This window comes from Rhipicephalus microplus, chromosome 4 (assembly GCF_043290135.1).
Source record: "Rhipicephalus microplus isolate Deutch F79 chromosome 4, USDA_Rmic, whole genome shotgun sequence".
NCBI lineage: Eukaryota > Metazoa > Arthropoda > Arachnida > Ixodida > Ixodidae > Rhipicephalus > Rhipicephalus microplus.
In genome coordinates, this window is record NC_134703.1 from 109,987,880 (window position 1) to 110,059,968 (window position 72,089).

Below are 72,089 nucleotides of genomic sequence, written 5' to 3' on the forward strand. Positions count from 1 at the left end.
AAATTTGAAGTAGTGGTCCCAGATGAGGAACCCAAGATGATCTTGCGCTGTCAGGACGAATCCGCGATCAAGCAGGTCAAAAAAATTGAAGTTCTTGGCTTCCACATAGAAGTGGGAGATAGCAACCTCACTGCCATTCAGCATATTTTCAAAAAAAACTTACCAAGTACTCAGGCTTCTGAAGAGAATCACAAACCGGCACAGTGGCCTTGGTGAGGTAAGCGCTTTAAGGCTACTGCACGCCTTCGCTCTCTGTTACCTCACCTAAGTGGCAGGTCTCCTCCAATGGTCGCAGGCTGAGCTGAACAAGCTGAACATCATTATCAGAAAGTTAGTCAAGGCTGCCCAAGGTATACCCAATCGTGCGTCGAACGAGAAACTCATGAGTTTAGGCGTGCACAATTACTATGCAATAAATGGCTAAAGCGCAACAGACGGCGCTGCAGGAAAGACTAACGAGGACACGTGTGGGTAGGCTGATACACAGGGCAATCGGGTCAGTCCCTAATAGATCGAAGAAGCCGAAGGAGGTCGAGGTCGAACTGAACGCGAAGCTTTGAGACCTGATCAGAACCACTCCCCTGTCGAGAAACATGCATTCGGAAGACAATGTCAGCAGACGAAAAGCGAGAGTGAAAGCTCTATTGAAAGAAATCGAACACGTAGGACAACAGGCGGCCGCCGTGGACGCAGCCTGGGTGAAAGGCCAAGAGGCCTACACGGCTGCGGTGGTCGACAGCCAGGGAGAGGTACGGGACAGCCTGACTATACTCACCTAGGATTCCCGGGTTGTAGAACAAGCCGCGATTCCTTTTGCTATCAAGAACAGAAAATGGTGATACGTCTATAGCGACTCAAAACCAGCAATTACGAGCTTCGACAAGGACTATGTCGCTGGGACTGTGGTTAAACTTATGAACAAAGTCAATCCTGTCGATACTGAAATTCGATGGTTTCCGGCTCAAATGGGACAAGTGGATGAAACTCGGGTCAACCTCAATGAGCTGACAAATGACCTGGCACGAGGACTCGCTTGCCGTGCCGATCAGACCCGATCCGACGCTTACTACCATTTCGGGGGCTAAAAAGATAATTTAATCACTTACAACGACATCGCAAAAGATTATTACTTGGAGCGTAGGCTATTCCCACTGCCACACGCAAAATTGAACAGGGCTCAGGTGGTCACGCTACGTTTACTGCAAACCGGAGCTTACACAACTCCGTATTTTCTACATAAAGTTCTCCCTGCTGACAGTGAAATGCAAGACAAGTGTGACGCGTGTGATGGCATCATTGGGATCAGACACATGCTAGCGGGCTGTCCCGCGACTCTCGCCGACCCCGAAGAACAATCGGTTTACTGGCAGACGATGGTGCGAAGCGCGTTTTATCAAGACCAACTACGGGCAGTTCAGAAGGTCGATGATGATGCTCGGCCTGACGGCACCGACGTGGACGCGGCCCGCCGCGGTCTGAAAAGACCGGACTTCAGAACACGAATAAAGCTTTGTGAATGAATGAATGATTTTGAAGGGGAGCAAATGTGTCATATTCTACATTGATGACATCATCATGTATGGGCGCTCCCAACAGAACCATTTGGGAAACTTGCATGCTGTTTTGCAAGGTATTTCGGATGTTGGCCTCAGGCTCAACAGCAAATGTACATTTTACGTGGGAGAGTTCACTTTTCAATGTCCCGTTGTGAGCGCCAAACTATAATTTACGTTGATATAATCCATTGAGGTGGTTACTAAGGCACCTTCACCTACAAACATAAACAAACATCGCTCGCTACTGGGACTAGCAGTCTTCTATTCCAAGTTCATTCCTCATTTTTCGAATGTTGTAGAGCCACCCTACGAGTAAATACATCTTTAATTTGAAGTGCGGCAGAACGAGCAGTTTGGAGCGCCTGAAATCTCTGCTCCCATCTTGCGAAGTTCTTTATCTTTTTGAACCACACTTTCCTGTTTACGCTACAATTGATGCCTAAGGATATATATTAGGTGCTGTACTTCAGCAGGACAATGGAACCTTACTAAAGACAGTCGCATTCGCCTCCAGTGCACTCCAACCGCAAAAACAAAAATACTAAGTCACTGAGCAGGTCGCGGGTTCGAATCCCGGCTTCGGTGGCTGCATTTCCGATCGAGGCGGAAATGTTGTAGGCCCATGTACTCAGATTTGGGTGCACGTCAAAGAACCCCAGGTGGTCAAAATTTCCGGAGCCCTCCACTACGGCGTCTCTCATAATCATATGGTGGTTTCGGGACGTTAAACCCCACATATCAATCAATCATGAATCACTAACTCACTGAAAGTGAGGCCCTTGTCTGCATTTAGGCTTGCGAACACTGACACGTTTATTTATGGGAATGACCTTCAATCTTAAATGGATTCCGCAGCTTTATTTACGCTCCTTTCGACGAATAACCGGTTACCGATCAATAAAGATTGCGCGTTGGTCTTTGTGGTTACTCTGCTAGGACTATACTGTCGAATACAGGAAAGGTAGCGAAAATATCATGTCTGATGCTCTCTCTAGGCTGCCCGTAAATTGTTTCATCAGCGACGCACCAGAAGAAGAATTTCTGTCAGTTGTCTCCCGTAGGTATGCAAGAACTTCAAGAAGCAAGTGCGAATGATCATATTACTTGTGAAAATAAGCACTTCACGGCTACTTCAAGGCCCGACAAGGAAGTCACTGTTAAAAGAGTTGCTATACCTTACCATTACTGGAAGACTGAACTCTCTGTCGTAAGTGATATCCTACGTCTGGGTGACCAAATTGTCGTGCCTGAAACTTTGACACCCCGCTTTGTCTGGTCCACTAGTCACACCTAGGAATTAGTCGTACCAAAGCTCACTGAAGAGCGTCCTATTGGTGGCCATGTGTGGAAGAAAACAACAACATCTCAATTTATGCTGTCATATTCGTACGCACGTTACGGCCGCGGTGTGCTGGCCTTTGTCGGGTAATCCCACACCGAATTATTTTTGCCATATATAGAAAAAAACGCACACATATTCACTTGAATTCAGAAATGCGTCACGTTTTTTTAAAGACGATAGTCTTCCTTAGGGACCTTCGACGCGAAAATTTCGGTCAGTCCGTCTGTCCGTCTGTCCATCTGTCCATCTGTCCGCCTGACCGTCTGTCTGTCTGTCTGTCTGTTTACTCATAACGGCATCTGGTACTTGAAACGGCCTACGCCATTCGCAGCGCCTACCAATTTCGCTCAAGATTGAGATCTCTTGATTGTGCAATTGTCAAATAAAAATCAATTTTCGCGCATGTCTGGGGCACAATAAAACACTTATATATTTTGCCTGTGCATCTTTTACTAGAAAAGACATACATAAGCAATTTTAAGGACTGTAGCGCTTATCACGCTGCGCTGACCATGCAACGCTTGCACGAAAAGGTGAGTGTTTCCAACGCTTTCCTAAAACGACACGGTGGTGGCCCCTACCCGTCGACTTACGTTCTACACCTTATTACCTCTGATACGGGCGCGCACACCCATCTCAGAGCCACGCGCTTTGTTTTCTAAGAAAACTGCCAGATGGCACTCATGTCTCACGTGGGACGTGACTTGCTGCGCTCATTCGTCTCCGCTGCACGCTCGAGGCACTCTAACGCAGCGCCTGCAGAGTACAATTCACGGATTTTCTTGAGCAGAACATCAAATAAACGTTTTGTTCAATCTCTCCACATGCAAGACTATCGTCTTTCGACAACATTTTCAGAAACATGCTGATACGGGGTTAATTTTTTTTTGTCTGGTGTGGCAGAAAAGCCGTGGCATATAGAACGCAGACACCTTCCCACACATTATTAAAAAAAAACAGCGGGCGAGTTCAAATTTACATGGAGTAGCAAAACGGAAGAAAATGCATGAACAGAAAAAAAGAGGGGAGGGGAAGAGCCCAAGGAAGCTTTGCAGACATAATTTTGAGGCTGGCTTTGTTGCCTTTTGTATCTGTAGTCTTTCAGACATTGACTCAGGGCTGTTGACATTCAAAAAGGGCTGAAGTACTAAGGTGTATTTCTGCATTGATAGCAGACTCGTTCGCCGGTTCGAAATAATAAAATTTGCGAAATATCAACTTCCCCGTTCAAAAATCAAACTTAGACACCGATGAAGCATGTACTACTTTACGAGGCGATGGTGCACTAATAAAATGGCCGGTGCTTCCGGCGTTTCTTGAGAACAGGGACAATTTTTTTCCATGTGGCTGATACACGTTTATTCAGCTTGCGAAATTAAACAGGAGAGCAAGGGTAACGCGGCAGGGCAGCTGTTGATTGGATTTGCGTTGCAGCTGTTACCATAAAGCGTATTAAACACGACGAGGTCAGATACTGAGATAGAAGGCGTGTTTTTCTTAGGGACGAAACGAACCGCTTGCAGCGAAAGCGCGCAGGTATTGATCCAGGTCATCAAACAAACGGGGTGAAAAGGTGGATAACAATTTTTTTTTTCTCTGCGCCATAACGTCAGTCCTGCCTTCGAACCAACGAGTGGGCGTAATCTGGCGCTCGTGTACACAGTCTCGGTCAGGACTAACAACCAAGGAACCATAAAGAGAGGCATGCGAATAACAATAACGCGAGGTGAAGGCAAGGTATGGAAGCGTAATAAAGAAAGAGAGAAGCAACTACGCTTATTATATACGTGAATCGCTTTGTCCGTTCTTTTCAGGCGGTCCTGTCAAACGAACAAAGGGTGCCTGCCTACATATGGGAATCGGATTGACGAGCACACTGCGCCCAGCGCGATATGAACACAGTCTGGGAAGAGGAAGTATACCAGGACGGGATTCCCCCTAATGAGACGTGGTGGGAAATGTTTTATTTTTCGTTGAATGACTGCAGTCTATTGGCGCAATGCGTGTAACGAGGGCATACAGTCCGATACTTATTAGGCCGGCAATGACTAAAACGTCCAGCTGCCACTATTTCACCGACCAAGGGGTCAGGAAGCGAAGGGGCACTATCATTACACTTGGCCACTCCAGCAGATAAGATTCGAGAACCGTGTTACGGGAAAGTGCATTGCATGACCATTCCTTTAAGGAACTTCATGGTAACTCTTAGTGTGTCTTTGTACACAATGATATTATGAGTGTGGATAACAGATGCATACTTAGTTATCGCGACGTACTCAGTGAGCGACTATAGAAGTGAACGCTAACCATCCTTACAATATCTTAACTTGTCGACTCACCGCTTCGGGGACCCTGTTGGTAGCATGTACTCGTCGCATTAGTCTGGCAATTCGAAACTGTCCTAGGAAATGTGTTGAAAATATGTTCGGTATCCAACCAGTATTTAGGATGGTAACTTGTCGGCCTTCTTGGGAGTCATGCAGGTAAGAACCCGTCGTCTCTATATATTTTTCTTGTGTGTGTTCGTGTGTGTGTTCGTGTGTGTGTGCGTGTGTGTGCGCGTGTGTGTGCGCGTGTGTGTGCGCGTGTGTGTGCGCGTGTGTGTGCGCGTGTGTGTGCGCTCGCACAAGCACGCAAAAATAAGCTGAAAAATCCATGTCATAGCTCCAACTTGAAATTGATAAAAAATTCGCTATTAAGGCAAAAGTTAGAATTCATTATCAGACGTGACAATTGACTGGCGATCCGCGTTGGCGGCGTCAGCGAGAGTACTTCAAGAAACCTTCATTACTTCACGACTTCATTGTACAAAGTGATCATGGCGTCAAAGATCGTAAGTTTGAGACGCCAATATGACGTCACTTTGATGTCCCTTGATGATGTCGCCCCATGACGTCGTAGCCTGGGAAACAGTGGGCCAATAAACGATGCAGAGCCCTAGCAGAAGATTCAAACAAAACTGCGCTTGGCATCGTATATCAGAGAAGACCCGGTGCATTCTAAGGTGTACCATCCTTAACGCAATTTAAGTTTGAATATTATGTCGTACCGTCTAGTGCCACAACACATGCGTCTCGAAAACCAAGTGAGCTGTCTGTCTCCAATCCTGAAGGCAGTGGAAAACGTCGTAAGGTGGAAAGTATGTGAGAGAGTGGGGGGGGGGGGGCAAGGCGCGGTAGGAAAGATAGATCGTCTCAGAAGAAAAAGAGGCCCTGCAACCCTTTTTCAGCGTGGGTATAGAACACTGTCATTTGGTAGTTGAGACTCTCTAGAACGCGCTAGCCAAATAATATAGCGCAACACGCGGCCTGGGATTTAAATTATATTCTCAGCATCCATTTAACATCGCTTTTTCTTCTGTCGATGAATGATGCTACATACTGAAGAATCAGTGTGTCGGCGGCCCAAGTATCACACCATTGGCTGATTTAAGCATGACACGCTCGGTAGTTGCTGGGGGTGCCGTGCAAGGCCATGACCTGTCCACGCGAGCTCACACGATCGCACGGAAAGGCCGAGCACTCGAAGAAACAGGAGGAGAAAAAATTGGCCCCGTATCTGTATGTTCCACTTCGAATTTCATCGAAACCCGATAGTTTTCCGTCTGAAGAGAGTGAAAAAACGTTTATTTGATGTTCTGCGCAAGATAATCGATGAATGGTATTCTGGAGGCGCTGCGTTAGAGTGCCTCGATGCGTGCAGCGGAGCCGGAGGTGAACGAGCACATCGAGGTACGCGAGACATGAGCGCTATGTGGCAGTTATTATGAAAAACAAAAGGATGGCCTTTGATATAGCAAGCACCCGCTGTGCGCACCCGTCCCAGAGGCGATAAGGTGTAGAACGCAAAGCGACGGGTAGGTGCCACCACTACGTCGTCTTATCAAAGCGTTGGAAGCACTTGCCTTTTTGTGCATGTTTTATTGTCCGCGCAGTGTTATAAACGCTAAGGTCATTAGAATTACTTATGTATGCCTTTTCTAGTATAAAGAGACACAAATCAGAATTTTGACGTGTTGTTATTGTGCCTCCGATATGCGCCATAATTTCTTTTTAATTTACTATCGCACAAATATGAAACTTGAGCAATATTGTTCAGTGCTGTGAATGAGATCGGATTTCGGCCGTTCCGGGTATCGTTTCGGTGGACAGACAGACAGACAGACAGACAGACAGACAGACAGACAGACAAATCAAACCTTTTTTGTGGAAGTACCCCAAGAAAGACTGCCGTCTTTAAAAGTGCTCAAGGTCAAGAGTGACAAATTCAATTCTGCAACAGGCTGTGGCCCGTCGTGGAGGGTCAGTGGATGCAACTGATATGGATACCAAGGCACACAGGAGGTAGAGGCAATGAACACGCTCATGCCTCCACCCGCGATCTCTTACACCAAGCTTTCGCTGCTTCATCCATCGCGCACCTTCTTGCTGACCAGGACGATCCCCAGTGCCTCCCTTCCTATACTGACATCCTGCAACACATCAGGCTGAATAGACGCACTCTACCTCTACCTGACCCTAAATTAGATTTTTCGTTTACTCATACTGTTGGCCTGTCGGCCATCAGCAGGTGGGTCAAAAGTAACATTTGCAAGACATGCATTACACGATAACTAACGAAACCACTTCAAAAAATAGGGAAAAAGTGCATCTGTAAACAATAAAACAGGAACATCACTGATAAGGCATCGCAGGTTGTGCGGAGACGATTACAATCATCAGCATTTCCAAATCCTTATGTGTTGTCCAAGATATACCCTTCGATGTGCCATCCGTAGTGTAAATTCAGTCTCCAGACGGCCACTTTATTTCATATGGTCTGGGAGTGCCAAAACAACCCCATTATATCGGCCAATCAAAATCCTACAATAGATGAGTGGCAGGCGACCCTGTCGCCTGCCACTCAGCCGGAAGCAAGAGCAGCAAGAGGCCCTGGTCGACCGAGCTCGGGCGGCGGCAAGAGCCAATGATATTCCGGACTAGGATGTCCAACCACCTAATAATTACCAATGAATGTTTTATTCTATATCTCTCCCAGGTTTCATTTCTCCCTGTTTAGCTTCCAGTGTTTTCGACTGCCCCAGACATGGAGGAAGGAAACAACTGAGGAGAGGCCCTGACGTCACTCGTTGTGAAGCCTGAAGTTGGCAGTATTGACCGGAAAATTTCTCTCTCTTGTTTCCATAAATGTGAAGCAGAAGGGGTGACTCTCTCGCCAGCTCAGAAAGCACGTGGCCCGCGCGGCACACGTCTCGTGACAATACGAAATTAACGGACCGGTGCTCAAAACTCAAAGCCAGCGCGATACCTTCGGCGCCGTTAGCGAAATCAATTCGCCCGAATAATCAACAGCGAGTAACAGATGACCGAGAAAGAAGCAATAACGAGAGAACGTGTGCTAGATGCACGGACTACGGCGAGTGTGGCACCAATGCTTTCACGACATTTATATTCACGCGATGTGCAGGCAACACAATCGGCCATGCGCCACTTTTTATGGTTACATTCTGTCGCTCACGTGGCCGACACGGCGCCCAGTCACCGTGCCAGTGTTCCACGTAAAAGCGCACCGCTGTAAGCATTGTGCGACCACAGCGACCTTGTGCACGGTAAATTGACACTCGTACGTAGTTGCTCTAATGCCGAAAAAGCGAGCATGGCAAGCGAAGCAGAAAAAGTGTTTTAATACGCCCATGAAAGCTGTTACTGTACATTTATCGAACACGAAACTACATATGTGCCCAGTACCTCCTCAGCACAAACTTTTTGATCGTTGTCACAAGCATGCAGGAACAGTTCACAACAGTCACTGACCTGCAAGGCATTCGTCGCGGTTCCATTTTGTGATGATGCTCGAACGCAATTTCGCAGAGCCCTTCAATTACTTCATCCGCCGCACGGCACATGCATACATGCGTTCACTCTATGTACTGGTGATGTTTCGAGGCTAACAACACATTTTGTAAACGTTACTAGGAGTACCGTAACTGTCGGGAAAGCATTGCGTAGCTGATTACTCGACAAAAAGCATGGATATTTTCCACCGCGTGTCAATGTAAGATCTATGAAGGCGTACATGCCGCCACCACTCACTGCTAGACCAGCTGCTCTGCACAACACGTAACCATGGAACGCCGCTTTTGTGCCTAGTAGATATGGCCACCGTGAAGTAATTTTCTTCACAATTTTTTTCACAGCGTGCCGCCTGAACATGCCCTATCCTCTCATTCCTTGCTCCAAGATCCGAGAGAAGATTTAATGAATATGTGGGGTTTAACACCCCAAAACGACCATATCATTATGAGAGGCACCGTAGTGGAGGGCTCCGGAAATTTGGACCAACTGAGGATCTGTATCATGCTCCCAAATCTGAGCACACAGGCCTACAAAATTTTCGCCTCCATCGAAAATGCATCCGCCCCAACCACTCGAGAGAAAGCAATTGTGGCGCGCGACAAATCTTTGTATACTTCCGGCCGTACAGCACAAATTCTAAATTCATTTTCAAGGTGGTCAATTCGTGAGGTAAATAGCTCCTTTACCGAATCGAATTCATTTTATGGCTACTTGAAAAAGTGTTGCAGGGCCTCTTTAGGCGAGCGCCTAAGGAACCATATGAGTTTTGATCTTCGACGTCGACGTCGTTTGGACATTTCTTGTCATTCCTCAGTATACAAATGGTCATGCGGGCCCTTGTGTTTCTATACTGCCTTTTCGCTACCAGCAGCTTATGCAGCGTAAACACTCAACGAGACCTTTTCGGTGGAAACTGGAAAACAGTACCCCAACGAAAGAGCGCATGCAGCTCGTTCCCGTTTCGAGTGCTTGTTGAATATCTTTTTAGTAATTGCAGTTCTTTGTTTTGTCCAGGCATAGGCAATTAGTTCGATACGTATTCTATAATTTATAACGTATATTCAGTCATCCAACATACCCCACTTTGAGATTGGTTCAGACAATTTCCATACCAAGTTAGCTTATCGATGACGCTAAACGCAAATCAGGCGACAACAACTACGTGTTCACCATTATTAACGAATGAAGAGCTGAAAGGATACAAAAACAACCACTCACTGCTTTTGAAATCACTCAGCTTCTACCGAAAGATTTGCTCGTATGAAGCTACTCACAAAAACCGACATTTCCACGGCATAAGACACGCGTTGACGATAAACACGCAAACGTACATATAAGCGTTCTAGTCGCACAAAATGAGGAAAAGTGCAACATTGCTTCCTTCTATTACGTTATGCTTCCAGTAATCCTCATTGAACGCGTTATTTAATGCAGTTTCAAATGCTTCAAGCTAGAGGCTAGAATTCAGCAAGTTGCTCCGTTCAGCGCAACTACGAAGCAAACGATCCCTCTTTCGACGATTTTAATAACCGAGTGAAACACTGTGGAGAAGAGGGGTTAAGCTTTCATTAAACAACGAAGTAGGTGGACTACCGTTGGTTCCTAATAACGACTATCGCATGGTTAGGCTTCCACTTACCGTTGCTTTTGTCGATGTAGGTGGACAGAAAGCATGCGAGAACCACCGTAGTAAAATGAACAGCCTCGGCTGGATGCGCACAGCACAAGTGTTTCGCCGCACTTTATGGCAATCGTACCAATTCGTCGTTACCGCATAACATCCACGACAAGGCATGCAAGCTATCAAGAGCGAAGAAGCGCACGCAGATAATTCGAGCCAACGAGGGAGAACCAACTTATCCCACGGCGGAAGCAAGGGACGCTAGAAAGCGCCCGAATGCAAGGAAACGAGTGAGGCGAACTTGGTGCGCAGGCGCACTGTAGGGCGAGCCAGCACTCGGCGAGATATTGGCTAGTGATTCAGCGCGAGAGATCGCGGCGGATAAGCAGTAGCGCCTTTTTTTATCGGGGTGACCACGATGATTCCTACCAAAGACAAGATACTCTTGACTATGTGACGACGGCATTCTCTATGAAAAAAATTTCACACGATATCCACGATGGGGCGAACCATCCGTCCATCCGTCTGTCTGTCTGTCCATCAGCTATACGAAAACCGCTCACGCCATCTACTGATTCTATTTATAAGGACATATACACACAATGCCGTCTATTGAGCAATGCACATACTAGAGATGATTGAATACTACTACTACTACTATTACAGAAAAGGGAACGGCTCACACACTGAGGAGCTTCGCCCTCTAAGAGAAAAGAGTTGTGTTTTAAGGTGCTTGCCACAGAAAAGCTTTAATTAAGCGGTTCAACATGTCAATCGCTGGCGTCAAATACGGCGTTACTCGCGATAGTATAGTCTCAATCGCAATTGGAAAGGGCGGTCAGCCATGCAGTTCAGCAACAATAGCCTTTGAAGTCGTCGAACACAACATATATTTTTAAGGCGAAGCATTTCTTAGCGAACTTCGGCAACTTTGGCATATTTATGAGATGTATCTATCTATCTATCTATCTATCTATCTATCTATCTATCTATCTATCTATCTATCTATCTATCTATCTATCTATCTATCCAACTATCTATCCATCTATCTATCTATTCATCTATCCATCTATCCATCTATCCATCTATCTATCTATCTATCTATCTATCTATCTATCGATCTATCTATCTACGTACCTGCCAACGTCTGGGTACTCTCTTAACATGATGCAAACCAAAACTAGTATGAGAGGTACGAGATTGTTTGACGAATATGACTCGACGATCATGAGAACTAATGTGATAATCCCGTCGCATAGAACGTGAGATCTTTTTCCTTCGGATACTTGTGGCACATACACGTATACCACTGGTCACGATATGCGGGTGCACGCCACAGGTATTTGATAGTTTATCTCTGCCAAGCAATGGCCACATTACAATTAGTTCTAATAACAACTTCTATACACCCCTTTCATTATTGTCTGTGCTCATTATTATTGTGTATAACAAAAAAAACTAGCCCTAACTTTAAACTTCCTTCCTTCAAGACGGACACTGGTAATTCAAATGCCAGGGCGTGAAGAAAAACGGACATCAGCAGCGTTGACCCGATGAATAGCAAGCAATACAAGATATGGTCCCAGCAGGAATCCAACTCAGGCATTCTGAGTGACAATCATGTATCCTAGCACGGAGACCCACCAAATATCCGAAATTATTTCCAAAATGCTTCAATGTTCGTGAAACGTCAACAGTGGTTGCAGTGCTAATTTTATGAACATCATATGTGTACTGCTATTATACAACCGTCACGTCGGATTGACGCCATTTGTAGTTAAGCGCCATCCATGATTGATGTAGAGGGGTCCAGGGCTACCATTCTCGCGAGCTCAAGTGCTATATATCAGCTTACCGCTTCTGGTGGTGCGAATATCCATGTTGCTGTTATCGTTTCACAGTTGTAAACATCTGGTCATATAAAACATATGCCACTGTTCTATATATGTCTTCGCATACAACATTCGTATGCACAGACATATCCACCTTTTCATAAAAGCCTCCCTGGGCACCGGCATAGCCCTCCTTGGGCTGTGCAAATTCGCGCGTCCCCTCGAAAATGCACTGGCAACGCTGCGCCCTTAGCCTTTGTACGCCCGCGCACAGCCCATCATGGTGGTGTTTTTTTTTCCTTCCTGTGAAAAGGTGTATATATATATAACATTTGTACATAACTTAGACATCATTTCACAACGTATAACTTAATAAAAAAGTACAGCATAGTCAGTTTTTGTTTTCGTTGGGATTCGCATAACAGCGATTCCCAAGGTACGTGGCATGTGCCAAATCTTTTTTATCCGAACTTTCTACATATGCCTTGCAGCTACGTGAATGATGAGTGATTGTCTTATTTTTTTTCAATTTAAAAGAATATTGGTTGTGTTCGTGTTTTAGACACCCAAACAATCGTTTAGTCGGTTTAAGTTGTGCGGGATAATCAAAAAAAGGCAGCGCACACTTTTTTTAAGTGCGACACATGTTGTTAACGCCGAGCTGTCTCTTAAGTGACGCGAATCTGCGGTTTTTGTCCGTAATTGCTCTCGTCCAACAACTATAGCCTGAAACAATGCGTTAACTCACCTTTTTTTTTCTAGTGGTAACAGTAGAAAATATAGCCCTTCCAAAACCAGCCTCACAAATGTTAGCTCGCTGATATGGAGAGAAAAGAAACAGAGACGGGCACAAAGACCAGGAAACAATGGCGATGGGTGTTTAATGTACTGTAAAAAAATGTACTGTAAAATTGTACTGCAAAACAAAAGCAAGACTAGAGTTAGACCGGGGCACCGCATTGCCAGGTAATTTTACGTCCGAAGACTTTTCCGGGGTTTCATGTTGCAAAAATAAATAAATAAATAAAACAAAATAAACTGTTAAACAGGCACTGGCACCCGTGCAGTCCCTTTTGCGAGGATAGCGCCTCCTTCACCGTTGAATGTGACGTCCCGTCATATACCGCCGAGACCATTGCTGAAGACCTTCTTCAGCACTTCCATGAAGACGCTGCGATCCTGTAGTTCAGAACGGAGCCGTTGCTCACGTTCTTGGCGTTCTATCTCAAAGCGGGCCTTTTCCAGAGCCAGGTTGTCTTCTTGAAGCTTGAGCCTTGCCTTTTCCAGCTGCACTTCTTCTTGTCGAATCTTGAGCTCACGTTCCCGGACCTAAAATAAAAAGGAAGACATGTCACCTGGGTAAATAAATACAAAGCACGTAAAATTTCCGTAGAATCACTGTTTCTTCGAATATGGAAATGGTAGCAAGCACATATTTTTGCTCAGCCTTGGATTGCTGCGCCGTGCTCCCAACCGGGTTGCAAAAATAAGGTACTTTTTTCTCCCTTTAACCACTACTACCACGATATTGGCCTCGAGGACATACCGTTGCGCCACCTACGTGATGACGTCACTTATAGGGTGTCGGGTTGTGTTGCCTGTTATAATACCACATTCCCTGCGCTTTTGCTGTGGACACCGTGCGTGCTTCCCTTCGTTTTGAAGCTCAGTTCAGTTAAAGCTCAGTTAAAGTTAAGCTCAGTTAAAGAAGCGTTAAGCCCTGATAATACGGGCAAGAAAACTATGAATCGATGCCCCCGGTGGCTCTCTCGTGTCTAATTTGCATCGTGAAATCGTGACTAAAAACCGGTGCAGCCATGGGGGACAAATGAAACTGGTGTCGCGAAAACAAAGCTTTCGTATTCTACAACTACTATCTGTGACGTCAAAACGATTGCAGCGCTGGTCTCTCAGGAGGCCCTCGCGGCCAATAAAGCTGAACCAGATCATAACAAAGTGCAGTAGTGGTAACAAGTTGGTTAAAAATTAACTCACGAATTGGCGATCTGGCTCACACGAATTACTAGATACAAAACAGAATTACTAGGCTTCGAACCAACTCGCAACTAAAGAATAATTACGGCTAATCTTGTGCCTTCAACTTCAATTCATCGGGGGGCTTAACCAGTATAATGAGCTTTCCTCGTGCGAGATGACCAAATATCTGCAACTGTTTCAAATGACTGAGAAAAGTGCACGAATGAACTTTCAATATTTGTTTAGATTTTCATGCTATCATTCTATCTTTGAGCCTCACGGCAACAGAATATTTGTTCGTTGCAGCAGACACCACGACGGCCCTCGCATTTGTGGCTTCGTTATGAAGAAATAAATGTCTCAGAAGTGAAGCGCAACGATGCACTTACTTATTTCGCTATAAACAATAATTCGCTATCTATGGGTTATTAGAAATAATTGTAATGTAAATAGGAAGAAAGAAAAGTGGACAAAACAATAACTTGCCACTGCCAGGATAAGAACCTGCGACCTTCGAATAAAGCGCCCAACGCTTATTGGAATATCGACGGTCAAGATCCTGCCGGTCGCATGTCATCTTTTAGCCCACTTTTCTTTCATAGATTTAAAGTGAAATTACTTCTTATTACATTCCACGTACTTTTCTTGGCATCACTGTCTGTTAGTTGTCATTATTATAGTGTTTAACAAAAAAAGTAGCTCTTAAATGTACACCAATTTCTTTATTATATGTATACGACATTCAACATTTCCGTTTTTATGATACTTTTAGTACTCATGATGTTCTACTACACAGAAATAACACCATTGCCTATCGCTTGCTCTGATGTTTCTGTGCCGTCCTTGCTTTAATTCGCACTGCCGAAGCTATAAAATGTAATGGCCCCGGAAGGGCCTCAATGAGAACAGGCTTTTAGAATTATTGTTTCAAGCAGCCATGTTTACCCCAGCCTCCCGCCTGCAGCATTCTTTTATTCAGTTCTCGAAGTGAAAGTTCTAAAAAAAACGCCAACAAAGAACAGCGACATTTCGCTTTCATTCAATAAATATGTTGAAGGCCGTTGTCCTAATGACAACTATTTTTCTACGTAATTATAGGCCCTAGTTGTAGGAATCGCAGTGTCTTGTTATTGTTAATGCGCCAAAACATTTTATTACTTTTTTTAGCAAGCTCACTTGTTTCGAAAATTACTTTGGGGCATTCATTCTCGTTGTTCATGTTGAAGTGGCTTACGCTCGTTATACACACACTCACGCACACACATGCACACACGCGAAATGGCGTAAGAATGCACCCAAGTGTTCCGTCCTTTGTACCAGAACTATGCGAACAGTCAGTCGATAATCGGTGTTTGTTGCCCTTTCACCTCCTTCCACAGACTGCGTTTTTCACACCTACTTGTCAGTATACCACCAGTTTCTGCAGATTACGTCCACAATGAGAAGCCTCTTTTTCTTTAGGACGACCATCATGATCAATATGATCACCATCATCTTTAGCCCATTTAGGTCCCCACTGCCGGACGACGAAGGCCCCTCTCTATGATCCTCAGCTTTCTTACTTCTGTTGAGCTGACTACTTTTTATCCGAATTTCAGCAGTCCATTTAACACACTGCCTTCCTCGCGTAGGTTTCCCATCCCTTGGTAATTATTCCGACGCTCTTATCATGCACCTGTTGTCTGTCTTACGCAATACGTGGGTAGCCCAGGTCCGTTTATTTTGCCTGATCTGATGAATAAATTATAAAATCCGCTACCTTTGTTTGTTGCCTTGTTTGTTGTAGCTTTTTCTCTCATCCCACTCTTTCCATTCCCTCTTTCGATCTCCCCGACCCCACGGCTTTCCTAAACTGCACACTGTAGCAGACCGGCTTTCCTAAACTGGTTACTTTCCCTGCCTCTCATTCTGTAGGATTTCTTTTAGGGGCGAAGCTCCTTATAGCGGCACCTGTTCGTCCCTCGTAGCCATTGTAGTAGTGTGCAACAAGTATAACATTTTGACCTCTAAGGTGGTGCTGGTGAGAGATTTCTTCTGTGCGTTCTTGAACAATAAAAGATAGTGCTCAATGTACATGGCAATGGCTGCTAAGTGGGAATAAGAGACAGGAGAATTCGGCTTTTGCTTAACGCGCACACTGCGAATTTTTTATTGTTCAACAGCGCACAGAAGACAAGAAAGGGTTGCTACGTTATACTCACTGGGCGCAACCTCCTAGGTTTTAGAAAGGTTTAGCGAGCGTTGGGCCGCAGTGCCACGAATACAGTGAACTAGTATATACTATGAACTCGGGGTGGTTAAAGGTGGGAAGTAGACACGAAGCGCAAGCCGTAAGAAAGTGTGTGTGTGCCCCCTCTCGTTCAGTCCTTGGAATGTCCGCTGGGTGGCGGTGCTTCTATATGAGGAATATATGATGAAAGTATGCGAGATAGTGGTACTTGGAGTGTTGAATGGGTGGACGAACAGACACACAGACTGATGCATGGAAGGAAGCACGGATGGCTGCACGGGCAGATGGACGCATGGACGGACGCAGGAGCGGATGCATAGACGAAAGCAGAGACGGACGCACAGATGAACGTATGAACGTGCGGTCGCACGAACAGACGCACGCACGGACGGGCGGATGGATGCACGGGCGGCCACACAGACGCATGCATGGATGGACGGAAGCAAGAACGAATGGACGGACGGATGCTTCGCCCCACTATCCATCATTCACTCCGTGGATATGTTGCTATTTATTTTTCTTCTATGCTTGAGGATAATTGATGTTAACCACGTCAAGGCTTGAGCTCACCTGAGCTTCCTTGGCCTGACGTGTGAGCAAGTAAGTGATGACTTGCATGGGGAAGTCTCCGGCGCCTGCGTACCGAGCCACGTGGTGCGATTCGGCGGCCGCTGAGATTCCGTCGGCGGCTTTCACGGCCGCTTCGGCAGCGCCGTCCTCGGCAGCTGCGGCTGCTGCAGTAGCGGCCGCGGCAACCCTCATCTCCTCGATGAGCACCTCGTCGTCCATGAGCCGCGGACGCTTCAGAAATAGCTCCTGCTTGTCGTCCCTGTCTTGCTCGCTGCTCACTGCAAGATGCCACAATGATTGTCTATCAGCATGACATGTCTCGTAAGTACGCCTGCTTCATTACTTTTCCTTATTAACCCGCCACGGTGATGTAGCTGATAATGCATTCGGCTGCTGACCCGCAGGTCATGGGATAGAATCTCGGCCGTAGCAGACGAATTTCGATAAATGCGGAAATATTTGAGGCCCGTGCCCTTGTTGCATGTTCGAGAGCCCCATTCGGTCGAAATCTTAGGAGTCCTTCACCATGGCATATCTCATTATCCTATGGTGGTTTTGGGACGTTAAATTTCAACCAATATTATATTTTATTATTCAGATTTTATTAGTTTCGCGCCAGTGTATTGGTATAGCTGCCATGACATTTCATACCAAACAAATGAGGAGAATATTCAGAATAAAAATAAAGTTAAGTCTACCTGAAATCAATGATAATTATACACTTCATAGTTTTGTTTTCTGATGCAGGATATCCATACTTGCACAACATCTGCCACTTGTGTCTCGGGTTTAATTTTACTGCCATCCTTCATTGCATTGTTAAACGATGACGATGTCTTCACGTGGTATTGTTTTTTTTACGCAATCAGTGAAACAAAACGGCTTTGTTCAATTTAAAATAAAAAGATCGCACCATTTCATTCAGAACAAGCACTTTACAAATTCGATGACAAAAAAGGTGGTTAATGTGGCAGTGTTTTTTTTTTTTGCAGAAGTGAAAAAGTTAAGATGAAAGCCCACCGAGATTACCAATCCTCGATGACCTGAAACCATTCTCAACTCGAATAATACCTTCCATAGAATAAGTCTTTATTCCTCCCATATCCATTGACAGTGCCGTATTTAAGGAGAAAAATTGCAAACAAAGAAGTATTTCTGCGAAATTTTGAGAGGCTTACATGGCCGAAAAATTGCAGTGGCATTCTTTTTCAATATAGGAGTTAAAATATAGGAGTTTTAATACAGGAGTTAAAATTTTGGAAGTTGCGTTGCTTTGCGCATTACCTGAATGTATATTACCTGAATATATGTACTGATGAAATTCGATTGAAGTTTCTAACGTATCCCATAGTAATAAATAACCTTGCTCTGTCAAAAATGTCACCCCCAAACACACTCAAATCTTACGACTTTAGTACTAAGCACGAAGTTATCTAAGCAGTTTTTTTTTTCTTGCTAACTTGGAAATTTGTATATATCTGCACATTATACTACCATTTTTCGCATCAACAAAAGTGATGTCTGCCGCATCGTTAACTAACTAATTAACTTGTAGTTAAGAATTGACGTCGGTGGCAAGTGAGCGTGTGTATCCACAAAAATGAATGCCTGGTATGACATAGAGACCTTCGCTCGAAATAACGATGTCGTATAGAATGCAACCCCGCCAGCATGGCGTTCCGGAATCTGCGCGCAAGCAATACGCTAGAGAAAGCGGCCGGAACGCAGTGGGCCATAAACGAGTTAACGTCTAATACAAAATAATTCGAAATCATCGTAAAGCGCGCGCACTACTAACCACCGCAAGTTGACCAAGTATCGTAGCGATTAGGACGACAGCAGCATCGTGGCTCTGGCCAGGCCAGCGACAAAGGCGAAAAGAAAAAGAAAATGGCCCCGTATCTGCATATAATTCTGCAAATGTCGTCGAAAGACGATAGTCTTGCGTGTGGAGAGATTGAACAAAACGTTTATTTGATGTTCTGCGCAAGAAAATCGGCGAATGGTATTCTGGAGGCGCCGCGTTAGAGCGTCTCGAGCGTGCAGCGGAGGCAAACGAGCGCACCAAGTCACGTCACACGTGATACATGAGCGCTATCAGGCAGTTATCTTGGAAAACAAAACTCGCGGCTCTGAGACGGGCGGGCGTGCCCGTCTCGGAGGTGATAAGGTGTAGAACGCAACGCAACGGGTAGGTGCCACCACCGTGTCGTTTTAGCAAAGCGTTGGAAGTGAGCGTGCAAGCGTTGCAAGGTCAGCGCCGCGTGATAAACGCTACGGTCCTTAAAATAACTTATGTATGCCTTTTTTAGTAAAATACGCACATACAGAATATATACGTGTTGTTATGGTGTCGCAGATGTGCGCGATAATTGCTCTATAATTGACAATCGCACAAGTATGAATGCTGAATCCTTTTGCAACATTGGTGGGCGCTGCAGAGGGGGTCGGCCGTTCGGGATATCCACTGGTGCCGTTTAAAGTGCCCGGTACTGTTAAGAGTGGTAAAACAGGCAAATGGACAGACAGAAAGGAAGACAGACGGACGAAACTTTTTGCGTCGAAGGTGCCGAAAAAAGACTTTAGTAGTAAAAAATAAAAGCTGGCTGCGAAGCGCTCGCCGCTCCCGTCACTGTCAGGCACGAGGAATAAAAAGATCGTGTACTTCATAGAAGCGATAATTCGGACGTTCGTCTCGTCGTATCTACACGTTGGAATAAATGTTTCACGATGTACCCTCCGCTACCTTTATCTCGTCGATGCGGCTTGTTTGCGTCATCGTCTGACAAGCCTCACGCAATTTTCAGACGGCTTACGCTCGCCTGTGCCACTCGCCTTTCTGTCTTAAGCGGCGCGAAGACCGACGCAACCATGAACAACTACGCATCACTCATTGTTTGAGCGTGTACTGAGCGCTTTGGTGTCGTGGATAAAGAGAGCATTGAGAGCTCGGAAATTTCCTTTCTTCGCATAGCATGGAGGCGAGAAAGCTAACTTCTTGCTCGTTTGGGTACCTTACCTTCCTGGTGTCACTTTATACGTGTTCACCCCGTTTATTATCAAATATCGATTCAGAAGTGAGCCATGGTAAATACTGCATAAAGTTTTAGGCTAATTATTTACTGGTTACTTGTGTGTGCTGCTTCTGCCCCTATTGTCTTGTGTTGTTTTTTTTTTGTTAATATAATAACTGGCATTGTCAATGTCACAATAGCTATGCCTTAAATGCTATACGCGAACCCAAATGCGACTTAGCCATAGGTTTCCACCTTCATTAGTGCTGTCAACATGTAGAATAAATAGGAGCAGTCTAACTCACATTCTTTAAATTGAGAACAATTCACTGTTGTTGTTGTTTTTTCTCGCTGCCAAATGAGATGCAAAAAGCCGTTCCTTACCGACGTTAGCATTAGTGCCATACATAAATTTACTAACTAAAGGAAGTTGTCAGATTTTTATTAATGAATGAACTTGAATATAGCCTGACGATAGTTATAGGACGAGAACAGAACAATGAGAAAGAGACAAGACGAACACGAGCGCTTTGCCGTCGTTATGTTCTCGCGCTATAACGATCGTCATGTCATACTAACTAGCCCAAACTGCCACTTTTCTAAATTTGAAAATAGCCTTTGAATATGCTGTGTATTGCTATATAGCATATTGTAGAGACAAAACAATGAAATTATTTGGTGGCACAATGCTATTTTTCAACCACGGCGGATGATGATGATAATAATGACGACAATGACGATGACGATGACGACGATAACGATGATGATGTGCGATTCAAAGTTCCACTCCTGAAATTTCGACCACCTGGGGTTCTTCAACGTGCACCTAAATCTGAGCACATGGGCCTACAGCATTTTCGCCTGTATCGAAACTGCAGCCCGAACCACGGCTAATAAAGACCTGAAATGCTGTACATGTGTCCTGTTGTCAGGTTCCGTCTACTATCGCTAATGAAGCGTGCAGCAATTGCAGCAAAATTGACATGTAACTTATTGCAACCCTCGTTTCATTCATCGTAAATATTATTTAAAAGAAACATATTGCCCTTGTTGCAAATTGGATTATTTCTTAATGTGCTGGCGTGGCATGGCGCAGTTGTTTGGCCCCAACGTACTGCTGATTACCGCTAATAACACGGACAGAATACTCATATGAAGCTTCAGCTTCTCAGTACGGTGATATGCCACGTGGCGAATCGAATTAGGGTGGCTGCATGTTCACGTAAGCGTTGCAAAAACGTACGTGGCGATGCTTATCTATGGCGAACTATAAATGTACCAACCAACGAGGCAGGTGCCTTGGTCTCGCAGGAAACAACTTCTCTGCCAAAGCCCCTGGTGTAAAGCAAACAGGTGAGCCTGCCTATATTAGTGCTAAATGACTTGGACAAGATGAAAGCGAAGGGCACTCACAGTAAATTACCATCGCACGTCAAAAACAACCACCATGCTCAGTGAAAAGCTATTTCCTTATAAACCACCGATTTAGACTTCTTGATTGTCATTATTTTAACCTTTAAATGTAACCAGATCAACATGCAAGGCAAAGCCTTTTTTTGTGGAAGTTCTCATTTCACAGCACAGATATTCAAATGAAAAAAAAAACATACAGTTGCACTTTTGTGAATAGACCATTAACATAAATTATGAACTAAGGATTTTACGGAATTAATAATATGAGTGCAACCTTTGTCCCAAATGTTCGAACTAGGATATTTTTCTTCAAATAAACACATCCGTGAATGACTATCTGCTTTAAAAGATATAAACAATTGCACTTTAAACCACAGATTCAGTTACTATTACTTCCTATGTGCGTACATAAAACCATACCAGCTTTATTACGATGCTATGCACTGCAAATACCATTGTTGTACTATTGCTTTCCTACCAAGATAACTTTTATTGGTGAAGTTTGAGGTAAACATATTCTCTTCATTGACAAGGTTTAGGAATCATGAATGCTAGTAGCAAGCGTGGTTGGCAGTCATCCCCACATCTGTAACTGACAGTGTCATTTTGCCAATAAGCAATATCTTGAATGAAGGAATATAATGAGACAAAACTCTGCTGACAAAGTTCGTTTAGGCATAGTCTAAGCTGGCAACATTAAGGAACTTGAGAGAAGCTACATCGCTTCTGTATGTGAGCTTGCATTTTTCCGAGACACCGGCTGTCAAGCTGCCACGCCAAATGAGGAGGGGTGAAGAAGAGGAGTGCAGCTGCCTTTCCAGGCCACCAAGAACGAATAAATACATAAACAAATAAATACGTAACTTGCACAATCATTCCGAAGCGAGTAATTGTGAAATACTGGTAAAGCGTTATCAGCTCAAATAGCACCCATAGTAACGGCACTCTCTTTCCACTTGAGGAATTCATTTTAAGTCCTTTCAGCCGACAACAATGTGTAATATCCAAGCGAGTCAAGCAAGTAAAATGTCGTAGTGCCACTCAGTTAATTTTTTGTCAATTACTGCTTAGATTTCACTGTTATATAGCTTTAAGTGGCTTACGTTCGTGGCTGTCGGAGTGTTCGGGCGTTGAGTCTTCATGGAGAATGATGCGAGGCCGGTACAAGTCAAAGTCTTCGTTGTCGTCCTCTTGGACGGCAGCTGCTTGGGGCACCGTAGAGACTCCAGAGCCGATGCGGGAGCTGTAACCCCCTGCGCCGCTCTCGTATTGCTGCATCACCTATGCCAAGGCCGTACCAAAATGTAAAGGTGATTATCCGTCAATAAACAGGACGCCCCAATTATCATGCAGCCCAATTAAAAAAAAAAGAGGAACGGTGTGGTGTGACGTGAAGCAGACGTAGTGCATATCATTCTAAGTATACTGACTAGCCGCAACAAAATTTTTGTGTGATGACCATTACCTAATTTGTTTGATTATATTTGTAACTCACACGGTACTGACCTAATTATCAAAATGTCACTGAAGCAGATTAGCACATGTTGAAATGACATGTGCGAGTGCTACTTACAGCAATGTATTATTTGCCTGCTCAGTTTATTCTTCCAATAAAAGCCCACGAAACATAAAAAAATAGCCCGTGACTTCGCTCACACTTGAAAAATAACGTAGCGCCCTCAAATGATCTTACAAGAAGCAAACGCTTTGCATCTTTTTCATTGCCGGAGGCACTGTTTTGCACATTAGCAAGGGTACAGGTCGGGTGCCCAACATGCGTCACAGTTTTGCAGGGATTTCTTCCGCTAAGATTGTACGTCGCTATCATCATTCATATCTCACGGTCGACTGCTTCCATTGACAACGCGGCCGGATCGCTGTTCTGATTTGAGGGATTACAGCCTGACTGTGTAAAAACGAAGCGGTGCGTTTCTTCGGACAGCAAGTGGCACGTAACGTGATCCGTATTTTTTTCTTCGTACGTTTCCTTCGTCGCTACCGGCTATCGCAATATGAGCTTGCTTGAGATCGATTCTTTCCGAGGCGCGCACTTGTCTAGTCGCATGTTCATTTTGTATTTCACGCGCTTTCTTTACTAACAGGAAAAATGATAACGCAATTAGTCCGTTGCTGAAAGTAGCACAGGTAGATGTTTCCACATGAGCACACATGCCTCAAAGACATTTTTGCAATTAGGTTAGTACTCCTTAGTTACAAATATGTTAGTGAAAACAATTATTGTCATTATTGAAAAATTAGTAGCGGCTACTAAAGTACACAGAGAACTATATGGTTGCTAGCGTTGCTTCGCATAACGCTGCTCCTCTTTTTTTTAGCGGGGGGGGGGGAGGGCGCTTTGTATAATTGGGACGCCCTGTATAATTTTTATTTTCACATTGTTACGAGTAGAGGGGTCATATATGATTATTCTTCCGTAGCAAATAGGTCCGTGTTGTTATGTATTGCTTTTGTGTAAGGCATCCTCACAAGTGACACTTCCACGCATTTTATTTCAACTGTCGAGGTACCTAGTAAATATAAGTCATGCAAACAGATACAGGAGCCTACGTAATTAGGGACGCACAGGTGACACTACTTACATTTCAGCTCAAGGCGTTTCACTATCAAACCAGTAAAACATGCCTTTAGTTTAGCACATTCGTGATTACGATTCTATACTACCATGAGCTAACGTGCCTTAGATTAGTGAGCGGACGAAGGTTAGCAACAACGTCCTGAAACATATTTGAAGAGTGTTTTTCTACTAAAATTAAAAATGTTTACAATATTTTACACCAAGAATTAAAACTGTATTTTTGCCTACAATTACTATATTGTCAGCTAAAACAGCGTCTCAATTTTATTGAATAAATGAAACGAATTTGTCTGAAAGAAAAATAGGTGCAAACATACAATCTTCTTTGTTTTAAGTGTTCATACTTCCAAATTTTCTCGTCTTTTTTTCTTTATTAAAAATCTTACACCATTGGTCACCCTGTCTTTAAGATTCAATCCAATGACTGCATTTTTTAGGTTTGTGTTGTTTCTTGTACTCAGACGTGAAGGCATAAACTTGGGCTCTTCAGAAGGCCAACCGAGAACTATGTACTCCTGGTACTATGCTAAGAACAAAAACGATATAGTTTGTAACTTTTTTGCTGTGTCATTAAAAAGGGTCGTTAATTCATTGACCGTTGCTTTCTCATGGTATAGTACCAAGTATTTTAAATGATTACATGCTTTTTTAAACACCGTAGTTAAAATTGTTACTTGCTCTCTTACACCTTGCGAGTTTCGCACAATCTATTTTGCATATTCGGTGTTCCAGTGCTCCGAATGATACACTAATTCCCTCTCACGCTCCGACTTACTAATATCTTGGTCAATTCAGATGGTAGAGCAACTTCACCAATAAAGAATTGTTTCCTAGTGGTAAACTTTGATCAAGACAATTTTTTCGTCAACCAAGAAGCTTTACTTATTGAGTCCGCTTGAATTTTCCTTCTTCGACCAAAGAGCATATAGGACTGCTTATTCATTCGCATGTCGTATACTCACGAACTGCCATGTTTCCGACTCATTTATGTTGACAGCCACTGCAGTAGTCTAATAGCTGCGGCTGTAAACTGGTGAGCCTAAAGTCACGGGATCCGGCCATATTTTGATGGAGGTGACATGCTAGAGGCCCGTGAAGTTATATTTACGCACTCGTTAAGAGCCTCATGTGATCGGAATTTCCGGAGCCCTCCGTTACGGCATCCCTTGTAATCATATCGTGGTTTCGGAGCGTATAAAACCGCAACAATTGCTACTGTCGGCGACACCCTCATAATCACATTTTACGTCATACAACTCATACTACGTACCTAGGCAACTGATGTTTTGACTCCACATGCCGCTCCCATTACATCACAATGGCAACACCAAAGCCCAGTTATTTTATTAATTTTTTTGCAATGATGAAGGAAAGAGATGCGTTCCAGTTCTCATTCGGCCCCATTCTGATTCTGAGACAATCCATACTTCAGTAAAAAAAAAATTGCCCGCAGCTTCCCTCGGGGGAACACTGAGGAGGATGCGGACCATATAATTGGTTAACGGGGTGTTAAAGTGCGACTTACTTGGGTCGATGGCTAAATTGGTTAACGTGGTTGTAAAATGGGGTGTTAAATTGCGACTTACTTGGGTCGATGGCTAAATTGGTTAACGTGGTTGTAGGAGGGGGTGTTAAATGAGTGAACACGTACACACGTATGCGAAAGGGCGGCGCTGGTCGAAGGGACGTCGATCATTGTGTTTGTGGATTTGTTGGAATTCATTTCACCGCGACCTTGGACGTCGACGCGCCGTACAAACCAACCGACGAGCGGCAACTGAGCGAGCGAGCGCCGACCTTGAGTATATATACAGCACGACGGCGCATGCACTGTCAGCTGTTGAATGTTCTCGAAGCGCGACGTCACATGCGCGTCCACTGGAGAATCAGGAGAATTGCAGATGTCGAGTTTTTTTTTCGACCGCTGAGGAGACGCTGTGCGGACGTGTTTCGCATGAGCTCCGGCCCGGTGACCGACTATCGGCGGACGCGCTTTTTTCTGGACTTGCTGTCAGTGGGCTCGTCTGCAGGAGGTTGCCCTGTACCTACGGACACCACTCGTATAGGCAAGTTTGTCCCCGTTTTTGGAGTTTCCGAGATTTTCCTATCAACCCCGCGGTGGCAAGGCTAGGCCTATCTCCTAGGCCAAGCCTGGCCTGGGCCGCGTCGCCCGGCGTCTGACTTGCGCCCGGTGACCGTGGGTCTTGTTGGGCTGAAGATGGAGTACTACGTCGAAGGGGAGACTATAACACCCGAAGATTTTGAAGCGGGAGAGTGGGCTCCAGTGCTAAAGGCACAGGACCGATTTAAGAAGACTCGGCATGGCGACAAAGCCAAGAGTAAGCCTTGCGAGACGCAGGCCGGCAGCGACGGGCGCAAGACGCACGGAGCGCAGCAAGTCAAGCGGGGGAAAGCGCCGGTATGGAAGAAACGCGGACCGTTTCTCAAGTTGCCAGCTACGGATTTCAAGATTGTGTACAGGCCCCAGAACTGGGACTTGGGTGTTGTGACAGCGAGAGAACTCGGATGTGCACTGAGAGCAGCAGCGCGTCTAACGAGTGCGATTGCCGCGGAAGAAGACATTGTGCGGGTTAATGGCACAAACAACACGTTGACGGTGAGCACACCGTGCATAAATCGCAGTGGGGCATATGCGACTGTGAAGACGCTCAAGCTGGGTGATCGTGACCTGCCGGTTTCGGCGTTCGTGGCGCCGTTGGAGAACTCCGTGCGGGGAGTGATTTATAATGCTTATGATGGATGCCCAGTGGAAGAAGTTCGGGCGGGATTCCTGAAGAAGAATGAAGGCATAGACATTCTGGACGCGAGACCTCTGGGAAAGTCAAAGGCGATTCAGATTACGTTCGGGGGAAAACGCATACCCCGGCAGATTACTTACTGGAACTGTCTGTACGCTGTGATCCCGTACAGAAATTTAGTCGACACCTGCTACAACTGCAGACGAGTTGGACATCGAGCGGACGTTTGCTATCGTCCGAAGAGCAACCTATGTCACCGTTGCGGGAAGGACCATCCTGCCCCGCCAGAAGGAGAGCCACCTACGTGCACGCCGGTCTGCATCGTGTGCCATGGTGCGCATCACACAGGGAGCCGGAACTGCAAGTTTCGCCTGGCTCGCAAGCCACCGACAGGCCGGCAGCAGAGCATCGAAAGAGAGAGCGAAGCTGGCAACGATAAGCGTTCCTCGAGGGCCACGGAGCGGTCACCGAGGGGTAAAGAAGGCAGAAGCAAAAGCAGGGACCGGTCGAGTTCCTTCCCGCCATTGCCAGGGCGCGGGGGCAGCCAAGATGGTAAACGAGCATCCAGTACCAACAGCTGCGCACGCGACACCAACAAAAAGGTGAGCTTGTCAGGCACGGCCTCCCAGAACGAAACCGCTCGAGAGAGGGAGTTAGCAGCGCTGGTTCAGCGACAGGGAGACTTGATTAAAAGAATGGAAAACAGAATTGCAGAGATGGAACGCGCACTTAGAAACGACCAACGGCAGGGGACACAGGCACCAGCAGTGCAAGGCCTACAGAAAGCGACGCAAGAGGCGTCTGCTCGCGTACAGGAGAGTGCAGCTATGGAAGTGGAGAATCGGGGGACAGTGAAGAGACCACTGCCGGGGGATGAGGTAGCTAACGCAAAACGATTAGCCGAAACGTCACCAGTAGACATGCCACAGCCTGTTTTTAAGGTCATTAGTCTTAAATCGGATGTAACAACACTTGCGGATAAAGTAGGCAAACTAGGGAAAAGACAGGATAGGTTGGAGGCTCGAGTCGAAAAGATCGAAGCCAGATTAGACACAATAGAGGAGCGTCTCGGCATGCTCTCCACTGAATTTAAGGATTCCCAAACCCAGGTCATGGGCATGTTTCAGCAGCTTCATACTCTATTGGAGGCAAGACTGCCTCCCGTGGGTGGCCAAGTGCCATTAGTCAACCTGGTGCCTCATCATGGCGCCTCGCCAGCAAATTGAGGTTTGGCAGTGGAACTGCAGGGGCTTTCGTCAAAAGCGGGGTAACCTGCAGTTGCACGTACAAAATCTGGACAGTAAACCAGACATAATAGCCTTACAGGAGGCTAGTGGTTCCGTAAAATTACCTGGATTTAAGGCATTTACAGCGCCAGGAACTGATTCAAGGGGCGTATCACGCATCTTCACAGCCGTGCTAGTCCATCGCAACATCACTGCCATTCAGCATTCCGTAGATAGCAGCAGGGAAGACTATGTCTTGCTTGAGATTTTGCCTAAACTAAAGTATGAGAAGAGTCTGTTTTTACTTAATGTGTATAGTTCTCCAAAAGATAAAGGATTGGGCTTGCCACAACTCCTGATTCAAACTCAACGGTTAGCAGCTCGCGCTCCGCTTATAGTGGTAGGAGATTTCAATGCGCCTCACCCGGAGTGGGGTTATATTCGAGCCAGCCCAAAGGGCAATCGGCTTTGGCAAGTTGCCCGGGATCTGCGCTGGACGCTGTTAAACAATCCGCAAGATCATACGAGGATAGGCAACAGCGTAAGCATGGATACCTCCCCAGACCTTACGTTTTTTAGAGGCATCAGTAAGGCAAAGTGGATTAACACGGGACAAGCGCTAGGAAGTGATCACTATATCCTTTCCACGACGTTTAGCGCTGCGAAGCATAAAGACAAAGTGAGGGGGCATAGAATTACAGATTGGGACAGATTTAGGAAAAACAGAGCAGACACGGTAAACGGGAAAATTAATGACCTAGATGCATGGGTACAGGCGCTCAAGGAGGATGTAAGTAATACCACGGTAGAAGTGCCAGTCGAGCAGGAGGAGTTTACCGCTGACTCGAGACTATTACACATGTGGGAAGCGCACGCGAGTCTCTTGAGAAGGTGGAAGAAGCAAAAACATAATGGCGTCCTTCGCAGAAGGACTGCCAAGTTAGAACGCAAAATCGAAAATTATACAATTGAGTTGCAAGCCAAGCAGTGGGGCCAGATTTGTGATCGCATGAATGGACAGTTTGGATGCAAAAAGACATGGCAGCTGTTAAGGCATCTTTTGGATCCGGCAGCAACAAAATCGGCGCAACGGGGGCAAATGACTCGGTTAATGCATCAATATGAAGGCACAATTGGAGAGTTTATACAGGAACTCCGGAATCGGTACATAACTGATGGAGTAGACGGTTTCTTACCACACTACTCGGGGGTGGAAAACTCAGACCTAGATGAAGAGTTCACAATTGCGGAGGTGGAGTTTGCCATGGGGCAGCTGCGTACTACGTCTGCCGCAGGTCCGGATGGAGTTACTAATAAAATGCTGAGAAACCTAGATTTCAAATCGGTCGGGGCGATCACTGACTTGATAAATGAGTATTGGGTGGCTGGGGAGATCCCAGCACAATGGAAGCATGCTAGGATTATATTTATTCCGAAGCCAGGCAAGAAACTCTGCTTGGAAAACCTGCGCCCCATATCGCTGACATCATGCGTGGGCAAATTGATGGAGCACGTGGTTCTCAACAGGCTTCAGAATTATGCAGAGGACAAGGCCATCTTTCCCCCAACTATGATAGGTTTCAGGGCCAATTTGTCCACACAGGATGTCATGATACAGTTAAAACATGATGTAGTCAATCCCGGGCACGGCACGGGCACCAAAGCTGTATTGGCGCTTGACCTGAATAAAGCTTTCGACAATGTTTCGCATGAGGCAATATTGAATAACCTATCGGAAATTGGCCCAGGGGTCAGGACATTTCGCTACATCAGATCATTCTTGGAGGGCCGAACCGCAGAAATTTCAATAGGAGATATCAAATCGGACTCATTCGCGTTGGGAGGCAAAGGGACGCCGCAGGGTTCAGTTTTGTCACCGTTCCTGTTTAACATCGCCTTAATTAAAATACCGCCGAGGTTGGAGGAGATACCGGGACTCAAACACACATTTTATGCAGATGATATTACTCTATGGGTAACCAGGGGTAGTGACGCGCATCTGGAAGAAACACTGCAACAGGCAGTTAATATTGTCGAAGAGTTGGCAGGGGAGGCGGGACTTTCATGCTCTCAGCCAAAGTCCGAGCTCTTTGTGGTTCGGGACAAACCCAGAGGGCTACATGCAAAACACTATATTCCGCCACCGCCGTTAGAGGTAAAGGTAGGGGGTAGGCCGGTAGCTGAAGCTCAAACGATTAGAATTCTTGGCCTATATCTGCAAACTAACAGGAAGAATAGGGTGGCCCTTGAAAAACTTAAGACCACGGTTAATGCTACTGTCAGGTTAATCAGAAGAATCGCTAACCGTAAGAGAGGGGTTAAAGAAAAAGAACTCTGTAAGCTGGTACAGGCGTTTGTGCTCAGCAGGATTACTTACGCGACACCTTATATGAAGTTGGATGCCGCAGAAAAAGGTAAGGTCGAGGCTATGATCCGGCAAGCTTACAAGGCAGCGCTTGGGTTGCCTAACAACGCGCCTACAGAAAGGCTGTTAAAACTAGGGGTACACAACACCCTGGATGAATTATGGGAGGCGCATCTGGTGATGCAGCACGCTAGGCTTTCGACAACCAAAGCGGGCAGGATTATATTGGAAAGGATTGGCATTGGAGCAGAGGCTCCCACTGGGAACACTAAAATTCAGGTGCGGCGAGAGTTACATAAGGCCCTGTACATAAAACCTTTGCCCAAAAATATGCATCCGATTCACCATACGCAGCGCAGGCAGGCAAGAGCCAGAGCTTTACACGTTGAATATGGCGAGTACAAAGCGGCAGTCTATACAGATGTTGCGGAATATAAGGACAAAGACGCTTTTGTGATTGTGGTGGTGGACAGGCGGGGGCGCTTGATCGCTTCTGGATCGGTCAAAACCCGCTCCTCGGAAACTGCAGAGGAAGCGGCAATAGCGCTAGCTATAACTAATTCGCAGTCAGATTTGATTTTCAGTGATTCAAAGACAGCCATCCGAAATCTGGCGAGGGGCAGAATATCGGCGACCGCCGCACGATTTCTGCATGGGGCCACGGGACGAGAAATGAGAGAAATAGAAATTGTCTGGGTACCAGCACACTCTGGGAACCCTGGGAACGAGGCGGCTCACCTGAATGCTCGAGGTTTCGTCAGCCGGGTAGGTGAGCCGCCAGTTCCGGGGAGGTCCGCGAGAGATGGGCTGGTGTCCTTTCATGACATAACGAATCATTATAAACTAGAGCGGAGGTTTTATCCGCCCCCGCACAAGCGGTTGACTAAGGCGCAGGAATGCGTCTGGAGAAAACTGCAGACGCGATCTTTTCCCAACCCTTACGTGTTGAACAAAATGTACCCGGAGGAGATTAAGCCGCAATGCAAATGGTGTCAGGCTGTGGCAACATATGATCACATACTTTGGGAATGTAGCATAGTGCCGCCGCCGGTGGATATTATGCGTGATCCCTCTCTTGAGCACTGGGAGGCCGTGTTGACCAGCTCAGACCCAGTCGTCCAGTTAAGGGTCGTGGAGTGGGCCACACAGGTCGCCGCCAACCTTGGGTTGATGGCCATCTAACACGGAATCATCCTCAGTTGCTTTCTGACGAAATAAAGTTTTTCCATCCATCCATCCATGCAGATGTCGAACGCGGTGTGTAGAGGAGGAAGGGTGCACAGATGGTGGAGGAGTGAAGCGCGCGCGGTGTGTAGAGGAGGAAGGGATGCACAGATGGTGGAAGAGTGGGCGACGGCGCGACGGCGCATGCGCGCGCGTCAGCTGTCGAATGTTCGAGAAGCGGTGTGGACGGCGCGGACGACGCGGACGGCGCACTACAAGGCGCGAGTATAAGATGCTCCGCATCTAAATGTTTCAGGCGTCCGTGAGTGAGCGACATGTGCTAGCCATTCGCAGTTTCGAAACCAAGTTATAATCCTTATGAGATGCAGGCAAATTTCTCAGAAAAAATACTCTAAAGAAGCAAGAAAACCAGTTTTGCTCGACCTGACACGAATCACTTTTAATTAGACCGGTACGTTTTAAGCGAGATCCTGCAAAGAGCATTGGCAATAAGAAACCTTCGATAACATTAGTACTTCGTAATTGACAACCCTGAAAATGAAAAAAAAGTGTGTTACTATATTCGGTGACTTCTGACTTGCCACGTATATGACTTCATTCAAAGAGACACGTTAACAATATATTGTATCCCATGACTCCCGGGAAAGAGTACGATGATCTCCAAAAAGAGTTTCCGTGTCTCCTTAGCGAGAGTTTTACTCGTGGCAAGTTGAAACTAACAAAAAAGGGTCGAAGGACTCTTCCTTTATTTAGTGGCATACCGTCTCCGTAAGCATGATCTACAAGTTGTAATCTCAAGTGTGGCGCCTCTAAAGTTCACCTCTCAATAAGCGCAGCATGCTGAAATAGTAAAATGTTGAAGTGTTCTCTTCTTCATTCGTTTCTCTCCTGCCGTGATGGTATAGCGGTTGTGGTACTCCGCTGCTGACCTGTAGGCCACGAAATCAAATCCCGGCCATGAAAGCCACATTTGCGATGCATGCGTGAATGGTTGAGGCCCATGTGCCCTAATTTGGGCGCACGTTTAACCCCAGGTAATTGAAGTTTCCGATTCCTCCACTACGGCGTCTCTTATAATGACGTCCGCATCTTGAGACGCTGAGCCCAAGATATTATGGTAATTATTAGGTCATTCAGCCGTTGTACATCAAACACATTCACGGACAATGCCGGAATAAATTATGTCTACCCACGGGTGCATTCAGCACCTCACTAAGGGACGATCAGTCACTTGAAGAAACACCGGAGGGAAAGAGATCCTACTTTTTTGTTTCTAGTCACAATAAATCCCCGTCATAGCATAAATACTTATGATCTGGGCTCACGGTGGTTGCACTCAACTGTTCTGATTGGTGATAGGAGGTGGATAACAAGCATGAAGAGAGAGAGGGGGGCGTTGATGACACAAGCTTTGAGGGAGGAGGCGATCGTCCCCACCGCCCCCCTCTGGTTCGGCCACTGCGAGTATACCTTCGTTGTTCCTTGAGAGAGCGAATCGAGGACCCACCTGATGCAGCAGTTGCTCTTTGACGGCAAGCTCGTCCTTGGTGCAAAAGCGCTGCAGGCTTGCGAGGTCTCCCTTTATGTACTGGTCCAACATGAGGATGGTGCGCTCTCGGCACCGGCGAGAGCTGATTTTGAGCACGCTATCCAGGTTGCGCGATATCGCCGCCCAAGCTGTAGTTGGTGGAGTGTCCTTGAACGGGTTGAGGCTCACGACCTGCTCGGCAACGAATCGATCATCTCGTTCACCGCTTCGACATCACAGTGCAGCGCTGCGTGGTGGATTCTTCGCTTTCCAATTACGTTGGTATGATTTCAGATTTACAGGTGCAGTTTAATAGGAGGCGGAGTGCAAACGACACTCGGCGCTCCACGATTGCGGTGCATGCTAAAGAACCCGAGCTGGACAAAATACATTATGGATTCTAACAGCATCTTTGATGGATCCCTGTGTTGCCTCGGGATTTTGAAAACCATAGTCGGAGCTACTTCAACAGAATGATCTAGCACTGGTCCATTCACTGTTGTCATAATCAAAGAACACAAAATTACGCCATTTGATACCATTCGACACAACACGAAACATGTATGAATTTGGGTGTGTGTTGCATCGCATTCAGGAGGCAAGCGTACCGACGGAACAGTTTTATGAAATAAAGCGAATAAAGAAAAAAATTCTGCCACCCCCTCTCCACACACACGTCTGCAGACTGTCCTGTCACGGTTGCTTCTGAATAACGTTTTCTACCGCATGCTACAGAAACACCAGGTCACATGGTTCCAAGTGTATACAGACGATCGACCCCATTCGAGCAACACCAGCTGGATCATACATTACGCTAGGCGATGAAAACGCCTTCGTAGTTACTTTATACTCCGCATACTGGAAGGTATATGTGCGCGGCAGGTGATCATATTGTTTTACGTATTCACAAAGCAGTTAGCGAAAGCCACCAGTAAAACGACTGAAATGCGTAACTTCCCATTTTATTCACGCAACATTTAGTTGCGAAACCCTTAATTAATGAGTGTAAAGCGCAAATTTGTTTCTTTATATATGCCGCTTTCCTTCCAGACTAACCATACTGTCTTTTTTCACTGTAACAACGGCATAATGCAACAGAACAGACATTAAGCCAAGGAAGTAGCTGCAACTTCGCAAGAGAAAACAGGTTAATTATTCCAAGGCAGTTTCTTGCCCCGTTGTATGGAGAAATAAAAATAGGCTGTGTATTTATAAAATTGCACAACTTACATTTTCGACAATAGCAACTGCGAAATTGAGTTAACAGCAGTTAACCAAAACAATGAATGCGTTCGTTATAGACGAGCGTTAATGCTTGTGTAGATAGAGAGGAAGTTGTGGTTAGTGCTCACCTCCTGGAGAAGTTGGATGTCCTGCTGGCCCGAGAACCGCAGTGGCCGTTTGCGTTTGTCTGCTGGCTCGTCACCGCTGCATACAGAAAGATACACGTGAGCACAGCTCATTTAGGGGACGCTCAGTTAGCCACAGATGTATCTTATAGAGGCTAAAACAGACACCAGAATAAATATGTAAAGTCCTGTTCAGTCCTGCATGAAAATGGGGCAATTCGTACTTTCGAGCGAATGTACAAAAAGAAACCTCATAACGTTGCTATCTGATCGTTTGCAGGAAAATGACGGCGCACTAATCTTTTGTGCTGCTCTAAGTAAAAACCCTTTACAAAAATAAATTAGTTTTAGGAACGTTTGTCTCGAACCTACTTTTTTGGTAATAAACATAAAAGTTTTTAATGTAGTCATTTGCGGGTACTAAGGAGCATGAATATCACTCAGAATGTGAACCCAGTGGGCACACTTGCGCATAGTACGGAAGAAAATTAATGACCATAAATAATGGTTCAGGTCAGACCTTTATTGGGCGTCGAGAAAGTGAGAGAGTTATTACTAATGTAGATAGCCCAATTTACGTCATTTTTTTTCCGCAGAGTTTACAGCATCACCGAAATACTAAAAATAGAAGCTCTTCTGACACTGTCATCCACACGATTACATTTCATTTGATCTTAAAGTTACTTCCAAATTTTAGCAGCGAAGGTATTAGGCAAATCCGTTTTTGTTGATACCGTACAAAAAAATTCTTTATGATCATCATGAATGTCTGCGCCACAGAAACTAGGTAGATCTCACGCGCCATTGGTCGACTAAAAATGTAGAAGGCAACGGTTAGTCCGACAAACACGTATGCACCACAGAAATTTGTGTGGCCTATCAGAGAGCTATCGTCATCATAAAGAGGCATGCACCGCAGAAAGTGTACATCCTACTGCACAAAACTTTCTCTAAAAACGTGATAGACACTTAGTAGCTCTATACTCAGAAACGCTGAAAACACACAAAGTGTAATTTTAACACGCGAGCGTTAAGAAAAACCTCACATTGGCAGCGCTGCCTGGCAATCAATCAACAACAGAGGCACACAAGATCACAGAACTCCTTATCAAAGAGGCCATAATGTTCGTGAAACGTCAATTGTGGTCGCAGTGCTGGTGTATGTAGTTTTATAAAGTTTGCGCATGTGCTGCTTTGATACAGCCGTCACGCCGGGTTAACGTCAATTGTGGTTAGTTGCCATGCGCTGATGTTGATTTGAGCAGCAGTGTTCAGGGCAACCATCCTCGTCAGCACCAGCACTTCATATCAGCTTATCGTTTCTGGTGTTGCTGATGATCATGTTACTGTTGGCATCGTTGCACAAGTGCAAACAACTGCCTATTTGAACATCTGCAACTGCTCTACAAATGTCTGCGCGTGCCACAATTTTACATATAAATGGCGTCGTTTATAACGTGTTACAGCAATATCACCTTCCCTCCGCAGGCTTCGCATACCGTCAATTCCCAAGAAACGTTTGATCTGCCGAATATTTTTTTTTTGTTTTGCTGGAGCCTGTTTGAGGATTGCTGATATAAGCCCTTTTTTTCCCTTGTATTCTGCATGCGCGTGGTCGGAAGCACAAAGGAACACAAGGTTATGCGTACGGGAGTGGCCCAGCACTAAAACTAACAATCGACCAGCGTCACCGACAGTGGACCAACCACTCAGAGCTGTGTCGAGCCTCCTGGTCAATTGACCACAGAATATATTTATCAAAATGCAACAGCACTGCCAGGACACGTTACCCGGTGGGCGTCAGGTGGGTTTAGAAGCGTACCGCACGCTCGTATCACACCATCTTTAGTCCATCCATGGAAGGCAGCACCATGGACGAACGCACCCGGTGAAGAAGCATAGCTCACGTTATAGTAGTTGAGACGCGAGCCTTGTCCTGGCATGCGTCACGACCGGTAGTAGGGAACGACGCGTGCACGCGTGGTCCTCGACCATCTTATAGCTGGATGTCTGCAACAACTCTGTGAAGGCAGCCTACCATTGTACAGAGCAGGCTGCGTCCACCAAGCTGTTGCGGACGCCCAAATGATGCAAGTATATGCATGGGTTACAACCGGAACGCTCCCGTCACGTCCTTCAAGCCGGCTTGCGCTACAGCGACACAACCAGTTACAACCGCTGGATACGTAACACATTCCACAAGCACAAGACACTACTTCCCTTCATAACCAACACCGGTGTAACAGTGCGCACATTTATTACACATACATACACACACACAAACACACACACACACACATATATATATATATATATATATATATATATATATTGTCATGAACTAAACAAACAAGATTCAACACCTGACCCGTTCCTGAGCCAGCTGTTATTCCATATCTTATTTCTCCTGCACCTCGCTCTCCAAGCATGCGCGTCTGTGCCAGAGTGCCAGTTTCGGTCTTCGTCATCACATACGTCGCAGTAAAAAAACGCCGATTTCGAATAACGTACGCCAACTGGGCACGCAGCCGGCGCTGCCACTCCGCACGCGTCAAAACGCTAACCGTCAATAGCGTTCGTGCGGTTTGCTCACACACACACACAAAAAAAAGAAATCATCACCCAAGCCCCCCGTACAAGTGAGCTGGAAAATGCGGCCCCGGGGTTTAGTAGTGAATTCAACCCGACATGTCACTGAAGCCTTTCACTATTACTGGTTGCTTGTTCGAGCTTTTTAATCAGGGTAGACACACGTTTGGCGTGTGTTTACGAGATTCCCCATAGCCAGCTATTTATTAAACTTCACTGTTTAAGTTTTCTTGAAAACTGATTGGTATGCTTGATGAAAGTTGGCTTGGAATGTTACAAAATATCAAAAACGGATTCTATTGTTGGAACTTACACAGTGTTTATTTGACATGCCGCATGCTGTGCTTCGCATAATCATGGTGCTGGAGGAGTCTAATGAACGGTTAAATGCGTTTCGCTATGCGTTAATCACAGTGGTTGTTCTCGAATCACAGGCGGTCACAGACGTCGAAAACAAAGCCCAAGTACCGCGGGAGAAACTCCCGTGGAAAGCGGCCGTTTGCCCCGGCGAACGCGCTCTCTTCATCCTCACTGTAGCACCGCAATGCCACATGTTTGGCGTAGGCACTATTAGGTGCTTTATAAATACGAAGCATTTCATAGTGAACGGCGGCAACTTTGAGCATATCTATCTATCTATCTATCTATCTGTCCGTCTGTCCGTCCGTCCGTCCGTCCGTCTGTCTGTCTGTCTGTCTGTCTTTGACTAGCCATAACATGAACATCATGGCATGTATGCCATGAATGTCATGATTTACATTTTATGGTCCTGCATCTCTTGCGGTGCTTTCATTCACATGGCATGTTGCAAAACTGGTATGGTATAACATTATTGCATGGCGAACACAAGCGACAGACCCTAACGTGAAAATATTGACATGCGTGTCATGTAACAAAATGGCTACATGCCACGCTCATGATGCGGTGGCGGCCATTTCGCTAGCTTCACTTATACTAATTTTTGTATTACGAGACGTGAATGGAGTATGAGACTGGTGAAAACATGATAAACATGAGATGCGTGTCATGTAACAACATGAGTACAAGCTACGCTCATGATGCGCTCGCGGCCGTTTCGCTAGCATCACATGTACCAAACTCGGTATTACGCGACGCGAACGGACGATAGGTAAGTGACACGTCCAAACAAGACAATCACGACATGTGTGTCATGAAACAACATGACTGCATGTCACACTCGTGACATGCTCGCGGCGGTTTTGCTAGCTTAATCATATCATACCAAATTTGGTATTACGTAACGTCAATGAATGACGAAGGTATGTGACTGGTGCAAACATGATAATCATGAGATGCGTGTCATGTGAGAAGTTGACTACATGCCAAAGTCAAGGCCCCACTGCCAAAGTCAAGGCGTACACAGTCGCAGGAGTCCGAGGACAGGGCACCACTCGGCGAGAGCTCTTGTCAGCGTCAGGAGATGGCGTAAGGAGAGCCCAGTCGGCTAGAGCTGTGCTGTCGTCGGAGATCGCGGGGGCACAACCGTTCAGCACGAAATCTAGGGATCGAGTCGAAATATATGACTGGTGCAAACATGATAATCCTTACACACGTGTCATGTAAGAACATGACAACATACCACGCTCTTAGCATGCTTGCGGCCGTTTCGCTAGCTCCAAATATACTAAATTTGGTATCACGTGACTTTAATAGCTGAAGGTAAATGACACATCTAAACATGATAATCATGGCATGGAAGTAAGGTACCGCATCATTTACCTCTACCTCGTAACGTTGTGCTGATTTTAAAGTGACATATCAGCATTTCTCATTCGTGCTTTGCATATTATCGATTACCACTGTACGGGGAATCCGCCGTTTTTTTTTGCCTTCTTGAGTTACTAAACGCATTCATTGTTTGGCGCGGCGTTGTTGCAAGCGTTTGACATCGCGAGCTAACTTGGCGGCGTAGTTTACAGGATCCGTCCGCCTTCGGCGCTTGCATTCACGTTCGCGATTTAGCGCGGCTTCGAAAGCTGCAGGATCACCGGTACTCAGTTCCCGCCGGTACACCGTCTCTGGGGCCTGTTTTTATGCCCGAACTGCAACATCGGTCTAGCAAATGCGAGCTCTCGTGTTCTCACTGTCGGTGCTCTTCAAGAGTTGTTCATGGCTTACCGATGTGGAAGGTTTTGGTAGAAACTGATGCGCGTGCGCGGCACCCCGGCTGTGACGTCACTCAAAACGCAGCCAATGGCGCATGTTCTTGGGTACGATGGTGCGATCGACGTAATTGACAACACAGCCAATATAGATCACTCGTGACACCGATGCCGAAAAGATTTTAGTTTTTCCTAACCATATACAGCTTTCGCTGTAAAATCCGAATTAGCGTGCGGCCCGCAAGACCCACAAAGCCTCCTTTTAGTGACTCAAGCGTACGTCAGCGACTGCGGGGGACCAACGCTATACGAAAGCTCACATGGCGCCCATACTCCAACGCTATACACCAGGTCACTTCACGTACGCTGTTTGAAAACTCCCTATATTTGCCGTTTGGAGTAGTTTAGAGCCCCGCCGCGGTGGTCTAGTGGCTAAGGTACTCGGCTGCTGACCCGCAGGTCGCGGGTTCGATTCCCGGCTGCGGCGGCTGCATTTCCGATGGAGGCGGAAATGTTGTAGGCCCGTGTACTCAGATTTGGGTGCACGTTAAAGAACCCCAGGTGGTCAAAATTTCCGGAGCCCTCCACTACGGCGTCTCTCATAATCAGAAGTGGTTTTGGGACGTTAAACCCCACAAATCAATCAATGGAGTAGTTTAGAAGGCTTAGCGGAATAGCGAGATAGATATGCCCATGCACAATACGCCAAACGGGGCGTAACGTTTACAGGTAGCATTAGACAGCTATAGTTTACGGTTAACGTGATAGCGGAGGTTAAGGGAACGACATTACCGTGCAGCAAACATTCATTGGGGACAGCGTCCTATAGTTTAGTGGGAAAGCGTTTACGTGGTTTACATGCCCCAGCTGAAACGGTGGCGCCACCTATTGGATGGGCAATGAGATAAAGTCAGTGAAAAAGAGAAGAAAACGAGATTGTTTGCCTATGCCACCACGCGAAGCATTGTTACAAGGTTACTAATAATAAAGACAAATGAATATGAACCACGCACCAAACGCGAAAAAATTATGTTGCCTATTTGTTTACATCGATATTGTAGTTAGGCCTAGACGCGTTCGACATAGTAAGCTATCTGAAAAACTACGCAAACTTATACGTAATACTCGGTCATCGAAGCTAACTGAAGGCAAGCGAAGCCACTTTAAGAAGTCGTTTGCTGCGAACAAGGTCAGTCTTTCAACTACGCAAAATCACTGCGAAGCGGGCGTCCGAGAGCGCCCCGATGCTTACGTACACAACGTACACTTACGCTATACCACGGTAACCTTAAATCTGTAAAAAACAGCGAGTACGGTAAGCGGTACGGGTAAGGTACGTATGTGCGCATACTCACTTCAATTTCGGTATCACGGTACGCCCGGTATACCTGTAAGACCGGTATACTCTGTCTGTTAACCGTGTTTGTGCGGTGAACGTTGTGAACGTGAAAGATGACGTCCGTTTTTCACGGCCGCTTCGAACTGAATTTAGAGTCGATGTGGACATATATAATATTTCTGTAGCAAATGACTGCGTAAAATGGGTTCGATTGCTTTCAGACGGTTTCGACAAACGAGAATCACGGATAACTTGCATCCCGGTGAAAGATAGCACAGCGTGATCAGCGGCACGTCATATCGAGATATTAGACAGTTATAGTTTAGCGTCAGCGTAATAGCATAGGTGAAGGGAATGGCGTTAGCATGCAGCAAACATTCGTTCTGGGCAGCATATTATAGTTTGCGGGGTAGTGTTTCCGTGCCCCAGCCGGGACGGTGGCGCCACCTATAACATGGTTAATAAGTTAAACAGTGAAAATGAAAAGAAAAAGAAAATGTTTCCTTCTGACACCGCGCGAAGCATTGTTAGAAGTTTATTTTATTGATAATAAAAAATAAAAAAATATGAACCACGCACCAAGCGCGAAAACATCTATGTTGCCGATTTGTTTACATCGATCTTGTAGTTAGGCCTACACGCGTTCGAAACGGGTAACTATCTCAAAAACTACGCCAACTTATTCTTAATACTCGATCATCGAAGCTAACTGAAGGCAAGCGAAGCCACTTTGAACAGTCGTTTACTGCGAACGAGGTGAATCTTTCAACAACTACGCCAAAATCACTTCTAAGCGGGCGTCCGAGAGCGCCCCCATGTTTATGTACACTTCGTACACCTACGCTACTTCGGTAACGTGAAATCTGAAAAATACCGCGCGTGCGAGAACTGGTAGAGGTGACGTACATATCTGCGCATGCGCACTTCTTTTCTAGTATCACGGTACACCCGGTAAGCCCGTTATATTTTAACTCTCTATTTAAGCTTTCTTCCGCTTTGCACTAAAGCTGGAAAATCTGCAGCTGCTAAAACTTTGGATAGACGAAGGCACCGCTCCTTGCTGCACGTGACGTCTCAAGGTGCCATGGCAAAATAGCGGTCACCGTCGGTGGGCGGCATTTCCCGCCGGTGACTGTTTTGCACTGAAATATTCTTTTACAGCCGACTTTTCATAGCTGTGTAGCCATAATAGACCCCGTTCTACAAGTTGTTCTTTAAAACCCCAACTGTTGGGTGAGCATGTCATGGCCGTTTTTTTTTCTGTAAGCGCCTCACGGGAGTTCGGGCCTTGTGTGACTGACATCAGCAGACGTTTTTTTTTTTTGCAAAAGGAATAGATTCGTGTTCTAGCTTCTTCGTCATCCTGGTTTAGCAGTATACAGCCTCACGAAATTTTCCAGAGAGCCAACAGCTTCTCTGTCCTGTACGTTGCAGACAACTTCGTCATCGCGAATATCGAAGGCTTTTGACGTGTAACGTTAGAGCCTCTATTTGAAACTGCGTCTTCGCTTTGCTCTGGCTGGGATATATGCCTGACTAATATTACATTCGACTCGAGGCTAGTGCGGTGTCATATTTAATGATACGACAATTAGAATTCGCTGCATCTTCTATGATGCTGTGAGCTCTACAAGCTGGAGCGTGCAACTCAATCAGCATACAGAAAACATTCCAGCAGAATCCGTGCAAGCGACAACCAACCAGTGGAAAGACAATCAGCGATCATGCAAACATGGGCTAAAGAGTAGAATTGTTCCTGAAATTCGCACTTTCTGTGACCTTACGCGCTGTCCAGCAGATCATTTTTGGTCTGCAGACACGATATATTTCAATGAATCACCTATAGCAAGTTTTCTGCTTCCCGCCTCTTAGCAGTGCTAATCGCAAACTGAGCGAGGCACGCACAATTCATCCTCGACTACCAAAAAGCTGATCAGATTGCGGACGAGCAGACAGTGCACCAGTCATGAACCTGAGCAAGTTAGTGGCAGCTGCACCCATTTTTTTTTAATTTCTGTGCAACACAACCAGTTAGAATCATTCAAACCTCGGCGCGGGTAGCGATAACGTACAGTCTTTTCAGTTCACATGACCTGAAGTGTATTGCCGTTCGTATTGTTCGTGTCGGACCACCTCATGGAACAGCGAACAGGTTTTCTTCGTCGAACTTAGCCGGCTTCAATAATTAATTAGCATGCATTGCTTGAAAACTGCACGAATGAACCTGAATGGACAGATTCGTGCGTCGTTAGAGAGATTCTCCTTTCTCGCCTGTTGTCTTCTTGCTGCTACTAATTCCAGTGAAGCTATAACAGCGCCAAGAATGAAGTTTTCAAAAAAAACACCTTTGGACGGATCGTTTGGTTACAACTATGCATTGCTGTTTCTCAGCCAACATGTGATGAATAACGAACCTGTAGGTCAGGGTACGCACTCTCACAGAGAGCGGCTTAAGCACAACAAGCGCGAAGGGCGCGTCTGTACGCTAAAGCCGCACCGTATTTTTGTTACTTCCTAAAAAGACTATTACGACGGCAACAAGCACCACAAAGAACGGCGACACCGCCCCCCTTGTTTTTTTCTCACCATCTCGTGTCTTGTGCTTTTTTTTCCCATTTAGCAGAAAAACATGCCTCACTGTTAAGTGCACTCATTCAATTTCTCCGATTTTTTTTTCTTTTATACCGCAAGGGATCCCGTCAACAGGTTCCCGTCACCTCCATGAACACATGGGGAGGCCACATCCGCCCACTCGCTAATTCGTGACGTCGCTATCCCATTATGCTCAATTCTCACTTATTTCTCCTCTGGTTGAATATCGCTTATGGACCACCTGATAGTAAACTCTGTGTAGTAGAGGCTCTTCTCGGCTAGCTTCGGATTGAAGTTGCTCGCTCGCGCATGCGTATATAGTAACATTTTTGCCCAACGTCAAGAGCCCTTCCTACAGAAGTTCCAAAATATAGCTAAATTGTAACGGAAGTGCCCACGGTTTTCAGTTTTGTAATTGCGACAGCCGATTCCCTTCTTGCCAAGCTACTAAAGTTCAACAGACCACGGCATTGCGGCTCCAAGAGATCGAAATTTCGTTATTTTATTGCAGAACGACCGTTCTTCGTGAATGATCATAGTTGGACTTAAACGTTACATCGCGATGCCCAAAGCGAGGAGCATACGAGAGCAATACGATTGAGAGTATCGCACTTATTCGTGAAAGTGGAGACCCCTCATGCACGTCCTTTGGATTTCTATGTAGGCTTCGCACGTCCTGCAGCGCACCCTTGCTTGAGGCACAATCATTTACAGGATGTTCAAGACAGTCTATAGCATTAAGCGGGAACAGCGTGACATGGAACGGGGGTACGCAAAGCTGCGCACATCTGTCAGAGCATGCCACCCGCGCTGCACTCGTGAGAAATTTCCGCCACACGTTCCTCTGCTGTGTTCTTGCCGCTACAAATAGTAGCACGCACACGTCATGCTACAAACGCGGCTAAATAGCTCCAGATATGCAGTATTCTACCGAAGGCACTGAAGATGGGTTGAAATGCAAAGCGACTAATTTGTTTTCCATTTGCCAACGACTTAAATTACACCACCAAGCAGCGCACGTTGGAGATGTCGTGTTCCTTCCTCTTCGAATGGGTCACGCGTATTACCATTCTTAGGCACTGGTTATGCGACAATATGCAACATGACAGCTACACACGACACCTCAAAAAGATCTACTCTACCCAACCGCCGCCACGGTCATCGTTCAAGCGCACATTCCCCAAGCGAAACGTTATCAACAACGTGGCCGTCTACTACTCACTTTTTTGGACATGCGGCTGCATCTGTCGCGCCGCTGCTCTTCTCCGTAGACGCCATGACCGACATGCGAGGCTTTGTGCTGTGTCCCGCTGCTCTAGGAACACGATTCAGGACTTCACTGGTTGAAGACAAACGCCGATGGAGCCGTCGTTCAGCGCGCGACACAGAATGGAACAACGCGTTCACGGTTTTCACGGGTTCGCCTTTTCAAAACGAGACGTCGTCATCACGTGATTAGTGACGTGGCGGATCTCAGACGGCGGCGGCAGCAGTGTGCGCGCGTGCCCGCGAAGGCCGCGTGCAACCGTGGCTGCTGGAAGCATTATCGCTTCTTGCAACGTCGAAGAATTCGCCGTGCGATCTCCGAAAAAAAAAGAATAGAAAAGATCGAAGCTGGTAGCCGCGTCGTCGTCCTCAACTTGGCCGACGCATTGAAACGATGCAGCAGCGCGTCCAGACAGATCAAGGTAAATGTACGAATTCGTGAAAGAGGACGACGTTTAAGTGCTTCGCTGCTTGTTTCTCGGTCACTGGCAGCAGCCCACAACGGGGTATTAGGAGGGAGTAGTTGCACAATGCAAATGAAAATTTGACACATCAAAAGTCATAGAGAGGTAGGAGTTATGCATGCAATTAGAGCCCGAATCGTTACCTAATTTCGTTTATGGGTCATTGTTGTTTGGGAGAATTTTTCTCTATCACCGTTGCTTGCTTCGACGATTTCCTCTAGTCTTCGTATTCTGGAGTGTAAATTTTGGCGTAATATTTCGGGTGCCGAGTTATGCAACAATAATATCGCTTCATTAAGAACTTATGATCTCGTCGCCTGATTTAAAGAAGTTTCATTAACGAAGAATTTGGCGACTACACATCATTCTCATGGTGGCCTTTACAAAAACGGCCTTTACAGTTAGTCTACGCAAAAAGCACACTCGTGCAACGCCATCCTTTGGCGTCGCGGGCATCTCGTGTTTTCATAATAATATTTGCTGACGAGTAACCTCACAAAACCACGCTATGATTTTGACAGACGCCATTGCTATTTGCGATCAGTTGGAGCAGAACATGCCAAAAATTGAAATGAATATTCTTATTAGAGACAATACAGGAAATACTGCTTGCAAACAAGGAGACAAGGGCAACACCCACGGAGCAGTCATTAATTAAAAACAGCACAAAAGAATGGCACATTTGGGCTTCACCGTAAGGCACCACATGTGTGTTTTCAGGTTTCAGCAGCTAGAGATGCAAAATTACAGCGACCATCGATGTATTCTTCTGCCCCCTTGCACCTTCACTACCCCACCCTTTATTTTTTCGTAAACATTCCTTTCATTTAAACAACAGCTTACTTTCTACTGCAAAAAGAGCCAGTTGGTGTTGCAAAATTTGCAAAACGGCCTGCCTGCAAGTTATTTTTTTTTTCGTTTTTCTAATAACCATCGTGCTTACTTTCACAAATTGGCAGGTCGGGGTGCAGGCAGAAGTGTTTTTCGGGGTGGGGGGGAGAGGATTTTTGGGAACTATAGGGGCCGGGAGGCAGCCATGGTTCAGTGCAATTTTGTGCTATGGAAACCATGGCAAACAAACTTCGCAGAAAGGGGGGAGAGGGCGCTGGCCCGGTGTGCCACGCTCTGGCTATCAAAACGCTCCCCACGCCCAGTGGGTCAAGAGGTTGTAGACCATATACGCCACGTATTCCCGCAAAGTGCTACAGCGCCTTACTTAAGACGGAACCAATAAAATAGACATGGGGCCGAGACAGCATCCCCAAGTCTGTTCCGTCCATTTTTGAGTGCCGTTTGTCCTCGTCTCGCAGGAAAACTTAAGCTTATGGATTCCCTGAAATTCTGTGATGTACAGGGGTATTTGGAGGAAAGAAAAGACAAGGAAGGCAAAAAAAAGGAACACGTGCCAGCTTGCTTCCTCGGTCCTTCCCAGTCGATTAGGTTTCGATCCTTTTGCCGAAAAGAAAGTTTGTCCACGTAGTTGTGAAGGCTCAGCGTGCATTCGTTATTAATAAATGTTTATCCTCTCTCTTCACGTAGTTGTTGTGGAAGCGGAAACCTTTTTTTTCTTTTGTAAAAATAAATAAATAAACTGCTACACTTTTTCAATGTCGTCAGAAAAGGCTGCTATCGGTAGTCGACGCCCCTGGGAACGCGCGAACATGACCTGGAATTTACGATTGCTTATTAAAAAATAAGTATAGAAGTCGCTTCTTGTTCTCTCTACAAGTGATTGTACACAAATTACTGCGCCATATACCGAAGATCCCTATCCGTTGGCCGATTTGGGCATCGTCAGCCGCATATATGTTTACAGCTGCCGCCCGCGGGATGCCTGCAAGCGCCAGCTCACGCACTCTTTCAATGTAAGCCATGCGTTCGAAGAAAGAAAGAAAGAAAAAACCTGGTTGTTATGACGTGCACTGACGACGGGTGTCATCTTCTTGCCCCTTTTTCATCGCCCTCTCTGCACAGCTTTCAGTGCCAATGTAGAGAGAAAGCGCTTATTCTTAGCTGTAGCAATGGAATATGCAAATCTCTGTAATTTCGCCACTTCTTGATGGGTTCTATAATCTTAGGTTGCAATAAATTTGTGAGGAAATACGGTATTTAGATAGGAATTTTCGGTGTTTAACGTCCCAAAAGTACGGCAATATTAAGGACGGATGGATGCGAAGCCCTTCATAAAACGAGGCAGCCGCATGTATTCTGTGGACAGAAGTGGGGCTTTCAAAATATAGTAATTTTTTGCAGTGTGCTAGGGTTTGCACCTATTCAAGTCACAATTATAAGAGCCGCTCCAGTAACTACGTACTAGCTGTCCCTTTGGCAGCCCCTCCTCTTGCTGGTTACTGGTCCGGAAGCTTTGGCTGTTTCACCTGATGTCCCGCACAATCGCACAGTCAGACGGCACCCCCCGCTCACCATGGGTCAGATAAGAAGGGGGTAGGGGCACGCGTAGTGGTTGAATCTTGACGGTTAAGAAGTGCTTGGCCAATGTTTTTAGACATCCTTGGCTTTCTTACTGTGGTAGGTTAACAAGAACCGAATGACACAGCGACCAACGCCGGCTACGCGTGAGAGGGGTTCGATAAAAAGAGACAGCTACATTGTAACAGAAGCTCTGGCAGGGACACGTGCCATCCGAACATTCCATGTGTTTGCGAAAAGATAGCAGTTTTGATATTGTGACTGATAGTTACCTATTTGCGAAGCTACTAATGATTCATGAGACCTCGACAAGATACAGCGCTCCAAGAAAACAGCATTTCGTTTTCATATTGCTGAGCGAGCTTTCGACATACACGATTCATCAAGGTCGATGCTTTAATACAGAAACGCTGGCTAAGGTGGAACAGTGGTTCTGGTGCTCGGCTGCTTAAACCAACTTTGTGGGTTCTAATCTGGCCGCTGCAGTCACATTTAGCTGGCAGCAAAATGCTAGAGGTGCGTGTACTGTACGATGCTCATGTTCGTTAAAGAAGTCAAGATAGTGAAAAGTTGCAAGCCCCTCACTGCGGTTTGTTGTATTCATTTTGTGCTTTTGGTGCCTAAGACTATACATATTACTATCACTTTCACAATAAATTTTCTGGCCAGAGGTACAATGGGGAAGTCGAGATACCGAAACCGAAGATGGTAGGCGAGAGTCGTGGTCCGTGGTTCGGCAGCGCTCTCTCGAATGAAGCACAACAGGCCATCACCGACAGCCAAGTCTACAACACTGAGCGAGAACAGCGGGGAATGTAGGAACGCTGAAAAGAACACGCCAAGTTCGCGCACATGCTTCACAGCGCCCACACACGCGCTGCACTTACCAGAAAATCGCAGCGTGCGTTCTTCTCAAGCAGAACGTGCATGTGATGCTGATAACGGTACGAAATCGCCCCCGGTGCCTCACAGCTTTGTATTATCATACCGAAGATGTGATAAAATTCAAGGCAAGAAAACAGGGACACGAAGATGCACGCACACAACAGGTCGCGTTGATTTCCCGTCAAATTGACGAAGCACACTGTCATTATTCGACCACGGCTTTACGGCAATATGCGACAGGAAGATAATGAGCGACGCCAATACAGATCCACTGTATCCAGCCGCTTCACTGGTCACCGTTCAAATGCGGAATCCGTAAGCGAGACGTTATGACTATCGTGGGAATCTACTACTCACTTTTTCTGACCAGCGGCTACCTCTGTCGTTCCGTTGCCCTTCTCTGTACTCGCCATGACTTTGGCACGAGATTCTATGCCATACGTCAGGATCCGTTTAAAAGTTCCACTGGTCGAAGACGAACGCCGGGGAACTACAGTCTACCGTGTTATGGCGAATGGAACAGCGTGTTCGTGGTACACAAGCTAACCACCTGGGTGCGAGACGTCGTCACGTGACCAGTGACGCAGGGGATTTTAGACGGCGAGGCCACTTCTGTGCACGGGCGCGCGCAAGGCCATGTGCAAGCGTGGCTGTTGGAAGCATCATCATTCGTCGCAACGTCGAAGGGTATCGCTGTGTTCTTCAAAAAAATAAACAAATAGAAAAGATTAAAGCTGACAGCCGTGGCACCATCTCTCACTTTGCGGAACCATTGAGATGATGCTTCAGTGCCTCCAGCAGATCAAGGTCAAGGTACGAGCGTGTCAAAGAGGACGAAGTTAACTTGCTGGCTTGCTTGTTTCCGCGGTTACTGACGCCTTCCCAATGCGGTGCTTTGCGAGAATTGTCGGTGGATATATAATGCGAACGAAAAGTTGAAACATGAAATTCAGAGCAAGATACTAATTCTTCACGGAACTGGGGACTTAAAAGTATCAAGAACAATTTTTGTAGGTGGGCCATTGTTGGCTTGAGGGGGGGGGGGCTATTCTTCGACGTTGCGTGTTTGGACGGTTACCGCTTGCCTTCATAGTGCAAAGCTTAGTGTAGCTCATCATGCGTAGGAAATTTCAATGATAAGATCGACCGATTAAGAACTGATGATCTCGCCTGCTAGAAGGAATAACTTTAATTACCAATAGGATCGATTTATTAGCATCCGAAGATCTCTTTGCCAAGTTCAATGAATAAGTGTACTTAAGAACGTGGTGTTTACAACCGATTCACATTGAGGCCTTAATAACGTAGCACACCTGTTTGCTTTGTGATTATAGAGTGGTTCGTAGTGCGAAATATTTGCACAGTAGTACAAATAGTATTTCGGTACAAAGGCATGTGCAAAGCAACACGCAAAGTGAATACCCGACCCACACCTCGAAACCTGTATAAGGCTATTAAGAAATAAAGAAAAACTAAGCGTTGCACAAGCGACGGTCCTTATGACTTGTGCCAACAGCGTGCATTATCGAGCAATGTCACGTTTAGGCATTGAAGACGTGGCGGTCACAAAGACTTGACACTGCTGTACACACAGGTGCTGGTCAGGTGAAGTAAAACGCGATAGGTGGTGGTAAAAACTTATTCATTCACTGGACGTTTTCTGTGGAGAAGCTGCGAGTAGTCGGAGGCTTTTGGTATGTGATTGGGGAGGGAGGGAGGGAGGAAGGAAGGGAGGGGGCTAAGTTTAGGGTTTTGCTTGCAGTAGTCCTCTGTAGGCTCGGATTATCAAACTCGGCTGATCTTCCAGGTTCTCGCTGGCCAGCACCAGTTCCTATCGCTCCGCTGTAAAATTCTGTATTGTTGCCAAGGCTGTAGTAACCTGACATTCTCACGTGACGTGGTACAAGGTAGCTTTATGTGAGCTCCACGTGCAGTGAGAAGAGTACCCAGATTAGGCAAATTTGGTAACGTACTGGTCTGAAGTTGCCTCGAGCTGACTGATTCCTCTTTATTTAGTGTTTGGTATGGTAGGTAATAAGCTTGCCTTAGTCCTCCGGCGGGTAGACTTGATCCAGCGCCCACTAACGGAGCACGCTAGTTTAACCTCACGTGTTTTTTTGATGTTCTGTTTTTTACATCTCTCTCCGTTCATCCCTCAATCCCCGTTCAGCCTATTGTATTACCGGTGTCCCACTGGCTCTTTTAATCAAAATCAGAGTGATCCGGACCAGTTTTCTTGACCGCGATCAACTTTATGACCCCTGCTACACGGCCCAAGCTAATCCGGCTCAAGCTTGGATCGGATAAAATGCCCCAGGTGGCATTTGCGTGCCGCAAGACATGCCACTGACAAAACTCTACGTACAGTATTTCTATTCGACCATTCCAGCGACTATAGACGGCGCAGTGGTAGGTCGAAATGGCGTGCGTGCATGTCAGCGAGAGTCCGCTAGGGGGCCAGACAAGGCTGGTGTGCCTCGCATGGACTGCGTATTCTATGAAGTTTTTGTTGAACCAAGACTGCTTTTTTGGTGCCAACAGTGGCCCCTCATGAACTTCAGCAAGTTGCCGACGCTGCTGGTGAGTGCCTCAAACCTCTTTGTTCTTGAGGAGATTTGCAAACTTCAACTCTTGCTGAGCGGGGGAACGCCACCTCGTCAGCCCTAACGCCACCGGTACCGGCGTCGGGCTCGCGCTTCGGCGCGTGTGCACAAGTTCATTCGGCAACGCAATGGCATACATGGTGAGTGGCACGGATGTACCTTCCACAGAATTTAACCCAGAAGAATGGAGTGTAGTCCTGAATGCCCGACAACGCTCACCTCGCCAGCAGTCAAAAGAAACTGAAGGAACGCAGTCAAGTAAAGCGGCGTCAGCTGCCGAAACGCCAGCACGCAAAACGGAATCACCGTCCAGCGTTTCCTTAAAGCTCGACCACACAGCTGTGGCGCGTCCTCCCGTAAAACGACTGCCACGGTTGCCAGTCGATGACTTCAAGATTGTCTTTCGTCCGAGTGCGGCCGTAGATCTTGCCCAATACAACAATGGAGAGTTATGAGCGGCTGTAGTCGCCAACAGCGGACTGCACTCTGTGGTTGCGGACGAAGATCTTGTGTGCACCAATCTAGCCAAGAATATTTTCACCGTGTCCACTTCTTGCGCTGACCGAGTTACCAACTATGCAAAAATAGGAGAACTCCGGCTACGTGGTAAAAAACTGAGATTTCACGCGTACATAGCTCCCCCAGACGGGGCACGGGCAGGGATCATCTACCACGCTTGGAATGGTGAATCATCTCAGGACTTGCTTCAAGAATTACATCGGGCGAATCCCCTTCTACCAATAGTCCAAGCAAGGGACATGGGGCATACCTCACGCTCAGTGCTCATTCGCTTCATGGCTGAGGAGCTTCCTCCGTCAGTCAAAATGTTTGGCATCCTCTACGCCGTTTTCAACTTTCGACCGAAGCTGGAAGCGTTCCTAAACTGCAGACAAGTCGGCCACCGACGAGATGTATGTCCTTTGCCAAATCGCCTCACTTGCTCAAGCTGCGGACAGAAATACCCGGAGGACTATCCCTGCACCCCGCAGTGCGTCATCTGTGGGGACGCTAACAAGACGGGTGACAGGGCATGCAAGCAACGCTTTCAGCGTGGCTTCAGCCGTCTTTCTCGGCCAAGACAAAGGCCGCAACAAGAGCACCAGCAGGAGCAGCTCGAGTTCCAGCTCGAGAAGAAGTTTTTTTCAAGCATCGACGATAGAAATCGTAGCAGCAGAAGCAAGAGTCCTGGATGAAACCGTAGACGCAGAAGCAGGAGTCCTGGACGAAACCGTGGCAGCAAAGGCAAAAGCCCTGAACGAAGTGCATCACAAAGCCGCGACTTCAGCACCAAACTCGATAAGGTGAGCTGGCCAAAGTAAGCCTCCTGCTCCTTTCGTATCCTCTCTGACGCTAAAGAAAATTCTAAAACTCAGGAGACTATCGAACGTCTAATGCGAGAAAATCAAGAGTTAAAGTAACAGTTGGCTCTGGTGCTGGAACGTTTAGGTACACTTACAGCTGCCCCACCCGCGTCTTCTCCACCCCTATCCATCTCCCCCTCTGTCTTAGAGCCTGATATGGCAGCCGAGTCAGGGACCGATATTATAGATTCCTCTCCACAGCCAGCAAAAAAGAAAAGGACAAAGCGACCCGAGTCATCGGAGTATGATCTTATGAGCCCCAGTCAAATAATTCGGAAAGAACACCGGGAACTCACACAAATGGTTGATTTAGGCTTTACGCAAATTGCTGAACGCTTCAACAAGATATAGAATATTCTAGACGTGTAAGTTGCTCGGCTCGAATCTCTCCCACAATCTCAACCCTCTCCAGCGCCTTCGCAGCCATAACCCCCTCCTGCACCCTTGCCTTATCTTCACCCTCTTCACTCTACATATGGCAATGGAATTGCCGTGGATTAAGAAACAAGAGAGACAACCTCTCACTTTATATACAGCGGTCTACACGGGTCCTCGATGTCGTCGCCGTACAGGAGCCTTTAAAAGCTTGCAAACTCCTCGGCTATCAGGCTGTACATTCGCATCCTAGCTCCCCATGGGCTACCACATGTTTACAGAGAAATATCTCGTTTATAGTGCATGATCTTTCCGATCTTTACAGTGACTGCCTTCTTCTTGAACTTCTCCCACGTCGTACAGGACAAGGCACATATCTTATTTTGAATATTTATTCTCATCCTAGAGATGGCCTCACTGCTGTTTTTGAAGCAATCGACAGGGCCATCCAAATAGCAAACTCTGCTCCCATAGTTGTAACGGGTGACTTTAATGCCCCGCACGTAAATTGGGGATACAGGAGAAACACTCGGAAGGGCACCAGCCTTTTTCAATACATTCAGCGAAACAGGTGCACTCTAGTCACTGACTGCATGCTACCAACACGAATTGGCAACAGTGTGAGCAGAGATACCACCCCCGACCATACTTTCACTAAATATGTGCGACAAGTTAACTGGACACACAGTGGGGTCAACCTTAGCAGTGGTCATTAGATCCTAACAATTACACTGTCCCATGACAATTTTCGTCCACAGTTTCATTTAAAACCTATTGTTGACCGGGACAAATTTCGCGAAATCCGAGACCAAAACCCGAAAAAATTCCCAAGCATTTCCCCGAGGGCGAACATGGTTAAGTGCGAATGCACGGGATAATGCTATGAGGGGTATTTATTAATTCGCACTATTATATTTATAATCACACTATGGTGCCTTTATGGTGTAATGGTTCCTGGGAATCGCAATTTGATCACACAGGGGAGTTTACGTTAACTCACTGGCGAATGCCAACGGATTTTAACTTTACTCCCCCTCATAGCATCATCCCGTGCATTCGCACTTAACCATGTTCACCCTCGGGGAAACGCTTGGGAGTTTTATTACTGATGATGATGATTAAAGTGTAATTAATGAATTTAAGTGTTGTTTTTCATGACGCATTTGTACACAGATACATTATATACGAAGTATTATTTATTTACACTTCACGACGCGTCCGGACGAGCAAAGTCCAGGGCTCGCACCCTCTCCCGCGCGGCACGTTCACTGGCTCGAACTGCTTCGGGAACGTCCACTCGCCGTTGACGATTGCGAGCAGCGTCTTGACGCCGGCCTTCATCGCCCTTCTTCGCCTGACGCTTGCGTTGTCGTTCCGCTTCTTGGGCCGCGTTCGCGGCTCGATGCTGACGCCTCATCTCGGCCTCGCGAGCGCGCAGTTCACCATCCGTTGCACGCTTCGCCCGCTTGTCCTCGGCCTCGCGAGCACGCAGTTCGGCGTCTGCTGCACGCTTCGCCCGCTTGCGTTTGGTCTCACGAGCCCTTCGCAGCGCCGCCTTGTCTTCCAACGTCAGCGAAACCACCACGGTACCGTCACCTCCAACGACGGGTGCAGTGCTGGCATTCGGTTGTACTGCATTCGTTGTTGATGGTAGCGTTGCCTCCGGGACATCCATCGCACGACCCGCTCTCGACGGGAGACTGAGAGAGAAGGCGGGCGCGCGAGAGAGAGGGGTGCGCGCGCAGCTGCAGCGAGCGAGGAGAGCGGAGGAGCGAGTGAAGGAAATATAAGGCGCGTTACTGACACCGATATCAGCGTCGCGTCCGTGGCTTATTCGGTAGAGCGTCGCGCTGCAGCCCGCCAAGTCCTCTTTCTTTTAAAGATAGAGAGAAGGCTGCGGACGCCGCCGACGGTGGTGGATGGTTTGGGGTCGCTTATAAAGTGTATTCACACTTAAAAAGAAATTTAAGACTACAAAGACTGGGCGTCTCAGCTTAAACAGGATGTAGCTCTTAGCGAAAAAGTAGCCCCAGCAGCACATATCCGTGATCCAGTAGACAGCAGGCTACTCCACCTATGGGAGGCCTATCAGAGCTTAGAGAAACGATGGCTCAAGCAAAGATGTAATCATAAACTAAAACGCAAAATGTCACAAACACTCCAGCTTGTAACTGAACACGCGGCCGAACTTTCATTGCAGCAATGGAACCAGATATGTAACCGACTCGACGGTACTCTTCTTATGAAGAACTCTTGGTCCCTGCATCGTCATATGTTATTTCCATGCTCCTCGCGATGTGAAAGTAATAAGCGAATTACAAAACTCTTGTTTGAAGTAGAAAAACAAGGACAAGACGTTGAAACTGCTCTTAAAGTTACGTATTTCCCTGGCCCAAGGCGAGAATCGTTACCTACCTACAATAGAGCTCCCAATGCAGACTTAGATGCACCAATTGCAGAGGCGGAAGTTTGGGCTGCCCTAAGCAAACTTCGCACCACATCTGCTCCAGGACTAGATGGAATTACTAACAAAACACTCCGAAATTTAGACTGCAAGTCAGTGGCAGCTCTTACCGATTACATGAATCAACAATGTGAGCAGGGCACGCTGCCCCAGGAATGGAACTCAGCTAAGGTGACTTTCATACCCAAACGTCATACGCCGTTAGACCTTAATAATTTGAGACCGATTTCTCTTACCTCATGTACAGGAAAACGGATGGAGCATGTAATTCTCAATCATCTTAATCGCTACATGGAACAAGAAAAACTGTTTCCCTCCACCATGTACGGCTTCCGAGTGGGACTCTCCACTCAGGATGTCATGCTGCAGCTCAAGAAGGACGTGCTAAATCCTACTTTTCCACACATCACCAGAGCCATCCTTGCATTGGACCTGACTAAGGCGTTTGATAATGTTTCTCACTTCTCAATTTTACAATCTCTTAGTGAACTAAACGTAGGCTCTCGCACGCACAGGTATGTCTTTGCCTTTCTTAGCAATAGGTCCGGCTGCCTACAATTGGGCCCTTTCAAAACAGATCCCTTCACTGTTGAGAAGCCACCTCCGTGATCCCACCGCTGACCTCCACTGTTGCGAACGGCGGACCGATCCCGCCGAAGCCAACCACTGTTGCGAAAGACGGCGACGCCGACCCGGTCCCACAGGCGCCTCTGCTTTCAACTCCGCCGGTAAGGTCACCAGCCGTTTGGTAGCGTATGTTTCTCAGCTCGCGACTGCTTCTGCGCAGAGCTGATAAGACGAGCGGACGAGACGACGGTGAGTTAAACAAGGTTTATGTACAGCATATATACAGAAGCGTTACAATTTCGGCACTGGGGCCGACAGAGACTCGAAGAGCAGAGCTCTCCTCTCTAACACATAGGTCAGCTTTTCGCCTAAAACCGCCGACTCACACACATGCCGGCTCTCCGACACGGGGCCTCCTCTCACTCACATAGGACCGCCCATCGCGACGCGCCGCAGGGCTTCTTTTATTTACACCGGGTCCAACCAAAGTGTCCAATCAGAAGCGCCGCTGGTCGTCAGGGCAGACTCCTCCAATGGGGTTGCCGCGCCATGCGTCAGACCACCAGACACGAGGACGCCGGCTCGCTGTCACGTGCGCAGCTGACTCACTGCACGTGGCCCAGAGATGCGCCGCGCGTGTTTACGCCGTTGAGTTGTTCGCGACAGGCGGACTTCGGGCTGGCTTTGACCCAGATTGCCTTTTTCAGAGGCACGGACGTTTGACGAGGACTCGCTGGCATAACAGCACCCCCGCCGCCAGACAATGCACCGGAAAGACGAGCTGCTTCCACGGGGCTCGGATGTCAGGTGCGCTCGTTCGCCAGGTCCCTCCAGGTTCGCCTCCAGGGCCACGGGGAGAATACAGCTCCAGACTGTTCCGGGAATACAGCCCATTCTTGACGACGGATCCCAGCTCCACTGGCTTGTCGCCACAACTTGTCGACAAGCTTCACTCGTCTCTTCTGACCATCTTCGGCTTCAGCACTTGTCGATGGTTCTGCAACTTGCTAAGAACGGTTCGACAACAGACAACACACGACACAAGCAAGTGCCCTCGGTCACCCGACAGAACACCAGACAAAGTATAGTACAACATATACCTATCTACGTGTCTATCGGAATTTTGTTCCCTCTACATCAAGAGGCACATGTGGGACAAAAGACCCTTAAAATGACAACTCAATTTTTTTTCCCACGTACAACAACGTAACGAATTAGAATACCACAAAAAGTTGGCCCCTTGAGATCACATTGAACGAGAGCGCTCAGCCCAGGTCGTGATGAGGTCAAAATTTTGCCCCGAATCACCAGCCATAAACCGAAAGGTTGAGAAGGTACTAGCTAGAACGCACTGCTCAATGCACCTGCATTAGCGTTTAGCTTTCCTTTTTTTTTGATAGCGAACGTCAAAGTTGCGCTGTGGAGCAACAGGCTCCACTTCAGTAACCGGCCACTTTTAGGCGACGATACCTATGCGGCACCAAGAGCGGCTCACACTTTCGACGTTGCACAGGGGAACAACGATACGGCTTGCTACGGATTGACTCCTCACCGCTTAGCTCGATATCGTGTTCGATCACGCTCGTGTTTCCGGGGCGGTCCGAAAACACGTCTTCAAACACCAAAACAATCTTTCTCAGGTCCTCCTTCCGGACTTCACTTAACCTAGGCTCTAGGTTTATCTGCTCCCGGATTACTTTCGACCCCCCTTCAATTACCTTACTAGAACTCAAAATTTCTGCTTCCTCTTCCTCTGAAGCATTCAACAACAGATTTACGACCGCTTGATGTTGAACGCATGGTTTCATCAAGTTGTAAATTTTGTCCGGCCGCCTTCCTAATTTCACTTCATAATTTGTATCGCAAGGCTTCGATAATACTTTGGCGGGCCCTTCCCAATCAACCTCAAGCTTGTTCCTTTTGGACGGCTGCAGCAGCATTACCTGATTATCAACTTCAAAAGCACGCTTCTTCAACGATTTCTCGTAGTGCTCCTTCGACAGCACTTTTGCCGCGTTTTTCTGGCTTTCCACTTGCGCTTCAATTTGGCTTTCCACTAGCGCTTCAATCGAGAGATCCTCACGCTGCTCTCGAATGAGCGTCTCTCGATCAACTCTCGGCAGCTCGCTCCAACTTTCCGCTACAGGCGAGAGCGTTGCAACCCTCTCGCTCTGACTCAATGGCGCCATGTCGTCTCCCCCTACCGCGCCGGCCGCGCCGACCGCTTTCGCGACGGGCCGCTCGCGTGACTGCTCACATGACTCATGCGGAAAATTTCCTTTCTGGGGTTCCGTCGACCCGCCGACAAGGTCACTTGAGAGTTCACTGCATTGAACCAGATCAAGCTGCCGCGCTAGCTTCCGCGCTTGCGATCGCGTGAGAGCTATGCACGCTAAGTTGGGGAAGGACGATTTGCCCTGCTCTTTGAGAAGCTGCTCTGAGTTGTTGGAGAAAAGATAAGGAAAACGATCGTTTAGCGCGGCAGACACAGCTGCTTCGGTGCGAAGTTCACCGAACGGGCCTTCAATGACAACCGTGGCGATTGGTAAGCGAACACTCTGCTCCTCGGCGACTTGCCTGATCCACGCGCATTCTCCTGTAAAGTCATCAGGAGACACCAATGAAGGATGGACAACGTCCATGGTTGCCGCTGAGTCTCTAAGTGCTCGGCACGTTTTTTCATTCACCCTAATTTCTTGGAGATACGGCTCCAACAACCGCATGTTTTTTTCTGATTCTCGGATCGTTGCGAAGGCAAACTTTTCCTGACAGTTTCTCGCGATGTGTCCTTCCTTTTTGCAGTTGTAGCAGATTAGCGGCTTCCGTTTGTTTTCCGATTCAAATGCCTGTGTGGTAGAAACCTCACTCGATTTCTCCGCTTCTGTTTGCCCTTCCCCTACACTGTCCTTCGTAAGAGACGGGTCCTTCTTGAAATTACGGTGCGGAACGGGTTTCCGTTGATCAGGTTTCCTTGAAAAGCCCTCTTTCCTTTCATCCTTTTCAACGCGCACTGCCCTGCTATGCAACTTTCGGCGAGTATAATACTCCTCAGCTAACTCCGCTGCCTTGTTTAACTGTACTTCCCCAAGTCTGTCCTGCAGCCAAAGTCTGACATTATCCTCGATGCAGCGGTAGAATTGCTCCAATGCAACGCATTCCACCACTTTATCGCGGTCGTCATAAACACCTTCGCCCTTGAGCCATTCGATTAAATCGGCTTTAAGACAAAACGCGAAGTCAACGTGTGACTCATTCCCCTTTTCAGCATACCGGAACCTTTGCCTGAAAGCCTCGGGTGACAACTTATAACGTCTCAAGAGCACTTCCTTAACCTCGTCATAGCTCTCAAACGCTTCCCTCGATAAGCAAGTTATCGCGTCGGACACTTCGCCGGGAAGAAGAGCTATCAGGTTCTGCGCCCAAAGAGACCGCTCCAAAGCGTTTCGCTCACAGACGTGTTCAAACTTTACGAGATACTTCGCCATGTCCTCGCCTAATACGAACGGTGGCAATTGGTCCCTAATTCTAAAACCGCTGACCTGAACTGTTGGAGAAGCTACGCTAGGCGCCTGCGAACACTGTAGGATTGCCAATTCTAGTCGTTTCATCTCAAGGCGCTCCTGTCTCTCGGCCTCCTCGCGCTCGCGACGTTCGCGCCTTTCAATTTCTTCACGTTCGCGAACTTCTCGCCTCTCAGCTTCTTGACGTTCGCGAGCTTCTACTTCTCGCCTTTCAGCCTCCTCGCGGCGTGCTTTGATATCCGCCCAGGCCTCATCGACTTCCTCCGCCGACACTCCCCCATCCTTCATGATCTCAAGGATCGCTTGCTTTCGTTTCGCACGGCCCAAAGTAATGCCGAGTTCCTCACAAATTTCGATGAGTTCCTTCACTTTAAGGTTCTCCATCGTTCACACTAGCCTCTTGCTGTTTGCCCCTGTTAACAATTTACTTGCCATACCCACTATAAGCCTACTAGCACGACGCGCAAGCAATATTTCACACTCCCGTGTTTACCCCCTCCGCATTAACTTCGGTTTCAAAGCACTTCGACTTTGCTTGAAACGATCAAAGCTCACTACAATGCTTCACACAGCCCTTCTCTAAACTACTACAACCTGAGCTAGAGTAGTCTGGTGAACTGAGGGGAAAACATCAGGCACTCACCGCATCGATGTCGCTGACGCCGGCCGATCCCGCAGCTGCCAACCACTGTTGCGAAGCCACCTCCGTGATCCCACCGCTGCCACCACTGTTGCGAAGCCACCTCCGAAATCCCACCGCTGACCTCCACTGTTGCGAATCTGCCTCCGTGGCTGCCACCGATGCCACCACTGTTGCGAACGACGGGCCGATCCCGCCGAAGCCACCACTGTTGCGAAAGACGGCGACGCCAACACGGTCCCGATGGCGCCACTGCTTCCAACTCCGCCGGGAAGGTCACCAGCCGTTTGGTAGCGTATGTTTCTCAGCCCGCGACTGCTTCTGCGCAGAGCTGATAAGACGAGCGGACGAGACGACGGTGAGTTAAACAAGGTTTATGTACAGCATATACACAGAGGCATTACAAATTCGGCACTGGGGCCGACAGAGACTCAAAGAGCCGAGCTCTCCTCCCTAACACATAGGTCAGCTTTTCGCCTAAAACCGCCGACTCGCACACATGTCGGCTCTCCGACACGGGGCCTCCTCTCCTATAGGACCACCGATCGTGACGCGCCATAGGGCTTCTTTTATTTACACCGGGTCCAACCAAAGTGTCCAATCAGAAGCGCCGCTGGTCGTCATTGCAGACTCCTCCAATGTGGTTGCCGCGCCATGCGTCAGACCACCAGACACGAGGACGCCGGCTCGCTGTCACGTGCGCAGCTGACTCACTGCACGTGGCCCAGAGATGCGCCGCGCGTGTTTACGCCGTTGAGTTGTTCGCGACAGGCGGACTTCGGGCTGGCCTTGACCCAGATTGCCTTTTTCAGAGGCAAGGACGTTTGACGAGGACTCGCTGGCATAACATCACGCTAGGTAGCAAGGGAACACCCCAGGGATCGGTTTTGTCCCCGTTCCTCTTTAACGTTACTCTCATACGGCTAGCGCGGTAACTTGCCCAACTTTCTTCCATCAATCACTCCTTGTACGCGGATGACATCAAAATCTGGGTCAATAATGGCAAACATGGCGAAATCGAATCGAAGCTTCAGTTGGCCGCTGACATTGTTGTTAAACACGCCAACAATATTGGGCTCACCTGCTCGGCGGCTCAATCGGAACTCCTAGTAATTGACATTAAAAAGCAAGATACATGTCATGCTTGATGACACCCCTATTCGCAGGGTCAATAAAATCAATATTTTAGGCCTTATCATTTCCGACAATGGTTCGAACACTGACACAATCAAGTTAATCCGCATCTCAGTTCAAAATACAGCTTCCCTCATTAAGCGCATATCCAATCGGCATCGCGGCATGAGGGAAGCAAACCCACGCCGCCTCATACAGGCCTTTTGCCTATGCAGAATTATTTATTCTATCTCATACCTCTATCTCTCACTTACGGAGATCGAGCAACTTGACAGACTCATTCGTAATGCCTATAAAACTGCGCTCCATCTCCCTAAATCAACAGCCACGGATAAACTACTTCAACTTGGGGTGCACAACACTCTGGGAGAGCTTGTAGAGGCGCATCTTTTCAGCCAATATCAAAGACTATCACTCACAGAAACAGGACAGGTACCCCTGCGCCGACTTGGAATCAACGCTCCTGGTCACACCACCGCCACGCACGCAGTTCCCGTCACTGTTAGCAGCAACCTATTAATCCCGCCACTCCCCGAAAATACTCACCCAGAACATAATCGGGCGCTACGGGAAGCTTGAGCCAAGTTCCTCCAGAAGCGCTTCCCTCCTAATTCTCCCGCAGTCTATGTAGACGCGGCCGAATATGCAGATCATCAAGCTTTCGCGGTAGCCGTCGTAGATGGATTTCAAAAACTGGTCGCTAGTGCGTCCCTTCCAAATTCGACAGAATCCATGGAAGCAGAGGAGGCGGCAATTGCTTTAGCCATTGTTCACTCCTCCGCCGAGTATATTTTTTCCGATTCAAAAACTACAATTCGTAATTTCGCCACTTTCCGAATTCATTCTCTGGCTGCTAAAATTCTTGAGTCATCTCTTCCGCCTGATCGCCTCATCACCCTCCTCTGGGTCCCTGCGCACTGTGGACACCCTGGCAACACGGCCGCTCACACCCAAGCCTGAGCACTCGCCAACCGGGCTCACAGCGACCTGCCTTCGCTTCGACGTGCCAGGGATCGACTCCTCAGCTTTCACGATATCACGCTAATTTACCGAAATTCCCGCCTAACGTATCCCCCACCACATAAATATTTCCAGAAGTGACCAGGCTTTGTGGCGCAGACATCAAACGGCCACAGTGACGACTCCTTTTCTTCTCTCCCTTTTTACACATGGCGAAACTTCTCCTCATTGCAACTTATGTCCTAGCACCAGAGCAAACTTCCAGCACATATTTATAAATTGTCCAAACAAACCCAAGCCCCCGTGGCAAGGGTTAGAACACCAGGAGCGATGGAAGGCTGCTCTGCGCAGCTCGCAACCGGGTTTACAGCTCCGGACAGTGAGCTGGGCCAGAAGGGTCGCCGAAGCACAGCAGTGTCCGGCCACCTAGAGCGGCCCGAGGGCTCGTCGTCATCCTGATTCCACTTCCCCTACCACCCCCCCCTCAAATAATTCCTTCGTGAATCAATAAAGTTGATTACCTACCTACCTACCACGTCAGCGTCCCAGAGCGTGAAGATGCGTTCATTGGTTACTGAGAGACCTATATTCGTCGCAGTTTATGCCCGTGTGACAGCTTCGGAGCACAGCTACATGGCGCCGCCTGCTTGAACGTAAATAACTTTGCGTGCCACTACAAGAATAATTTCGTAAATCCATCATTCCATATACTTTAACCTTGAACTTACCTGCACTGCTTTGCGAGATTCTTAACCTTCGCTTTTATTTTTGATGGCTCCCATTCATAGCCACCCAGTCGCAGCGAAGCGTGAATCTCGTACGCGCCAGTGTTTCACTTCCGGCGCCTCAAGTCTGTTCCAGTCGCTCCTGCCAGCAGTCAATTACTGTAAAGATCTATTCATTCGACAACGAAGTGTGCGTACGTTGCGACGTAGTCGAAAGGCTAGCGACACCAGTAATCAGTTTGTCGGAGCTGGTGAAACACCTAGAAGCAGAGTGAGAGTTGAACTAAGCGCTGAAGGCAACGGTCGACTGCTTGTCTGCTTCTCCCGTAACTACATGCGGTCGATTCGAATCCTAAAATATGCAATACTTTAGATATTGTTAAAAATTAACAGTTTAGAACTTACTTTTTTATAAACATCTGGCTGTTTTAAAGCGTTTTTCTGGAACTGTGCTCGATTTTCTAGTTTATTGCGCTTTCAACAAGCTCAGCTAGTGAGGGGGTGCAGACGACAGCAAAATCGCAATCTTTCAGGCTGATCGCGATATCCTTGATCCCGATCATGCCTGATCGTGATTAAAAGTGACCGTGTAGCAGCACCTAATCTGGATCATGGTTAATCTAGATCGACACTGATCGCGATTAAAAGTGCCCGTGTGACACCAGTACCGGACGCTCGTCTGGTGGAATTTCCTGCCTTTCTTTCCTCTTCCTTCTATTCCTTGTAATGGTTTAATATGGGCAAATAGTCGCAAGGAACGGGAACGAGATTCTCGGGCGATGGTGGCTTGGAGGCAAACTTTCCTTACGCAGGCTTGATGTCAGGAAAGCCATCTTGTTAATACGACTTATAAAGAGTTTTAATTTTAAAACACCGAAAGATTAACCAGTCGTCGCACAATGCGAATAGCGTAACGGGTGGGCCATCAAATGTTCCAACCCATTACGTAAGCTTGTTCTTGTTACCCTAATAACTTCAGCCATAATTCCCCATGACGATAAGCCACTTCATAAAAAATTGGCACAAAGTTTCTTGCAAGTGTTTAGCGGATACCACGCTTCTCAGACGAATGACGAAGAATAGCATGTGAAGGCCGGCCTACTACACAAAATATTATTAATGCTCTAGTGGGTATGAAGCAAGTGCGCTTGCATTGGATACCCAATAACCGTTTTGAAAAAGCTCTGAAAGGCTGCTCTTCTAGCGTTCGCTGTGACCGTCCTGCGCCTTCTATGCAGGCTTGGTGTTTTTTTCTTTGTTAAGCACGATAACGTTGATGATATATTGGATCTTAAATATGGAGACTTCGTGACTTTCATCCCATAATCCTCTCGTCGGACAACTGCAGGCTGAAACATTGCATTTAGCCACTTTACTCTGAACGTTATAGTAGAAACTATAGGCATCTTGAAACAGAGCTCACGAAGTCACCGGTGCGAAGGAGATCTAGAGAGACAAGTGAAAAAGACTGGGGAGGTGTGAGGGACGTTTAATGAACTGTAAAAATGTACACCATGGAAAAAGAGAAAGACTAGAATCGTGATAGTGTGTGGCGATGCCAGACACTTTTACATCAGAAGTTTTTCGGGCGTTTCATGTTACAAAAAAAAGGGATCATTAAATTAAAAACTGAAACAAGCAGTTGCAACCTTTGCGTCACTGTTGTCGCAACAGTGATGCGACTCTACAGTCACAACAAATGCCATATCGCGTCACATGCTCATGGAATCGGTGGGGAAGAGTTGCTTCCAGTTTTCGTTAAAGAAGTACGATAAACAAAAAGTCTGACTACTGCGCCACAGCGCAAGGTACATTACACCGGAGACTTTTCCGGGTATCATTAAAAGAAACTTATTAACTATACCAGCCATTTTTACCTGTATAGTCACTTTTGTGACAAAAAACGCCACATTGTGTCATAAGCCGTAAAACTCGTTGAGGAGGCATTGCTTCCAGATTTTTTCGAAGCATTTGTGAATTGTAGGCGCTCCATATCGAAGCGTGCCTTTTCCAGTGCCACCTTGTCTCGAAGGTTCAGCTCGTATTCTCGTACCTTAAATAAAAAAAGAAATACGTCACTTAGGCAAGCAACGGATAAAAAAAGCGTGCAAGATGTCCGTGGGATGCCTCTATTTTAACTTGTTTTTTTTTCGACAAATACCAGTGTGCACGCAATCTTGTTTAGCCTAAATATTGCATACAGAGTCGAATCAGGTCATGAAAAAGTGCAGTAAAGTTAGTTCGATATATCCGACATTCCTTGTAACAGTAGGTAAATGTCTGCTGTATCGAACTGGCCATCTGGCTTGCACGAAGTTCTAAATACAAAAACAAATTATTAGGCTTTAGCCAACTATAAACAAGATGATAACAACGCGGCTCTATGTGGTGTTAAATTCGAATCGAATGGTAGCCCAGCAAGTAGAATGCGTCGTCGGAGTACAAGTTCCGAGTGCTTATACCACGAAGACAAGTCAGAGAGCCGAGCCGGAAGAATGCGTTTAACTTAAAGTCATGAACTCTACGCGAAATAAAGCATAATAAAAAATTGAGCTGTGAACAAAGCCCGTCTGCTATGCTGCCGAAATTGACCACAACCAGTTATCAATCCATACCAACACCTTGTAGTATGGTGCTTTCGAAGTCTATCAGCAGAATGGCATTGGAAGATTATAGTCATAGCACGAGTACATAATATATATATATATATATATATATATATATATATATATATATATATATATATATATTGAAATACCACGGGTTCAACTGACGCTTTATTCAAGCAACAGCGAAAATGGCGCCGATGATGAAGAGGAACGGGCGAAGACTGATGATGGTTATTGACAGATGAGGATGAAGTCCAATGAATTCTTACAGTATCTCTCTGGTAAAGCACGGCGCCTGTGCCATAATAAGAAGCATCGGTGTTCAGTTCAAAGGGCGACTTGAAGTCTGGAAGAGTCAGGACCGGATCCGATGAAATAATAGTCACAAGGCTGTGATAAACAGATTCACACTCTGCTGTCCACTGAAATGGCACGTTCTTCTTAGTCATTTCTGTAAGGCATTTGGTTTTTGTCAACACCAGAATTTACTCACTTAAGATTTCCATGGAAAAGTCACTGGTGTCCTGCAAAACAGTTGGAAACCATAATAACCAGATTTCGATGTCGTGTCCCCCCGTTAAATTTCTATTCACATAGGGCTGGTCTGGCGATATCACCACTATGCAACTTTTGTTCAGAATTGGAAACAATAGAGCACTATTTTTTATCATGTCGCCGATACAAATTGCTTAGGAAAACATTCTTAGCCCTCCCATTCGCTAGCCTACGGTTGAACTTATCTGCAGAAAACATACTTTCCTTCGGTGCTTGCGATCTGGGCTTCAGCCAAGAGAACGTTTTCTACGCAGTTTGCAAGTACCTGAATGAAAGTAAAAGAATTAAGCTTTTAATTGCGTGATTATTAATCATGCAAAAAAATAATAATAATAATTCCAACGAACACAAGAGCATTGTTTAACTATCCTGATTCTTATTCAAGGTAATGAATAGTTGTCCTATCTGCACGAGTGACAAGCAACTATTGCATTCCATTCATTCTGACTAGGGTGTCTTTATTTTTTTCATTCTTTTTTCTGGTGGGTGGTTTCGATATTTAAAAAAAAACTTACCTAATTAAGTCATCGATTCTTGGCCAATCCCCCTGAGTGGGTACGAGCCATGTCTGTGGATTCATCATCATCATCATCTTACAGTAATTTCCCCCGTCGATGGAAGCGGCCAGCCTGGCCGCGAATCGCGCTGGGGAACGCATACGATAGGGCTTGAGACGAGAAACGTGAACAAGCTCTGTCCCGCGGCAGCGTTGGTCAGTGGGGACATGAACAGGTGTGACAAGGTAGTTGACCGGTGAGGTCTGTTCGATAACTTTGTAGGGGCCAAGATAGCGTGACTGAAGCTTCTCGCATAAGCCAGGCGTTCGCGCAGGAGTCCACAGAAGCATATCGTCGCCAGGGCGGTATAGAATGACACGGTGAGTGGCATCGTAACGATGTTTGCGATCTTCTTGGCTAGCTTCGGTGTTTACACGGGCAAGACGACGGCATCAAGCAACACGGGACAGAAACTGGTCGCAAACGAATGGTGAAGAGTTGACGGGGCCAGAAAAGAATGAAACGTCGATTGGTGATGTCGGTTGGCGTCCGTATACTAGGAAAAATGGAGAATAGCCTGTGGTTCTTTGAACTGACGTAATATACGCATACGTGACAAAGGAAAGTATGGCATCCCAATTGCGATGGTCCAGTCGGATATACATGGACAGCGTGTCACACAGCGTGCGATGAAATCTTTCCGTTAAGCCATTGGTTTGCGGGTGATAGCTAGATGTTGTTTTATGAACTGTTTTTGATGCTTGAAGAACTTCACTGAGCGTGCTCGAAAGAAATGCCTTGCCCTGGTCGCTCAAAAGAACACGAGGGGCTCCGTGACGTAGGTAAATAGAATGCAAGAAGAAAGTTGCTACTTCCGAAGCAGTTCCTGAAGTGATCGAGGCCGTCTGAGCGCACCGGGTCAAGTGATCAACCGCGGTGACGATCCATCTCTTGCCGTCCGATGTAGTTGGCAGGGGCCCGAAGAGGTCAATTCCGACGACAGAGAACGGCTCTGATGGGCAAGGAAGTGGTTGTGTGGTGCTAACTGGAGCAGTAGTGGGCCGCTTGCGGTGTTGGCAAAGTGCGCACAAGGCGATATATTTAGCTTCAGTCGTGGAAAGACCTGGCCAGAAGAATCGACTGCGGATGCGCTCGTATGTTTTGTAGTAACCCAAGTGTCCTGACGTTGGGTCGTCGTGGGAAGCGCGCAGAACTTCAGTGCGTAGTGCGCGTGGTACGACGGGAACCCATCGGTGGCCTTCCGGGTGGAAAATGTATCGATGTAGCACATCGTCCTCCAACTTGAATAGTCCAAGTTGTTTCCGGAGTCTCGCATTTGGGGAAGATGAAGCGCCGGTAAGTCGACCGATGATGTCAGTGCAATAAGAATTGGCTCGCTGGTGAGCGGTAAGTACTGACGGACGGGTGGATGAAGGTAGAGAAGAAATCGATGATACCGACGGGGCGATGATATCGACAAAGACCAGCTCCGACGCATTTTCGGCACACCGACCGTCCGTTCATAAGTTGCTCGGAAGATATTGGCAGAACGTGTTCAACATTGCGGCGAGTCCTACACTTCCTATATTGAGGATGTGCTTGCACTTTGCCGCCGTATCGACGACACCATGCCAGAAGGTGATCGTGTCCAGCACCGTTTGAAGGGTATCGGACCTACCGCTTTCAACGCCCTCGTCGCGCACAACCCTTCGACGGTTTCCGACGTCGTCTCTGTATGCCAGCGGCTTGATACCTTGCAGTCAATCCGCCTGCGACCCGACTTCTCTGAGAACCCCCTGGCAAACAGTATGGAGCTCCGATCCATCATTCGAACCATAATTCGTGAGGAACTGCAAGCCTACAGTTTACATCCTTCTCACAATGTTCCCGCTTAACCCGCTTCTAGCGATCTGCGTGGCATTATTATGGAAGAAATGTCAACGTTTCAAAGCACCCACCGTGCTCCACCATGCACCCAACCCGCTTCGTATGCACAGATCGCTTCAATGCAACCCTCGCCGTCTCAAGTACCACCACCTGTGCCTGATCGCGAATACCCAGCACCTCCACCACTTGAAATACCACGGGTTCAGCTGACGCTTTATTCAAGCAACAGCGAAAATGGCGCCGATGATGAAGAGGAACGGGCGAAGACTGATGACGGTCATTGACAGATGAGGATGACGTCCAATGAATTCTTACAATATATATATATATATATATATATATATATATATATAATCATGCAGTCATGAAATTATGTAACGAGTGCCTAGAAATAATTCAAATGGCTCCATCGTGGAAGAACTCTAAATATTTTAAATTGTGATTTCATACTGTCGTAAAAATCGAACTTACATGACACATTTGTAGAGAGGCAGTAAATTGACAGCTTCACGAATGGTGAAGCTAACTATTCACTGCCCATACACTGACTATGGACCATCCGGCATCGGGCTACCCAGGATGCTTGGGGGGGGGGCGCAGGGATTTATGTAGAACGGCTAAGTTCGGCAATTGATGATTGCTGTGAAATGCATCTAAATATTTTAGTATCCTTTGATATGTTAAGGAGAAAAAAGTTTGGGTAGTTAAGGTCTTCCTCCCTCCTTCCCCTCTGCTTGTATACGGCCTCTCGATTCGGCGGGGTGTTTAACACCCAATAATGATGACAGAATTTCTGATGCCAAGTACTCTCCGAATAATACGTTACCAAATGTGTAAAACCATGCGCTTCTATCAACATTCATAGTACGAAAGTGTTTTTAAGAATATTTGACATCAGGTAAAGTGTGTAATAAAGCCAAGACAATAACTTACAACACCAGATCGTTTTCCTACCTATAATAACCATTTTAACCATTTAATTTTACAAAATTAAGTATTCGCACTATGGTGTGTCAGTACTCTTGTGTCTCAGTCCCTAAGGGTTATGGCAGCATGTGCTAGACAGAAATCATGGGCAGGCAGCGAGAAAGCGGCATCACAAAGTCGCACCGGGGGAGCCGAAACTGACCGAAGCGCATAGCTGTTCTTGCGCGCGGCGTGCTGCATTTTCAATACTAAATGCAGCGCAGCTTCTAAGGTTGACGCAAAAGGTATCAGGAAGCGAAGCGAGTTCAGACCACTGAACAGGTCTAGTAGATTACCGTAACAGCTGTGGCGGCAGCAGGCGACTTCGGCAGCCGCCTCAAAAATGGCGGCGCTCTCCCTGGTAGTACCGGCTGTAGTTGTATGGGCCGCTCTCATCTGCTCTGTGCACCGCGGACGCTTCGGCATTGGCTGTTGCTGAACGACCTTCTTTTGCTCGCTGCTTTCTGTGAAAGACCCAAATATCGTCTGTTAGCACTACATGTCTCATAAGTACAGTTGCATAAATATTTACTCCCAATTGGACCTATATTTTATCGCACACTGGTCACTAAGCAAAAAGTTGGGGAGCAGTTCAGCGAAAAAAATTTGCAGTAAACATGCCAGTATTGTCTCCGCAGAAGAGAAAAAGTTGAAATGAAAGCCCATAATATATGATCAAACGCGAAGGCAGCCATCGTGTTGGGTGTCAACACGAATGGTTCGAGAAGTCACGTTATAACAGATGACGACGTAACATATTGGATCCTAGTTATTTGATATATGAATTACTGCGGTTTAACGTCTTAAAATCACCATATCTATATGAGAGAAGCCGTGGTGGAGAGATCCGCAAATTTCGACCACCTGGGGTTTAATAACGTGCACCCGAATCTGAGCACACGGGCCTACAGAATTTCGCCTCCATCGAAAACGTGGCTGCTGTATCCGGGATTTGATCCCGTGACCTGCCGGTCAGCAGCCGAGTACCTTATTCGACATGACCATGATGTCACAGAAGTGATGTACAAATCTAAGTATATATCTAATGATGAGCACATGAAGTCTCGGTATGGGCGAAACTAATATGGAGGCCCCTACCATGGCAGCCTTCGTAATGTCATGGTATGACGGCATTGGCCGGTAAAGCGCCGGAAGTTTTTACTATACTTGCTTTGTAGAAAAGTTTCTTGTAACACTTTTTCCTCGAAGATGCTATGAAACGTTTATGTCACCTGCCGTTCGTGACATGGACGTGCAGGAACAGCAGCGTCATGGCGAGAGAAGGCAAGGGTGAAGAAAACACGCCCTGAAGCATGCAGTGTCTTCACAGTCCCCAGGCACAAACGCAACTTCTCATTATCCAATACAGATAAAATAAAATATACGATGAACACAACACTCACAGAACAGCCTTGTTTCCTTCAGCCCAGCCGAAACACCATAAATAAATTGTGGGAAGCCCGTGTGTATGAGCTAAACTAAAATTAACAGTGTTAAATAAACCGTTTCTCCAAAGTAAAAGCGTACGCCTCATGCGGGTAATGATGATTGTCTTGTTTATGTAAAACAAACTGTTTCACGTAGTGGGAACAGATTCAGTTTGAAGGTGTATGGTCTATTGAAAACGCAGTGTCTGGCAAGCTGAGTGTCGAAAGACACCAGGAATACCACTCGTGTACAGGCCCAATAAATTCAGCTTAACGTCCCTGTATGACCCGTCAGCGCAATGAGCGAAGGCGATGCCAGAGTTAGATTAACTAATTAGCCACATGAGGCTGATTATTCAAAATTGTCACACGGTAGAATAACAAGTTATAATAGTTCCAGGTTGCGGTGTCGTAAGGGCTGGACATTAGCTCAATACATGGACTGATAAAATATAGACTAACTTGATACCGTAAACTATATACGCGATAAATAGTTCCTCTTTGGAAAAGGTTGTTGCGTTCTAAGCACACCAATGTTGCCCACCATTACGTGAATAGGACAAAGTTTTATCTTTTTTTTTACAAACCCAACCAAACCATGTAATTGCATGTCATTTTTCTCACCGACTGCAGTCATGACTTTACCGATATTTGAAAATCTAACTAGCCAAAAGAAAACTTGCCACTGGGAGGGAACCTTGCCACTGGGAAGGATCTTTTTGCTCACTTTTCTTTCTTACCAGTTACATTACAATTACTTTATTAACGTCCACTCCTCTATTAACATCGCATTCCTGTGTGAATTCACAGTATTATGATGCATGCTGTAATTTCATTCGTGATGAGTTCGAATGTTTATGCACAAAAATTCCCGGCATGACACTGAACGCTTCGCTCTAAATAAACACCCCGTACAGAATCAAGATCTCCCAGCAGAGCGCACCGGAATCGGCGTGAAAACAGTGCGCTGGACTAAGCGGTCGGAACCCGGTTGGCCATATGCGACGATGCACGTAATGCAAAGCGATTCGAAATCTCCGTGAAGCCTGGGCATTAGTAAGCACCACACTATATGTGGCCAGCATTAGTAGCGATAACGGCGATAGCGGTGCCATGGTGACGGCCTGGGCGGTTACGAAAACGAAAACAGAAAACTTGCGAAGCAGTCACTGCCACCGCCGCTCTGAGCTATCGGGCATGAAGAACGAAAAGATGGCGCGCTTAGAAGTGTTATTTGGCACGTTCGTATGGTGCTGTTCCGAGTTGGATTGAATCTTGCAAGATCTACCCGCATCCCCATTTGTGCCGTGGACGTGGCACGACTTGATCTGACAAGGCTTACGCAAGTTTTCAGACTGTTTCGGCTCGCCTGTGCACCTGTCTGAAGCGGCGTGAAAAGCACTGCATCCACGAATAACTACGCGACGCCCATCTTCCCAACGTGTATTAGGCACGTTGGTGTCGTGGACAACAAGAGCATCAAGAGCTCCGAAACTTCCCTTCGCATAGCATACAGGTGAGACAGCCGATGCCTTGCTCGCTCCGAGAAAACCAGACATTTCTGAGGCTACGTCATGGGTCATGGCACTCTTGTCAAAGAAGGATTTAGAGGCGGGCCATGATCATTACTGTTGAAACCAATAGGCTCATTGATAACAGTGTAATTGTTTGTGCTCTTCCTTCCGTCTTTTC

At 46.8% G+C, this 72,089-nt stretch overlaps 1 protein-coding gene across 2 annotated transcripts; it reads right to left on the bottom strand.

Annotated features, from left to right (window-relative positions):
* Window positions 1-13,062: 13,062 nt before the first annotated feature.
* On the bottom strand, window positions 13,063-48,607 carry LOC142813980 (uncharacterized). Of its 2 annotated transcripts, none has more exons than XM_075891946.1 (6): window positions 48,464-48,607; window positions 34,422-34,497; window positions 33,049-33,261; window positions 22,514-22,691; window positions 16,984-17,261; window positions 13,063-13,535 (listed from the first exon to the last, which is right to left on the bottom strand). In XM_075891946.1, exons 1-6 carry the CDS (start codon window positions 48,517-48,519, stop codon window positions 13,323-13,325), a joined length of 1,014 nt encoding a protein of 337 aa, XP_075748061.1. In that variant the 5' UTR covers window positions 48,520-48,607; the 3' UTR covers window positions 13,063-13,322. The 2 variants fall into 2 exon arrangements, with proteins under 2 accessions (XP_075748061.1, XP_075748060.1); XM_075891945.1 differs by lacking the exon at window positions 48,464-48,607 and adding an exon at window positions 44,284-44,519.
* Window positions 48,608-72,089: the final 23,482 nt, after the last annotated feature.

Bases quoted from the DNA above. Each gene is read 5' to 3' on its own strand.
- LOC142813980 (XM_075891945.1), bottom strand. From the start codon at position 44,348: ATGTCGGTCATGGCGTCTACGGAGAAGAGCAGCGGCGCGACAGATGCA. The intron at 22,692-33,048 runs GTGGGTCCTCGA...GCCTTGGCATAG, and splicing joins AAGAGCAACTGCTGCATCAG to GTGATGCAGCAATACGAGAG. The intron at 17,262-22,513 runs GTAAGCCACTTA...GGCATCTTGCAG, and splicing joins ACACTCCGACAGCCACGAAC to TGAGCAGCGAGCAAGACAGG.